Source organism: Lactuca sativa, chromosome 7, assembly GCF_002870075.4.
Source record: "Lactuca sativa cultivar Salinas chromosome 7, Lsat_Salinas_v11, whole genome shotgun sequence".
NCBI classification, from domain to species: Eukaryota; Viridiplantae; Streptophyta; class Magnoliopsida; order Asterales; family Asteraceae; genus Lactuca; species Lactuca sativa.
Genome location: NC_056629.2, coordinates 32,822,173 through 32,894,261, shown reverse-complemented (window position 1 = coordinate 32,894,261; position 72,089 = coordinate 32,822,173). Strand labels below are relative to the sequence as shown.

Sequence of the window (72,089 nt, the reverse complement as noted above, 5' to 3'; positions counted from 1 at the left end):
TAGTGAACTTCGATTGGGGAGTGGTTGTTTGAGTAGTAGCGAGATCACCGTTTCTAGAAATCTATAAAAAGAGACATAGTTTTATTTAGTGATATAAATTCTTAATATTGTAACCCAAAATAGATATTCAAGGCTAGGATCCAAAATACAATTCACAACAAAATAAAAGGGATGAATAATCTAATTATGAATTTATTAAGGTAGGTAATACAGATTTACCAATTTCAATCTAATATGAAATTCCTAGATCAATTGAGATACATTGAATCTTATTAATGGCGTGTTTAATCTTAGATTATGCTCTTCGATTTGTGATTGGGATACCGAGGATCATGACTAAGATGTGAATAACCATGCAAACTCGCTAGACAACCTCAATGTCATTTACCATCTCAAATTAATGTGCTGGTGAACCACATACGCTCCATTAACAATGACAATTTTCAATTTGTCCATCACTCAACTTTATAGTCCCAAATTAGTGTGTCAATTAACTACGCACACTCCACTAACGACATATAAAGAGTGATGTGGGTTTTCATGGATTAACATACACTTCACATTTTTCCTAAAGTAACTAAAGTGAGATTTTTAAGTGGGTTCTAGTACTTTATGGTATCATACTTTTAATGAGATTATGTCCTATCAAATTCGTTCGGCTAACGACCCTCCACAAAACAAGGGAGTGGTGGGTGAGAGTGGACACCATTCAAATTCAACGCTAATTTTATAGGTTGTTTCCTTATACCCCCTTATAGTATACTTTCGTGAATGAGACGTACTAGCGATTCGACTGACTTTTTTTATTCATATAGCATTAGACAACTAATATTACATTGTATAAGGTGTATTAGACAACTAATACACCTTATACAATATTACAAAGCTTAGTGAGTTCCCCAAGATAACACATATAACTTAGCGTAAATAAACATCTATGGGTTATCTGCAACCATGGGACTATCAGCAGTCGCAGTGACCTAACACATACTCTGGAGGTTATCAACAACCCTCGTTTGGCTAATAGCAGCCCCAGCTAAACAAATATCATATCAGCACATAACACAACATAACATAACATAACATAATATAACAGCTAGACCCAGTTGGTCATAATGTTACAACTATCCTACCACACATGTAAGAGTAAGTGAGGAAACTCACCTGATACTGATGACATGAAAACATAACACCCGAAATGTTGGATCTAGACTCCGCCTATTCAACCAAATAAATTACCCTTAATTAATAATTAAGGCCTATAACCATATCACAGGTCCAAGTCCACAGCTAATCCCACTAAGGGCAAAAAGGACCATATTGCCCCTCCCTAGGTCCATACCCTAAATTTTGACCTAAAAGTCAAAAATAGCAAAGGTAAAAAAAAGTCAACCGAAGTCAACACCCAATGAGTACATTAGGCATATAACACCCTACACTGGGTGTAATGTTGGCCATGCATGCGGCGGGGGTCTTCAACTCTACACTGCGCATAGATGGGAGTACGCACGACGTACTCCTCGGACTCCCATTCCTCACTTCTTTTGGTCTTAATCCATTAAGACAAGTACTCCAACTATAGATCTGAGATAAACAAGGTCTCTTATTTAATAAATTCATGGGCTTTAAGCCTTTTCATGGCTATGGGAAGCTAGAACATCATTTCACCCTTTTCAAACTACTTTACTCATGCATGGGACACAAAGGAAGATCAACCAAGCATTTTTATCCATCTAGATGCCCTAAAATGCATGAAAGGACAACCTAAACTCTCTAGAGAGTCACAAACTCAAAAAGGTCTAAACTTAAGGACTTAAACTCATAAATCTTGAACCAAAAGAGATCTAAGAGAATACTAGCCAAGGTACAAGCTTTATACCTGGAAATGATGCACAAAGATGGATGGTTTCTGGATCTCTAAGCTGGATGGCACCTTCTTCTTCTCCTTCTAACTTCACTCTTTCAATACAAGGGTCAAGAATCTCTATAAGCTTGCAAAATCACACCCACAAGCACACACTCGGGATTTAGGGTTTAGGAAAGGTTGGAGGCTGATAAAGGTGGATAGAAATGAGGCCATCATATTCCTTAAATAGGGACAAAAGAAATGTTAGGGTTTGCATAATAAGCCTATTACGCCCATCGTACCCTTTGGTACGCCCAGCTTACTAGGTAGCCTACGCGATCCTTTTTTGTGCATGAGTACGCTACGCGTACTCATACGTATGCCCAGTGTAATCATTTGCCACCTTTTATAAAATAAGGACTAATTTTGACATAATAAAGAAAGGTTAAGGAAATATAATTATACCTCGATTCGGTATGTTACATATATCCCTTTTCATTATTATAGAAAATAATCAAATAAATCCTCTTGTAGTTCCTTGGAAAGAAAGCACCAAAAGTTTGAATGCCTCTAATGGATTGTACCCAAAACCCTAATAATTAGAAGGCTTGAGGAGAGGGGAGAATAGAGCAAATTTGCGGCTCTTGAGAGTTAGAAGGAGTGCACGAAATTATGAGACCCTAAGGGTCCTATTTATAGCTGATAAAGAAGCCTTGGATAAATCTAATTTGAAGATAATAATAATATCTTAAATTAGGTAATTATCCAACTCCATAATTATCTAATAGGATTAATCTAGAAAACTTAAAAGCCCTAGCCAAAACCGACCATGCTTAGAAGGTTCTAATTAACCCAAAATTAATTCCAACTAATTTCTAGTTAATTCTTAATTAATTATTACCATTTCAAATTAATGTATTAGTAATATAATATATTAATAAATCATTTATTTCAATTTATTAATCATATAATAAATTAACAAATCAACTGCTCTCTCCAAAAGCCATTCTATTCAATTACCAGTTATAAGGGAACCCCCGAAAGGACTTTGCTTCTAATTCAAGAATATATCAGTTTAGTTATCGGATTAGACACTTTATTCCAACACTTCTTATCACCCTAAGAAGGCCAATGTTGTGGCTGATGCCTTGAGTCGCAAGGCAACGAATGCACCCATCGAAGACTATGTTTGAGGATGGTTATTGTTTCCCCACTATTGGTTATGATCAAGGAAGCTCAAGTGGAAGGGTTGAGAAAGGAAAATTGGAAGGAAGGGAGGATCAGGGGTCAGATTTCATTGTTTTCTAAGGATAATCGTGGGTTATTAACTCAGTGTGGCAGGTTTTGGGTCCTGGTTGTTGGTGAGGTTTGGAAGACATTACTGGAGGAAGCTCATAAATCGAAGTTTTTGATCCATCTGGTGGCCACAAAGATATATAGGGGGTTTTGATTGAACTACTGGTGGCCCTGTATGAAGAGGGAGATAGTGTGGTTTGTAGAGCAATGCATGACTTGCCGAAATTTTAAGGCCGGACATTAGAGACCCACGACAAGATACAATCATCACCCATTACCATGTAGAAATAGGAAGAGATTAATATGGATTTTATCATGAAGTTGCCATGGATTGCCCATGGGGTTGATTCTATATGGTTCATTGTTGATAGGTTGACCAAGAGTGCTTATTTTATTTCTATCGCGAAGAGTATATCTGTCGAGAAGTTGGTCGACATCTGCTTCAGGGAGGTAGTGGTTCGGCACGGGGTGCCAATTTCGGTGGTTTCTGATCTAGATGTTCTTTTTACCTCCTAGTTCTGGATGAATTTCATGAGTTTGGTACTCAGCTACATTTTAGCACCGCTTACCACCCTCATACTGACGGGAAAAGTAAACATGCTATTGAGACTCTTGAGGATATGCTGCAGGCATACGTATTAGATTTTGGCCAGATTTAGGATACTTACCTTCCATTGGCTGAGTTCTCCTACAACAGCAGTTATCATTCCAATATTGATCAACCTCCCTTCGAGATGATTTATAGGAGGACATGTTGGACCTCACTATTGGGGAAAGATCAGGCATCGAGTTATGGGGAGTACTGAGATAGTATTCAAGACCACTAAGTAGATTCAGCAAGTACGAGGTCGACTACAGACCGCGTAGAGTCGCCAGAAGAGTTATGTTGACCAGAAACAATCAGACCTCGAGTTCCATGTTAGAGAATATGTGCTTCTGAAGGTGTCACCTTCGAAAGGTGTTATCCAGTTTCAGAAGTAGGGCAAGTTGGGTCCCCGATTTATTGGTCCCTTCAGGATTATTGCTCAAATGGGTAAGTTTGCATGTTTATTGGATACGCCAGATGAGCTTATCCAGATCCATAACACGTTCCATGTCTCTCAATTGCGAAAGTGTATATCGGATGATCCAGCAGTGGTTCCTTTGGATGATATCCAGGTTGATGAGCGCCTGAACTACGTGGAGAGATCGATTGTTAGCCTTGATATGAAGACAAAGACCTTGCGCAACAAGGTGGTGGGCTTGGTTAAGGTCTAATGGCAGCACCAGAAGGTTTAGAGTGAATGTGGGAGCCTGAGGAGAAGATAAGGGAGCATTACTCATAGTTATTTGTAGTAGCGGACTTCGAGGGCGAAGTCTGATTCAAGTAGGGGAGGTTTGTAACATCTATTTCCTCAGGTACGATTTTTATATCAAATTTATGCCTTTTATGAGTTTTTTGTGCCCTACGCAGGGCATAGGATAGCCTACTAAGCAGGGTGTATGTTAATAAGTCCATGAGAGGGTTTTATGTTCTACGCGGGTCATAGAGATACCTATACATAGCATAGGAGCATAGGACTAAAACCATAATTGAGGGGTTATGAGCCTTATTTAAAAGCTCTAGTCCCTTGAGAGCCTTCCCATACTCAGCCTCCAACCTCATTTTAAGTAACCTTGAAACTCTAGCCATCTTGTTAGGATTTTGAAGCATTTGTATGTTCTTTTGTTTGATTTGTGAAGAAGAAGTCCATAGAGGAAGTTCTTAGGAGTCCATAGCTTGTAGATTCAGATTTTGCACTTCATCAACCTTCTCCAGGATGTATTAAGCTTGCATCTTGATCATTCGTTTTGATAGATCTAATTAGTTTATGGGTTTTATGTGCATTTTCCCTTAACCTTGGTCTTAATGAGTATGAGTACTCAAGACCTCATAAGTTTCATTTCTGCCATTTCTGATCTTGTTGAGTTATAAAAATGGGAACTTGGTCACTTGCATTCATCCATGCATGAACTTTTGAGCTTTAGAGTGTGTTTTAGACTTAGGTTTTGGTCTTATGCTCCATTAGGCCATGCAAAGGTGTAAACTCATAAACTTTATCACTTAGGATGTTTATTAGGTTCAGATTTGAGAATTTTATGGTTGGTGTTTATGCATTAAGAGTTTAATGAAAAGTTGGCAAATATTGTTATTACGTAGAGCGTATTCTGGGCTACATATGGTGTAGCCTGAATTGTCCCCGAGTACCATCAAAGGCTCTACGTTGGGCATAGAGCATAGCATTACACGGGGCATAACACTAAAAAGGGGAATTTTGGGGCAAATTAGATTAATGGTCAAGTGGAGTGGGCTTTAGTCTTGGAAGGGTAAAATAGTCTTTTACCCTAGAGAGAGAGGGAGAGAGAGAGAGAAAGAAAGAGAGAGAAAGAGATAGTGATTATGGGTTAAGATCCTTGAGTGTGAATTACTATATCAAGGTGAGTCTTCTCACTGTACTCATAGGTCGAAGGCACCAATGCCCGTCCACTTGATTGTGTTATGTAGAATGCTAGTTGTCTTTGTGACTCTTGCATGTGTATGTTGGGTTGTGTCCATTTATTCATATGTTAGGTTGGACAAATTTATTTGTATGTTGGGTTGGGCCCATTTGTATGTATGTTGGGTTGGGCCCATTTATATATGTTGGGTTGGGCCTATTTGAATGTTAGGTTAGGCCCGTTTGCATGTTGGATTAGGCCAATTTATATATATGTTGGGTTGGACCCATTTGCATGTTGGGTTGGGCCCATGTATATGGTATGTGGTATTTTAGGGAACTCACTAAGTTTGTGCTTACGGTTTTTGTGGTTTAATATTTTAGGTACTTCCAGCTTCAAAGGGAAGGGCTCGGCATGATTTTATTCCACATTAACATTTGATTTCACTTTGATGTTGAGAATATTATACTATGGTTGTTTTGGAACAGTTTGGTTGTAATTTTTGGATGTTTGAAAAATGAAAACTTTACTATCATTTTTGGGACATTAAATAAACAAATAAATAAATGATATATAAAATGCAAAAAATGAATCGGGTTGGGTCTTGAAAAGAGCCACACTAGAACCATTGATAAAGGTTGTCACAGGAAGTGGGTCGCGACTGAAAGGAGCACTGTTGTACACCACTATAGTTCATCGGTTTCGACATGCTAAGGGTGTTGGGCCTCATTGAAACGCTCTACCTTCTTACATGAGTTGGGCCACCAATAACGTGGTGGGTCGAGGGTGCTCCCAAACTCAAGTGAGCATCATTAGGTCGAAGGGTTATGCCTTTCTTGTCCGTTATGCCTTTCTTGTCCGTTATGCTTAGTTGAAAGCCTTTAGGGTTTCTGTTGCCGTTTATTTTTCCAGTTTATAATTTAAACATAAAACTTATGACAAAAAGTATTGATAGGTGCATTTTATGCAGCTATTTTGCATGTTATTTCCGTCATTTCATAGCATTTTACTTCATAATTCTTGCATTTAGTTAATTATTTGGGCAATTGCATATTTCATTAAGAATGTCTGGTACTTCACCATTTTTGATTTATTTTGCAGGCATTATGGAGAACAGAAAGTGGAGCTTGGATGCTTGGAGCTTTAGAGCATGAGGAGAAGATGAACCGGTCATTCCATGGCAGAAAACATTAAGATGGACCCCGAGTCATTGTGCATTATTATCATAACAAAGGACTATGTTTGAAACAAAATTCTTGTCACACCAACACGGGTCATTTTGTTCTTTGTCATCTTATATTTGAGCAACATGACTCGTGGTGAAGCTAGATTGAAGATGGAGCCAACAGTGAAGGCTTTTTGGAATTTTAGCAAAAAGCATGGGCCATGCCAAAAACACATGGTCAAGACAAATGGTCATGCCAAAAACACATGGGCAAAAGGCATGGCCATGCTAAAAACGCATGGCCTTATGGCAAGCACGTGAACTTTAATAAAAGAAGGGAAGACATCATTTTGAGGGAAAAAGACGATTTCTTGAGCAACTAGGGGCGATCTTAGGCGATTCTAGGAGAATTTTTGGAGCTTTTGAGAAGACCTAATCATTGCAAACACTTTTGATTTCATTTTTGTAAGCATTAAACATTCCAATTCCATCTTTATTCTTGTTTGATTTGTTCTTAGCCATGTGTGGCTAAGAAACCCTAGTTTCTAGTTCTTGTTCAAAACATGTTGATTGCTTGACTTGAAGCATATGATTTGATGTTTGATTTGTGATTCTATTCTAGTGATTATGTTTTTGTTTAAACTATAACCCTTAAATTTGATTTGTGTTTGATTAACCACTTTCATGAATTGAATTTTTATGTAGTTAATTAATTTTTAGGGCACCTAATCGTTCTATAAAGTTAATGATTGGTAACAAACAATAGGTTTTCTTATTGTAGAACATTTATCACATGTTTTCACACTTTCGAACGTATGAGAAGAAATGAACATTGTTGGGAAGCTTGTACAAAACTTAATGCAGCCTTTTCAATACAATCTAAGAGTGTGTTTAGGTTGAATTAGTATAGCTAGGTCTAGTCAAAGAGCGTGTTTTGGTTAGATAATTTGGTAAGCGAGAGGTATTAGAGTGTGTTAATACCTTTCAGTACTAACTTAGAATAGTAATCACAAATTACATCAAGTCACAATCAGGTTAAATGACAACATTGAGAACTAGAACTGGAAGCACTTTTACAACTTGTTTACAAATCTATTTCATTTTCTGCATGTTCCAAAGTTGATTGTTATTTTCATTATTTGACTTTTGCAAACAAAACCCCCCTTTGTGACCAAAGTACCTTGCGCAAAGAGGTATAGACTTTTGTCCCGTGTCTCTATGGTTCGACCCTGCTTGCCTTGTACTACTTTTTAGTGCATTAAAGCAATGTATTTGGAGTCTATTGTAACCCTTTATTTGTTGGGTTTGACACCCCTAACAAGTATAATCTAAAACTTAATTTACAAACGATTTAGTCCAAAAAAAATTGCAAACCATTTAGCAAAATAACAAAACAACCCACCATAATTTATTACAGCACCAACAACCAAAAAAAACTATTTGGACAAAAATAATGCATTCACTCCTAATGAACACTTCAATGATTTGTTTTATTAAATTATGTATGTAATTTAATAGCTCAACAATATCTTCTAAAATAAAGAAGTTTACAACCCATAAAATTATCAAAATAAAATTTCAACAATTGTAATACTTTGACTGTTTTCAAGAGTGCAAAGAACAAAAACCAATGTATTATATGTTAGAATTTAGGAGGAGAAGAAGATTTCTGAAATCGATAAGTAACTTGGATCTTTCTAAAGGATCGTGTGGACACTTTCTGAATATGATAAGTAACTTGGATATTTCAACCCTATGTTTGGGTTACATGAAATCCAAATTATGGGCATAATCCTTCAAGGAAAAAAATATTAAATCATGACACGGATATGAGACCATGAACTAGGGTTTTTATAAAATTCAAATTACAATGATTAGCAAAGATAAGAACTAGTTAATATTAAATATTATTTTGTTAAGGAAGTATATGGAAAGTATTATTTTCTAATAATTTCCTTCAAACCCTCATCCCTTATTTATGGCATAAAATCAACATTTAATGTTGATCGATGATTATCTTTAGTAATTAAAGGAATTTGAATTCTATGAAAACCCTAATTCGTAGTCTCATATTAGTGTGTTGATTTGAGATTGTTATTTGAAGGATTATCCTAGTAATATGGCTTTCGTGTAACCCATACATATATGGCATACTCGGAAAATGTTCATTATGGTCGAAATATCATATTCGAAAAATATTCACACAATCCTTCAAGAAGATCCAAGCTACTTATCGGTTTTAGAAACATTCTCTTCCTCCCAAATTCTAAAAACCAAATCTTATATTTGTTTCGATTTTCTAAAATAATGAGTGAACCGGTGAAAGAGATGACTTCTAGGTTTGATAAGTTGGAGAAGTTCCAAGGAAATGATTTTCGTCACTGGCAGAAGAAGATTCTTTTTCTACTGACTACTTTGAAGGTGGTTTATGTTCTAAGCACTCCTACATCAAAACCAGAATAAGATGAAACCGTGGAGCAAACTTAATGTCTGTGTAAGTGAGAGAATGATAACAACATCTGTAGAGGTTACATTCTTAATGGTATGCCTGATCCTCTATTTGATATCTACCAAAACACATAGAATACGAAGAAATTATGGAATACCCTGTTGGAAAATAATGTCCAATGTCATTAACTGATTAGTAATATTTATAATAGTAGTAGGGTCCTTTTGGGTTGCCCTCATGACTTAATTAAACAATAATGAATAAGGATAAAATAAGTTATTAATGTATTATAAAATAACAAATTAATTGGAAATTATTTTGGAATTAATCAAATAGTTTTAATTAATTAGATGAACTGAATATTAGTTAATTAACTAGTAGTTAATTAGAATATTCCAAAAACCTGCAGGATATAGTAAGGGATGAATTCTAAAAGGATAATGATAACCTTATTAATTTTTAAGTTGTTTACTGATTAAGCAACATAAGCCTATAAATAGGGAGCTAGGGATCAAACCCTAGGTGCTCCTAACTCATAAATTTCATTCTCCCCCTTCCTTTACCTCTCATGGGACGAAAATTATAACCCTTCGAAATTTTCATTCCAAGTCTCCCCTTTCCTAAACTTCATATTTGCTAGTTGGTGTCTTGGGTGTGATGATTCCACTAGAGAGATTCCTGGTTTGGGTCTTTATCATCCTTGCAAAGTGGTTGTGACAAGATTTCGATCAAGGAATCAAGAAGGTCAAGAGATTGGTATTTTCAAGTTTTAAAGTAGATTGTTATAATAGTAAAACCTGGATCCATATGATGCATGTGCACATATGGTTTAAATGTTTTTCTGCTACGTAAAATATTGTGTATAGAATGCAACAATCCCTAACATACCATTGAGTCTAATTAGTATATCGTTTGGGATGCTTCTAGCAAGAACTTTTGTTAAGCAATTTTAAATACTATAAAATGGCATACTCAAGGCCTGTTATGGAATAGTACAGTGAAATTCTTCGCATTTTGGGTCAATGCACTCCACACAACATGAAAATAGACGAATGCATTATTGTATCGATATGATTGACATGTTACCACCATCTTCAAAGGACTTTAAGCATACTTTAAAACATCAAAATGAAGAGTTATCAATGATACAACTCAGGTGTCACATACAAATTGAGGAATCACTCTTTGTTCATGAATGTGACAAAAATCTGATGTTGTGAAAATGAATAAGAACCATCAAAACCACAATGGAAAATGCATTAAACGTGAGTATGATTGTCGTAACAAACCAAACAAGAAACCTTCTTTTCCTTCCAAATTCTAACATTATAATAAAGTGATAAAATTATCTAAAATGATTATGATACTACTTTGTGATTCTTAATTTGGACTCTTAGACCATAAAGATTATAGGGTTGTTGTGATCGACTTTGTGAGCGACACCCTCCCTAATAATACTCCCAAATAATATATTTAAGATTTTAAGGTATAGTTTTTGTTTTTGATTTGTAAGATTAACTAAAATATATTTAAATAATTGAAATCGGTCTTTTAACTCCGGCCCTATTTGTTTGATTAAACTAGTTCATAGGTTCGATCCGTTAATTAAACATGTTCATAATCTTATCTCAACCAATTGTATAAAATCGATTTGCGTTTTAATCTTTTATTCTATTATTGAATTATTTCGATATCATATATATATATATATATATATATATATATATATATATATATATATATATATATATATATATATATATATATATATATATATATATATATATATATATATATATATATATATATTATTATTATTATTATTTTTATAATGAGAGGTCTAATATTAAAATTTCCATATAGGAGTTAGGATTCAAGGATCCGTTAAGGCAAGGCAACCACTTGAGTATTGCATTGGAACAGTGGAACTTAGCACGAGTCTAAAGCAAATTACTTTAAGCAAAGCACCTAGGCTTTTTAATAAAAAATCTAATTTTAATTTGCATTACGAATTAATTAATACCATTATAAGATAGTATTGGTATGAATTTTTTTTTTTTTTTTGAACCGTAGAAAAGTAAATATATAAAATACACCGACTAGCAAGATTCTAGCAAAAGATCAATACAAAGTACAAGTATCAAAAAGAGAACAACATCAAGTATTCCAACTCTAAAGCCTTAAACTAGCCCTAAGTACATAATAAGTTGGATTTCATCCCACTCTTCATCGTGTTGCATATTAACTTCTTAAATATAACCTAAATATAACCAAGAGACCCGTATATTATACGGGTTGATTTAAAAAATGATTAAACTTAAAGTATAAAAATGAAATATTTTTTAATGTACAACTTTAAAATAAGAAATAAAGAAATGTATTTATTACAATTTAATATATATATATATATATATATATATATATTTAATACTTTACATTTATAAGTATATGACTTTAATTAAAAATTAAAACAAACCAAAAATTGACAAGTGGATAATATTTATTTCAAAATTATCACAAAATAACAAGTGTCAAAACTCATAAGAGATTGACAATTAACCAAAAAGCCTTCATTTATTAAGGAGGATTTTGAACTTTCTAGATCACCTGTATAACCGAAAAAATTAAACTCAACACAAATTTGTGCCTTTTGTTTCCCAAACCTTCAAAACCCATCTTGAAATAAGCTCGTCAATATTCAAAGGAGGGGCCACGAGGAGCCCATTACATAAGTGAAACCAACGCAACACATGTATTCTGTTTACCAAAATAATACTTAAACATATGGTTAATAATGAAAAATAAAACGAATATCAATAGTTTTTAATAGTTGTTGATTGAGTAGGACTCAACATCATATGATACCTAATAAGGTGCATATCAAAGACTACTAGACCGAATGAAAGATTTTCAATTGTGGTATCAAACAATCTGAATCTTACCGAGTTAGAACTAACCTCCTATTAGACTTAGTAAAGAGGCATATCGAATAACCTTAAAGAGGTGTTCGACAAAACTAATTAGTAGCGGTAACAGGTAACGGATAACGAATATCGGATAACTGATAGCTGGTAGTCAGTAGCTGACAGACCTTTGTTAAATGTTAAATGATAGTATAACTTTTATATTTGGAGCGTTTTGTTTAACTAAATACTAGAAACTTGTAGTGTCAAATGAAATTTTTTGTTCAGAAAATAACGTTTGTCAAACAATTGAAGCCAAAAGTTCTCTAATGCTCTATGTAAGCATTATGTTTTGAACATAAAAATAAACCGCCACAAAAAACAAAAAAATACAATTTTTTTTTAAGTTCACGAAACTTATAGGTTGTGAAATCATATTTATTTTTTAACCTATATGTAATCACTAATTGAGTTTTTGTGGATGTAGTTTCATTATACGTGCTTGTTTGTTGTTTCTTCTTTTATGCTATGTTTATCAAGATTATCCTGAATATTTAACTAAGACCTAAAGAATGAATATCAACGAGTATAAGCCATAAAAAAACTTAAATTTTTTTATAACAAAAGTGCAATAAAATTCCCTTAGGGTATATAGTTTTAGAATTAATGTTAAAAAATATAATAGTAATTTTAAAATTAATGTTAACAAATTTGTATGATAACCTTATAATTAAAGATATTCGGTTATATAAAATAACAATTGACTTCTAGTATGCCGAGTTTCTTATTTTATATTGAGTTTAAAATCACGTCCTATATAAAAAAAATAACTAGAAATACGTAATTTTGCATGGATTTAACATATATAACCAATACCAAAATAAGATCGGTAACATATTTTGTTCATTTGTCTAAATTTCGAAAATTACTAACATATTAAACACCATATAAAAGTTATTAATACAATAACGACACAAATAAACATTACAATATAAAGTAACTTATTGAGTAAAATAAAACTAACATAAATATGATTTATAAAAATTATTAAAACGATAAGCATGGAGGCTTTCAAGAAATTTTCCCTATAAAACCCCATCCATGCATGCCATATAACCCCCACCAACAACCCAACAATCCAACATCAAACATGGCCAACTCACACCAAAAGGGCTCGACCCTAGTGATGACCTTGGCCTTGCTCATGCTTCTAGTAGCCATGGCCTCCCGAGCCACTTCACGCACCCTCAACGACCCAACCATGATAGCCAGACACGAGCAGTGGATGGCTCATCACGGACGTATTTATACAGATGAAAATGAAAAACAGCTACGTTTTCAAATATTTAAAAACAACGTCGCCTATATTGATGCACATAATGCGCGTTCAGACCAAAGTTACACACTTGAAGTCAATAAATTCGCTGATTTAACCAATGACGAGTTTCGCGCTTCACGCAACGGTTATAAAAAACAACCAGATTCAGATTCACATGTGGTGTCTGGTTTATTTCGTTACGCGAACGTAAGTGCGGTACCAGATGAAGTTGATTGGCGAAAAGAAGGCGCGGTAACACCCGTTAAGGACCAAGGCGATTGCGGTAAATTTGTTTTTTTGTCATATCTGCAAAATAAATAGTACACAACACACACTAAACAATATACAAGATATACATACTAAGATATCACCATATTATATATATATAGTAATATAGATTGTCCTTTTTAGTTTCCTCAACAAAAAGAGCCATTAAGATTTAAGTATATTTATTGATGCATTTTTTTTATTGGAAACAGGATGTTGTTGGGCCTTTTCGGCGGTGGCAGCCATGGAAGGAATTAACAAGCTTGAAAATGGGAAACTGGTGTCGTTGTCGGAGCAAGAACTAGTTGACTGTGATATCGATGGCATTGATCAAGGCTGCGAAGGAGGCCTAATGGAGAACGCTTTCCAGTTTATTGAAAAACGAAAGGGTCTAGCGGCGGAATCTGTCTATCCATATACCGGAGAAGATGGGATCTGCAACACCAAGAAAGCAGCCATTCCGGCGGCCAAAATCTCCGGCCACGAGAAAGTTCCGGCCAACAACGAAAAAGCTCTGTTGCAAGTAAGTAATATATTTACTACCAAAAGAATTACAAACTTGATTTAATATATAATATCTTAAATATTTACTAATAAGACAAAGGAGAAACTTATGGAATAAAAACACGTACCTACGCATAGGTTCATTTATGCTGTGGATGTTTCTAATACGTAAATATGTGAAATTGAAAAATTGATCTTTTTGGCAAAATATGTATTTTTCATAGAATCTTGCATTAGAGGATGTTTGAGACGTGGATTTGAAGATTGATTTACAAAGTTTCAAGAATCAATAGAATAGTAATAATAAAATATTTGATTAATGTTGACGGAATAATTTCATGTTTACCCTAAAATCTTTCCTAATAAACGAATATTTTTTTTTGCAATATATCACACTCTAATTCAAGTGTCAAATGTTATTTTATAGTTATTTTGAATTAATTTTTTTTAAGTATCATTTTATTGATTTTTCTATTTTAATAAATTCCACATAATATTTTTATATAATAATTACAATAAATATAGTAATAAATGAATATCAATTTTATTAATTGAGTTACTTTCTTATTACAAAATAATCAAATTAAAGCTTATTAGTTCCAATATATATAACAACTCGCTCTTTATTCACATATTATTTGGGCACTAAAAATAAGAAAGGGAGAATTATAGGGGGGGGGGGGGGGGGGGGGGGTTAATGAATTTAAATCATAATAATAGTTTTTTGTATCACGTAATATCCAAAGATTTTTTTTTCTCTAAATGTCTTATTTTTAATGTAACAATTTTACCGATGCAGGCTGTAGCAAATCAACCTGTTTCGATTGCCATTGATGCAAGTGGATATGAGTTCCAGTTTTATTCGGGTGGCGTTTTTACTGGAAGTTGTGGAACTGAACTTGATCATGCTATAACTGCAGTTGGATATGGGGCTACTATGGATGGGACCAAATATTGGCTAATGAAGAATTCATGGGGTGCATCATGGGGAGAGAAGGGGTATATACGAATTAAAAGAGATAGCTTGGCGAAAGAAGGATTGTGTGGTATCGCCATGGATCCTTCTTATCCCGTTGTTTCAAAAGCATGAAGTATTTAGACGAAGATATTGATATTTAAGTGTGTATATGTCATTATATTGAACTTATGTTAAAGTTACATTGATTAAATGTGGTTTTATATCAACCGATCAAAATGTATTTAAATCTTGTAAAGATCAAAATATATAAACCTTGTAAAGTTAAAAGAATTTAATGTGATTATATGTAAGGTTGCTTTTGTTTTGGTTTTTGTCATTTGACAATCTCGTTCTATAAGATTTATATAAGATTTTCCTGTCGCCGAGACAACACCAACATGGTAGAAGTTATTAGAAAGGTAGTTAGTGTGAAGCAGTCAGCTTTCATTAAATGTTGTAAAATTCTAAACAATAGACGCGTCACGCGGTCAAGTATTGGCTCATGAAGAACTCATGGGGTGCATCGTGGGGAGAGAAAGGGTATCTACAAATAAGGCTATATGGAGTGGTCACTACAAACTCACCGGAAAAGTGACGCCACCTCTGCGCCACGTCATCTTCACTACCAACCCACTCCACTATGGAAATGGTCACCACTAACAAGATTCACTTTTATATTATTTTTTTATTTTTTTTACCATTTTGTTAAATAAATAAAATATTAAATAAATAACATATTTTATAAATAACATTTTATAAATAACATATTTTATATTAATTAAAACCACATTACATAATTTAAAACATAGAAAATTAAAACTAAAATACTAAAAAAAACATAATCCATACTTAGAAAATTAAACCTAAATTATTAAAAAACATCAAATCTAGTTGCGATATTGGTCGAGAACTTCTTGTTGAATTTTCATAAAGACCCTTAAATTTTCCGGGTCGAGATTGGGTTGCGGCACTGTGTTTACGATTTGAAGATTGGTGAGTGCCAATTGTCGCCGGCGTTGCTCCTCCGTTGCATCAAATTTTTTTTCTAAAAAATTTAGAGTTTTTTCGATTTTCTCCGCTAACATGTCCTCGTTGGTTGATTTTCCGCTAGACGAAGCCCCCTTTCTCGCTTTGTCCCTACCCGGTGGTCGACGAAGATGGACGTCCGATGGACCCTCACCCTCGGTGGCGTCGAACTCATCATTGAGGTCGAGGTTAGCACCGATCTCCGACTCGGATGTTCTCGGCCTTTTATTGGAACCGGTGGTAGATCCCGAATGCGCCGTTTCCGGATAAAGGACCCATTTTGGGCCATTGCGACAAACTTCCCACGCTTTTTGGTTGCCAAAAGGTTTACCATTGTTGGTAATTTTGTATTGGTGCAACGCCGTTGACAAAATGTTGAAATCGTTGCTACCACTTCGATGCATATTTTTAAATTGTCAAACACGCCGTTAAATTTGGTACACGTTGCTCTAAGATCGCGCCATTTAGCATTGACTGAATCATATGTCCGGCTCGTTTGCCTTCCCAATAACGCGTGAAAGTGGTCTAAAATACGATTCCAAAAGCTATGTCCCGATTGCGCGTTGGCGACATCCCCGTCTTGTGATATGGCAATCCAAGCTTTAGCTAAAGTCGCCTCCTCCTCCTCGGTCCATTGGGTGTTTTTCTTCTTTGTTGAATCTTTGGATTTTTTTTGCCTTCTACGACTTGGTTGTGTTTCTTGAACCCGTTCGTCGTCGTCTTCATCGTCGAGGTTTACGGGTTGAGATTGCGATAATGGAACTTGAGAGGGTTGTGAACTTGGTTGTGGCTGTTGGAAAATTTGGGGCTGAAAAAACGGAGGAGGTTGTTGTTGAAAGGGTTGAAATTGGGTTTGAACAAATTGTGGTTGTGGTTGGTTTTGGTAGTAGTGTGGGTGGTATGAAAGATTGGTAAATAAAGGTTGTTGTTGAACGGGGGATGATAACAATTGCATATAGCCAACGTTTGCTAAAGGATCATTTGGAGTATTTGGGGTGTTTGGGGTGGGTGGATTATTTTGGTTTGGATCCATGAAGGAAAGTGTGTATTTTGAATGAGAGTAAGTTTCTTTGTGTTCAAAATGTTGTGTGTGTTTGAATGGTAATATGTAGTGATATATATAGAGAGTTTGTAGTAAATTAAATAATTAAGTAATTTTTTTTTTTTTTTACAAACGGTAATAAAAGAAACGGTCGAAATTGAATAGCCAATCAAATCAAGCGTCTCCAGTCGTCTTCGCGTCCACGGAACTAGACCCCCACCGGAAGGTGGGGCGGTGTTCACGCGTGAAGGGAGCTGACACGTCAGCTCCCACGCGTCTTCCAAGCTCCACTCCTGATAGCCTAAAAAGAAATGTCTTGATGAAAGAAAGATCGTGTGTTTTCATCAAGCATCATATGTATCCAATTGTTTGAAAAGAATTAATAAAGTTTCAAACAAAGACGTTAACATTTAAGCATGCACATGTCATCTAAATTCATCAAATCACATTAACTTACATTATTTTTATATCATTTGAATAAAAATGCTTTGTATACTTTAAAAGAAATTAATATTTCCTAATAAATGAAAATCTTTTTGACACATGTTCATTCTCTTTCATTTTGACACGTCATTTTCTAGAATTTTAAAATTTTCTATTTTCAACTTGTTATTTTTTTTTTTTGTATTTTTTTTTATTAAATTAAAATTTCACATTTAATATGTAAGGTAATATATATATGTAATACTAGGTGTGAGACCAATGTATTACATGAGTTTATTTAAAAAAAAAAATTAACAATTTAAGAAGTTTGAATTTATAAGAAAAATGAGAAAAAAATTAAATTATTAAAATTAATGAGACTTTAATACATTGAATACATTACATATATAAACCCTTTTTAATAAATACCTTACATATTAAATGTGAAATTTAAATTTAATAAAATGAAAAATACAATAAAATGACAAGTGGAAAATAAAAAATTCAAAAATTCTAGAAAATGTCATGTGTCCAAATGAAGGAGAAGAAGACATGTGACAAAAAGATTTTGATTTATTAAGGAGGATATTTATTAGAAAAAGTTTATATATGTAATGTATTCAATGTATTAAAGTCTGGTTAATTTTAAAAATTAAAAATTTTTCTCATTTTTCTTATAAATTCAAACTTCTCAAATTGTTAAAATTTCACATTTAACTTTTTTTTAAATAAATTCATGTAATACATGGATGTCACATCTAGTATGATTATATATATAGGGAAAATGACCTTTGAGGGTAATAAAGTATTCGTTTTGTATTCATTAGGTCCCTTATCTTTTTTTTTTTTTGTCTTTATTATACCATTGAACTTATAATCCCTACTCACCAAAGCCACCGCGACCGGTTATCACCTGTTTTACCGGTTACCACATTTAATTAGAGATGACATGTCTTATTACGTGGAATTAGAACACATTTAATTATCGTTTCTCTTTCACCCCTTTGTCCTTACAGTTAGGGTTCGTTTTAATTGAGGGAAGAAAAAGTTCAATCGAAGCATACGGTTAGGAAATTGAAGAGAACTGGTGAATGCGAGTGTTATAGTGAAGAAGATGGCCTCCGATTCCAAACAAAGTAAGTATTTAACAGTTTATATACATTATAATGGTTTATTCGCACCGAAACCATTAGTGTACTTGAACGTTGTTGTTGTTTCAATCTGTGATGTCGATTTTGGTGCAATGGATTTCAAAGACTTTAACTTGTTCATTGCAAAGTTGATTGAAGGCAGTTGTGATAATGTATATTATTGCACTAGAAATGAACCATTGGCAGAGGGTATTAAGAGAATTAGGAATGATGCTGACTACTTTGAGTTTATTGAAACGGGTTATAGTGATGAAGCTGGTCTAAGAATGAATGTGTATATAGACCACGAAAATGAAGTTGTACTTGATTGGGCTGATATGGAAGTAATGGAAGATGATGAAGGGCATTATTTTGAGGAAGACCTGGATGATGATAAAGATTCACAACTTTCTGATGATATTCTATATGAGCATGAAGCAGATGATTACATTCCTTTTCTTGACAAGACTATTGGTGATGAATTCTTACATCGGGTGTCAGGTATGTGTAAGGATATAAATGATGAGGCTGAAACTGATGAGGTTGAAACCAAGAATGGAGATGACAAACCAGTGTACCCTGTCCATAATGAGAACCAGAAATGGGACAAAATGGTGCCAATTCTAGGTATGAGATTCTCTAACCCCATGGAATTGAAAAATTGTTTGACTAACTATGCAGTGAAGAATGGGTACAACCTTTATTTTGAGAAAAATGATAGTCAGAGGTTATTAGTGAGATGTTGTAAAGATAACAAGAACCCCTCCTGTCCTTTTAGACTGTGGGCTTCCTGGATGAGCAGTGAAAGGTCTTTCCAGATTAATTCATTAGTTGATGAACATAACTGTTCAAGAGTCTTTAAAATTGGTTCCATTGTAACATATAAATGGATTGGAAAGCATTTTAAGAATCAACTTGTGAAGAACCCTAAAATGAGCATAAGGAAAATGAAGGCCAAAGTGAGTACAAAGTTTAACTTGATTGTTAGTGTCACTCAATGTAGAAATGCTAGGAGATATGCTTTTGGATGAGATAGAGGGTAGTTTGATAGAACTTTATGGTAAAGTATGGAGTTATGGAGAAGAAATAATAAGGACAAATCCTGGTTCAACAGTAAAGATAGATGTGAATGTCATGCCTGATTCCACAACCTACTTTTCTAAAATGTATGTTTGTTTTAAGGGTGTGAAGGATGGTTGGATTGCAGCATGTAGGAGGGTAATAGGGGTAGATGGTTGTTTTTTAAAGGGTATATGTAGAGGCCAACTGTTAGCAGCTATGGGTAGGGATGCAAACAACCACATCTTCCCTATTGCATGGGTTATGGTGGAAGTTGAAAATAAGGAAACATGGAAGTGGTTTCTTGACCTCCTTCTGGATGACATTGAAATGGGAATTGGTCATGGATTGACCCTCATATCAGACCAACACAAGGTACATTTCTGTTTTGTTTTGTTTAAGTTGAATGTTTTTGTTATGTCATCTATTTCATGCTTTCTTTCAGGGATTAATAGAGGTTGTCAAAGAAAGGGTTCCAGCAGCAGAGCATAGACAATGTGCTAGGCACATCTATGCTAACTTCAAGAAAAGATATAAAGGTGAACAATATAGGAAGTTGTTTTGGGCAGCAGCTGTTAGTACTACTCAACCTAAATTTGAGGCAGAAATGAATTCCATAAAAAAAATTGACCCTTTGGCTTATGAACACCTCATGGAAGGGACCCTAAAAGTTGGTGCAGGGCATTCTTTGAAGTGGACAGGGCTTGTGATGCTTATGAGAATGGCATATCAGAAAGTTTCAACTCTGTTATTGATCTTGCTAGGAAAAGGCCACTCATCGCCATGTTGGAAGAGATAAGGATTTATGCAATGGAGAGGATGTATAAAATGTAGCTAGAGGGACAAAGTTGGGGGAATTTAAAAATATGTCCATCTATAAGGTTGAAGATATCAAAGCTAAAGAAACAGCAAAGGTATGATATAACTTCTATTTTATAAATATTATATGTCTCATCTATAAGATTAATAGAACTTCTTATTTTTTTGGGCAGATTTTGGGGGGTTATACCATCTGGGATACAACAATATGAAGTTAGGATTGGAAATGATGGATATGTTGTGGACCTTAACAACAACACATGTGGATGTAGATCTTGGCAAGTATCAGGTATCCCATGTGTGCATGCAGTGGCAGCCATTTCATACCTCAACAGGAATGCAGAGGACTATGTTGCACCATGGTTCCATACAACCATGTTCTTGACTTGTTACAACCATACCATTAATCCACTTAATGGTAGTTCCATGTGGCCTGAAGTTACCTACATGAAGCCAATGCCTCCCCAAAAAAGAAGGTTACCAGGAAGGCCAACCATTAAAAGGAAAAGGGATCAATCTGAGAGGGAAAGCCAGGGGAAAACAAGGCATACTATCTCAAAAGCAGGTGCAGTTATCAGATGCACCATTTGTAGAGAACACAGGCCACAATAGATCAACATGTCCTACAAGACCAAAAGATGCAGCATCCACTTCACTGTAAAAAAAGAAGAAAGCTAATAAATGTAAAACAGAGAAAGGTATGCTATTAAAACTATGTAATTATACTACAACATCCAACTCATTAACTACACCTTTGTATAGCAGGTACTGTGGAACCAGTTCAAGTAGATCCAATTCAAGTGGAAGCTCCTGCACAACCAGATAATGATGTTCAAGTAGATGATCCTGCTCCACATGTTGATGTTCATGTAGATGATCCTGTTAATGATGTCCCTGCTCAACATGTTGATGTTCATGTAGATGATCATGTTAATGATGCCCCTGCTCAACATGTTGATGTTCATGTAGATGATCCTGTTTATGATGTCCCTGCTCAACCTGTTGCAACTGGGAAGAGGACACGAAAATACTCAGAAAGAATTACCAAGATTGGGTTGAGGAGGAACGTTTTGAAGAAAGAAGGAAACATTGATAACCACCCACTGGTGTTGGAATGAATTTATGTTTTAATATTTTTGTAAAGACAAACTTTTAGTCTTTTTATTATGTAATTGGGAATACTTTTAGTCATGACACATCTTTTGATTATGTAAAGACAAATGTGGGCACAACTTTTGTAATGATGCACATGCTAATGGAATCTTACAAGTTTGTCTTCTATCTATATTATATGCTTGGGTGTTATACTTAATCTGGACCATTTTACCCCTGTATCATGTCCAATACACTAACCAGTTAAACACATTTTGAAACCACTCAAAACATCAAACTAACTATCATTAATAAAGAACATTTAGTCTTAATACATTAAGAAATGTTTGATGTTGTTGTTGTGGTTAAAATGGACCATTTTACCCGTGCATAATGTCCAATTCACTAACCTATTAAACACACTAATATGTCTTTGTAACCACTCAAAATATCAAACTATTGATTGTTGTTATACTTAATATGGACCATTTTACCCCTTGGTCACATTAAGACATTAACAATTGATTGATGTTATACTTAATCCGGACCATTTTACCCCTGCATCATGTATAATTCACTAACTTGGATCACATTAACACATTAATATTTCTTTGAAACCACTCAAAACATCAAACTGTTATTACTCAGAAAGATTTAGTCTTAATACATCAAACAAAATACAACAGTGTCTTTGAATACAACTTAATTAGTAAAAAAACATTTAGTCTTAATACATCAATAACTACTTCTTAAACACAAACAACAGAAATAACGCAATCATCAGAACTTTATGAGTAAATAGCTTCCATTTGATTTTTTCAAGCTCTTGTCTAACAACCAAATTTTCTTGTTCCATCTTCATCTTATATATACTGATCTGGTTTTCCAATGTACAAATTTTGAGGGTTAAATTCCACTGTTCTTTTTTGTCCTTCCCAGAACTGACTTCATTATCAGGGGTTTCAGGCTCCAACCATTCCCAGAACTTGCATTTTGGTCCTTCATTCTTGAAAAAAGTAACAAATTGGTCAAAGAAAGAACATTAAACCAAAAACATAAAAACATTTGATTTACCATGGATTTAGGGCACAATCTGAATTTTTTTCCTGGATTGTCTTTAGTTCGTGAAGTTCGTACGCGAGATGGTAACCCAAAATAACAAGGATTTTCAGGTTGAAATTCAACATTTCGTTTGGAAGAGATAGAAGAAGAAGAAGAAGCATCCATGTCGGTCGATCTAGGGCACGATGAGAATGACGCAGCTTAATAGGGATGACCTGCATTTAATAAGCCAAATGTATGCCACATAATGCCACGTAATATCCACATAAGCAGTAACCTACAACAACCGGTCGCAGTGGCTTTGGTGAGCAGGGATTATAAGTTCAATGGTATAATAAAGACAAAAAAAAGATAAGGGACCTAATGAATACAAAGTGAATACTTTATTACCCTCAAAGGTCATTTTCCCTTATATATACATAACATTGTTTTTGTTTTTGTTACTTGAAAATCACTTCCTATAATACTTTTATACTCGTACTTCCTTTTGTAAAGTATTTCTCGTTTTAAAAACAAGACAAAATTGCAAAAATGGTCCCTGTGGTATGCATTTTTTTGGGGTTTTAGTCCAAACCACGATCTTTTTGGATTGATGGTCCTTTTGAGGTGGTTTGCTTGTGATTTTAGTCCCTCGGTAAATTGAAATGACTGTAATGCCCTTTTGATTTATTTTTTATGTTTTTTCTATTTAATTTAAATGAAAAAGAAAATAAATATTAAAGTTGGGCCCCCTCTCTCTCTCTCTCTCTCTCTCTCTTCGTCATCACATATTCTTCATCTGTACACATTTCATATATATAAACACTAAAAATTTAGAAAATGCACACATAATGGACTTGCAACTTAAAGGCATACATATATCACCCAGATACTTCTGTGATTCCGATTCCAAAACCTTACATACTTTACCCTGTTTTGATTTCCCCCAAATCCATATAGACCCATCGATTCCGACAGTTGCAGAAACAACACAATATGCAAATGGAGCAACTTCTAGGGTTCTAATGGATTCAGATCTTCATAATCAACGAAAACAACAACATCAACATCAATTGCAACAGCAGGGGTAGGGGCAACAAACTATGAACTCTGGTTTGATGCGATACAGATCAACACCAAGTTCGTATTTCTCAAATTTGATAAACAGTGACATGTATGAAGACGAAGATGCTGACCCATTCTTCAACCCTCGGGCATAATACCCCGAAACGGAACGCATTTTATCGAGATTCATCTCCGGGGATGGTGATAATTCAAGCTCTCATTAGAATATAGGTCAAATTCGGGGAAACGACCCCCCCCCCCCCCCCCCAATTTATGGATCCTATAAAGCAAGAACGAGCGAGATCCATGGATCAATTTGGAACTGATGATGGCAGTGTACCTGATTTATCAAAGGGGTTTGAAGATCGAATGGCTTTCTCATCAGTTTCACATTCATCTTTGATACCATTGTCTCTTATCCCTAAAAATGAAGGCAAAACCATGGGAATGAGTGGTGCTGGTGTACACAACAATGGAGGTTTTGATAAAGCTCATCCAAGAGCTACTGGCTATGGCTTCCCTGGTAGTTCTTATAGAGCTTGGAGAAGCGATCAAAGACACACCCTTCTAGGAGAGAGAGAGAGAGAGGTGGGACCTTTTTTATTTTTTTAATTGTTAAAATAAATAAATAAATATTAAATTTTAAGAATAATGAAAGAAAAATGAAAAATAAATACCCCAAGGGTATTATAGTCATTTCAATTTTCGGAGGGACCATTTTCACATACAAACCACTCCAAAAGGACTACGAAACCAAAAAAGTCACTGTTTGGACTAAAACTCCAAAAATTTACATACCACAAGAACCATTTTTGCAATTTTGTCTAAAAACAATGTATTTCTCGTTTTTTTTATTGATGATAAAAGCATGATTAATTTCACTTGCCTTTATGCTACTTTCACATTAAAAAGGAAGATAAGTCCCAACTCATAAATAACCTTGTCACATTCCTTAAATAAAAACAAAAAGGTCAAAAAACTTTCACATTATTTAAAAACTAATTAAAAGAATATATACTTATTTAACACATAATTCCCCTTGGGTCATTCATCTATATTAATGAGTGTATAATTTTTTTAAACCGACTAGTTTAATCTAATGTTTTAAAAACCGGTTTGAATCGGCCGGTTGGACCGGAAACCGTTTAATTATCATTGGTTTTACATTGATTTATGAACTGTATTAAACAAATGGTTTTTAGAAAAATTGGGTTGAACCAGTCAAAATAAAGCGATTGAACCGGTTAAACCGAATAAAAACACATGAAAAAGAACCATTTACATAATAAACTTTGATGATTTTTTTTCCAAATTTATTTAGTTTTTTTTAAATAAAAACATTTAGTAATGTTATAAAGTTTTTTTTTGATGTGGTTGTATTTATCTAAAATTATATTGGTTTCGATATTATATTTTATTTTTGACATATATGGATTAATGTAAAACATTAAAACTTATGGTTATGTATTATTTTGAAGAAAAAAGATAAATACAAAAGAAAAACTAGCCAAAAATAAAAGATTTAAAATCAAAATCATAGATTTAAAGAAAATAGAAAATACTATAAAAATATACATTGCTTTGTTTCTCCCTCAATCCTAAATTGGACTCTAAAAAGGTCAAAACTTCATAGACTAGCTGAAGTCTTCTCGATTTACGTTTCTCATACTTCATTTCCCCTCCATATTTTCTAGAATCTGATTAATTATCGAAGTTTCATCGGTACAGTTCGTCTCCAATCCAGTTCACGCGAATCTGGTAAAATTTTCATCATCTTTGATGTTTAAAATGCAATTCTAGAACCCTAACATTAGCTCCACGGTCGAGGGTAGTGTGTTATTAGGGATTTGTAATTATTTAGATAAGTCGATATGTAATTGACGTTACATATCTTCATCTTGTTATTTGTCTTGCGATTTCGATTGGCAATTTTCGGAATATGTGTTTGAAAATATAGTTCTCGCTGTGTTGATCGACTCTCTGCTATTTTTCGTCGAAACAAATTGTATAGTATAATCCAATCAGACTCCGTAGTATTCAACATTAAATTCATCCAACTACATCATGATTTCTACGAATCACTATGAAACAAAGCTGCTGGTGTTAATTATAAAATTTTACATTGTTGAATCATCACCAAAGATTGTTGGCTAACTTGGAATTACAGAATTGGCAGCTGGAGTAAGACGCTATAGATCATATCAGCAAACATGGCGGGAACTGAGAATGGGCCTATTCTGCAATTTGCACCCTTTCAGAGTTCTGTGGATGCCGGTTTTTGGCATGAATTATCTTCGTTGAAACTCAACAAATTAAAAACTGATGAATCTCCAATCCCAATAACGGGTATGTTGCTTCATGTATTGTAATATTAATGTTGATGAAGTTTTTACCATATTTCAATACTTGAAACAAGTCAAGATAGTTATATTGTTTGTATTAACTATTAATGATATCCTTGTAGGTTTTTACACACCTTGCTCCAATTCTCAAGTATCAAGCCATCTAACTCTGCTTACTGAATCCTTGCCAACTGATCCAACTGATGAACAACAAGCCAAAACAAATCATGGGAACAGAAACAAATGCTCTGTGCCTGGCATTCTTTACAACACAAACACATTAGAAGGGTATCACGCTCTGGATAAACAAGCTTTGTTAAAGGCTGAAGCAAAAAAGGTATTTTGTTACTCTATTTAGTAATCCATTTTTCAGTTATACATGAATGTAATGTCAAAATCTTGAATGCCAGATTTGGGATGATATTCGATCTGGAAAAGCAGAGGAGGACAGTTCTGTCCTTTCAAGGTTCCTTCTTATATCATTTGCAGACCTCAAGAAATTTAACTTCTATTACTGGTTTGCTTTTCCTGGTGTCGTTCTTGACCCTCCAGCAACTTTGGTTGATTTGAAGCCAGCATCAAAATGGTTCTCCCCAAAAGAGGTTTGACCATATATACCCATTTCCCTTTGTAAATCAATCTTTTTTGTTTTTATTACTTAAAGATGTAGCATTGTTCTTTCATAACATACAGGCTGAATCTGTGTCTGCATCCTGTAATGAGTGGCGTATGTCAAGTTTAACAGCAGGTAGAGTCATTCAGACTTTTTTTTTTGCCACCCTGACTTGTTCTTAATATCAAAATACTGAAAGACATGATTTTGTAGGTGTTCCATTCTTTTTAGTCTCCATTTCTTCAAATTCGCAAGCTACTATTAGACCTCTAAAGGACTTTGAAGCTTGTCAACATGAAGGCCACAAGGTGAACACAGTCACACATCTATCTTTTTAAAAGACGTAAATGCCCTTTTAGTCCTCTTCTAAAAGGCTATTTGTTAATGGTGACAGATGCTCTTTGGTTTCTATGACCCTAGTCATCTTCCAAACAACCCTGGATGGCCTCTTCGCAACTTTCTTGTCTTCATTTCTGCAAAATGGAACCTGAAAAAGATTCAGTTTTTATGCTATCGTGAGAACCATGGGTTTGCTGATTTGGGTTTATCCCTTGTTGGTGAAGCTCTGATCCAACCTTCACAAGGTAGATCAGCCACAATTGGGTAACAAGTCAACTCTTTTAAAAGTCAAAATCTTGACTCTTATAATCTCCAAATGTTTCTTGTAACATGAAATGTCTTTTTTTACTTTTATTTAAATCAGCATGGCAAGATCAAGATCACGTGCCTAATGCAGTTGGATGGGAACTGAATAAAGGGAAAAGATCCTCTAGATGCATTAACCTATCTACTTCCATGGACCCCACTAGGTATATAGTGTGGTGTAGTCAGTAGTGTGTTTCTTATGTATTGTTTTTTAATTTTAATATATAAACGTGATTAAATTTTTACAGGATGGCTATATCAGCTGCAGATCTGAATCTAAAACTGATGATGTGGCGAGCACTGCCATCTTTGAACTTGACCATGCTGTCTACCACCAAGTGCCTTCTGTTGGGAGCCGGGACCCTTGGATGCCAGGTGGCACGCATGCTTATGGTGAGTCTTTCCATTTCTAAAAATTACAACAAGGGTATAATGGTAATTTACAATTTGTGTGTTTCTGAAGGCATGGGGTGTGCGAAAAATAACATTGGTGGATAGTGGTAAAGTGGCCATGTCAAATCCATTAAGACAATCCCTATACACCTTGGAAGATTGTCTCAATGGTGGTGATTTCAAAGCCTTGGCAGCTGTTAAAAGTCTGAAGCGAATTTTTCCAGCTGTGGTAATTAATTAATTTAATCTTTTCCTTTTATTCCAAAATGTTTGAAATTATAAAATTATTATTTACTTTTGATATTTGTTTGTAGGAAGCAGAAGGGGTAGTGATGGCAATACCTATGCCTGGGCATCCAGTTGCTAGACAAGAAGAGGAAAAAGTGGTTGATGACTGCAAACGTCTTTCTGATTTAATCGAGTCTCATGATGCTGTTTTTTTATTGACTGATACACGCGAAAGTAGATGGCTTCCAACTCTTTTATGTGCCAATGCTAATAAGGTTAGTCTTGTACTTTTCTGCTTCGCTGTTGTACTTACTTTATTAGTAATATAGAGAAATTACCGATATGCCCTTGATAGTTTTAGTTTAATGTTTCAGGTTACAATTACGGGTGCATTGGGGTTTGATAGTTTCTTGGTAATGCGTCATGGTGCGGGCCCACTACTCAGCAGAAATACATCATCAAAAGCTGAGACTGAGAGTGTTGTTGGCTCTTCTTTATCTGCTGGTGTTGAAGAAATGTCACTGGGACAGAAAGATAGCAAGCCGAGACTCGGTTGTTACTTCTGTAATGACGTTGTTGCCCCTGTGGATGTATAACATTTACTTTACTTCTTTCCTTTTTAACTCTTATTTTAATAGATCATAAAACTGAGATTTCGTTTTTTGTAATTTTTAAAATATGCAGTCAACAGCTAACCGCACTTTGGACCAACAATGCACGGTTACACGCCCTGGACTTGCCCCTATCGCATCCGCCCTTGCGGTTGAACTTTTGGTTGGGATTTTGCATCATCCTCATGGGTAAGGGTATTTTCGGAACAAAACCAAATATATTCTTTTTATTTTTTAATTTTTTAAATTTTGGTGCATGTATTTTTGTACAGGATATCAGCGAAAGCTGAATTTGGAAACTCTTTGGATAGTGTAAATAGCGAACAAGCTCTTGGGATATTACCACATCAGATCCGTGGGGCCCTCTCGCAGTTTTCTCAAATGATACTTGTGGGCCATTCCTCAAATAGCTGCACTGCTTGTTGCCCGATTGTAAGTATTCTTTTTCACAATTTTACAATATATAAAAATACAATAAAGAATAATGTTATATAATTTTAATTTTTTTTTTCAGGTGGTTTCAGAGTATAGGAAAAGGGGACTGGAATTTGTTCTAGAAGCTATTAATCATCCTACTTATTTGGAGGATTTAACGGGACTAACGGAGCTCATGATATCAGCAAACTCTTTTGACCTTGACTGGGATAACGAGACTGATAATGATGATGATGATGATTGTGTTGAAATCTGACACTGTTTTTATGGCACGTGATGAAATACGTTGACAATTGTACAAAAACAGGAAATTTAACCAACTTCTGTATGGATGGATTACTTTGTGGAAATTTCAGTTAGACCCTTCTGTTATTGGATAAATACGATTGTGTCTGGGTTCATTTATCCGTGAAAACAACAAAAATGGTCCTTTGACGATATTTGATTTTCATTTATCTTCTTTTGTGAAAATACTTTGCGCCTTGGTTAACGTTAAACTATTTTTTTGTGTTGATATTTGTTATCTATAATAATGTCTGGTTTATTGAGAAATTCAAGTTGTGATAATGTGTGAGGAACACTTTTAGGCATAAAAACTGGTGGTTTACTTTTTGAAAATTATATGAATGTTAATTTTTATATTAAAGTACCAAATAGAGAGTAGACATAGTCATCTATCTAGAAAATGGATCAAATTCCCAAAGTATGAATTGTGCATCATCTAACTTATATTAGATTACAATTTAAATCTCTATTTGACATTCATCTTTATTTCCAACTACATTAAATAGCTATAACACTGAAATCAACAACAATTTCTAATTGTTGAACAGGTTATATGTAAAATTTTATTTAGAAAAAGGCAAAACATCACATAAACAAATACTTAAACATCTTTTCTCTGATCTTAACTATCAATTATTTATGAGTTCTTACCAACATCGTTAAATATGTAAATTAAATTCTCACTATTAAAAAAACAAATTATATAAAAAATAATAATTATTGAAAGTGTTGGTAACACAAATAACCTGAATGAATGTTATGGCCATATTTTCAACCTTTATGTTAAACAACTACATATTTTATAAATGTAATTTGTTTTGAAAAAAAAATGTTTTATAAACGAGTTCCCACAATAAAAGTTTTGAAACAAAGGTGTAAAGGACCGTATGTTTTATATCTTAACCATTTAGTTAAGAAACAATGTCGGAACCATTAAGCATTTAGTGAAACACATACCTCTTAACCTTTAAGAGGCCATATTTTACCTCTGAATGGATCAGAGGTTATACATATGCTGGACCATTCATTTATGTTATTTAGAATTGACAAAATTGTAAAAATGTTCCTTGTGGTATGTATTTTTTTAGGATTTTAGTCTAAACCATGATTTTTTTGGACTGTTATTCCTTTTGGCCTAGTTTGACTATGGTTTTGGTCCCTCGAAAAACTAAAAAGACTAAAATGCCCTTCTTGTATATATTTTTATATTTTTTCTATTTAATATAACGTTTTATTATTAATAAACATTGGGCCCCACCCCTCCCCCCCTCTCTCTCTCTCTCTCCCCGTCTTCTTCCTCAAGAACAAATCTGAAAATCTGGAGTGTGATTTGTTTAAGAAAAAACCAAGAAAATAAGGAACAACTCTTCCTCTTCGTCTTCAAAACAATCAAAACGAGAGGGGGTCGACATTGCAGGGCCACTCCGACGACCTACTTCATCATCTGGTCCAATCATCTGCAACATAGGAAAGAAAAGAGGATTGATCGGGAATCAAACCAATAGCGACTGTCGGTGGCCCTGAGGAGTTCAATCGAGCAATAAGGGTGAAAATCAAGACTTATTGTGGTTGTGTTTGGTCTGTCAGTCAAACGAAAGGAATGGGTCTTCGATTCCCATCTGATCAGAGACGAAAAGGGATCGCAAGCAACATCTTCTTTCTTTCTTCTTTTCCTGATTTGCTATGAAGCACGAAGAAGGAGTCGATTTTTCCGGCGGTTCAAGACTTCAATCGGGGCTGTGGGGGTTGAGAAGGGTAGCAACAGCCGGAGAGGGTGCTTGTGGTGGTGTTTCTCGGCAGAAGGCGGAAGGGAAGGGGATATGGAGGTGGCGGCAGGGGGGAACCAGGAAAACATCACCGATGATTCTAGTTCTTTAACAGGGGAAGGAGATGAACGGGATGACAGTCGTTGAGAAGGTTGTAAAGGGGTATCAGAACAATACAACAACAATTTCGGGCGTGTTTAACAGCGGATGCTGGGGCTGCTACTACCGGCGAAGAATCACCGGTCCTTTCCTTCTTTTTCACTGGTTCTACAATGAGAGTGGGTGTTTTGGGTGATGGATCATCATCAGAGAGAGAGAGATAGAGAGAGAGGTGGACCTAGTTTTATATTTAATAATAATAATAATTTTAAAAAGTGAAAGATAATGAAAATTAAATTCATTAAGGGTATAATAGTTTTTTTAATTTAGACAGGGACCAAAACTACATGTAAACTAGTTCAAAAGGACCACCAATTCAAAAAAATCGTGGTTTGGACTAAAAAAAAACCATTTTTGCAATTTTGTCAATAGAATTTAGGGGTGTTTAACTTAGCTTTTCACAGCCAAAAGTCATTTTTGTAAAAGAAAAAAAACAAAAAGATTTCGACAAACTAATAACTTTTAGAGTTTTAATACAAGAAAAAACAACTTTTTGAAAAATTCAAGAAATTCTGACTTTTTTAACTTTTTGGAAAAGTTTTTTTTTAGGCTAGCCAAACACCCATTAGTATCCGTTGGGGCTTTTATTTCACCTTGATCAGGGTTTCTCTGTTGCGTTAGGGTTTACAGTTCACCGGCGGTAAGAAATGGATCTTTCGAAGAAGAGAAAAATGGAGGAGAACGGCCAATACACCACCGATGTCACAAATGACGTCGCGACTCCGCCGTCATTCTCCTCTATAACTCTCACTCCACAGGATGCGCGCAAGATCCTGGAATCCTTCACTAAGGAACAGCTCCTCGACGTTTTACAAACCGCTGTCGTACGTGACGTTACCGTTCTGGAGGCCGTTCGTTCAGTAGCGGATTCCGATCCTACCAAACGTAAACTTTTCATCCGCGGTATCGGTTGGGAAACAACCACGGATAAGCTTCGATCGACCTTTTCGGATTTTGGGGAACTTGAAGAGGCTATCGTAATAACTGATAAAAATACTGGAAAATCGAAAGGTTATGGATTTGTTACTTTTAAACATATAGACGGCGCGGTTTTGGCTCTGAAAACACCAAGTAAGAAGATCGATGGTAGAATTACGGTTGCGCAGTTAGCGGCGTCTAAGGATTCAGCTAATGTTGATGTGTCTACGAGGAAGGTGTACGTTGGCAATGTCCCGTTTGTGATATCATCGGAAAGATTACTGAGTCATTTTTCATCATATGGGGAGATAGAAGAAGGACCATTAGGGTTCGATAAACAGTCAGGGAAGCAAAAGGGGTTTGCTTTTTTTGTTTATAAAACTGAGGAAGGGGCGAGGAATTCACTTATGGATTCAATCAAGAACATTGATGGGCACCAGGTTATGTGTAAAATGGCTACTGATGGGAAGAAGGGTAAAGTAGGTGGTCCACAAGGGTCTAATGGGAGACCCGTTGATTCCGTTCGATCAATGCCAGGTTCCATGAACTCCGGCTATGGTATGCCAGGTTAGATTTTTTGTGAACTCCTTTAATATCTCTTTTTTATGTTCAAATTAAGCCTTATAAAAGAGCTCATACAATGGCGGATTCCAGGTGGGATAACATCGTATGGTGGGTACTCCAGTGGACCTCCATTGCTTCATCAAAATCCGCAACTGAATTCTTCAATGCCTTCGTCAGTGAGCAGTGGTCCAGGTTATGGGAGTCAAGGGCCACCCTCATATGGCGGTGGTGGTGGGTATGCTGGTGGTGGCTCACATTATGGTGGTGATACAGCCCTGGATCATCCTGGGCTTAACAATTATCCATCTTCTATGAACAGATTTCCCCCATCTCAGGGTGGATACAGTGATGGTGGAAGCTATGGTTCTTCAGCTTACTCAACACAACCTTACCTTCCACCTAGTGGTCCAAGAGTCCCTCATGGTGGGACGTACCAGAGTGGCCCACCATATTATTGAGGTAGTGTTATGCTCTCAAATATTTCATACCTTCTATGTGAGGCTAAGAATGATAGTTTATATAAGTTGAAGTATTACACTATTACTTGTTGAGATCTTAATCTGCTGTTGGTGTTAGAATAATAGAATTTGGTGTTAAATGTGTATACATGAACATGATTCAGGTTTGTGAGAGGTTGCTTGGTTGTTGGAGGCAAATGCTTGATTTCATGAATGATTGCTGACAATGGTTGCTGCTTCATTCACTCTATATAATATGCCTATATATGACTTCCTGCTTTTATGATATCATAATATGTCTCTTAATCTTCTTATGTTTACAATGGTTTTGTAACTTATTCTGATGAGACATGTTTTGTTGTAGCATATTACATTGATTGTAATAAGTTTTGACCATGTGGTTGCTACCTTTTAGATGTTTTTTTATGTGCAATATCTCTTCTTTCTTGGTTTTATCTGAGAAAATGACACACTAGGGGAAATGGAAGGAATTTTAACTGATTTTGTGTACTAAGTTGTTATTTTTTCATTTTGTATAATAATAGCTTGCAGTTATATTTATAAAACTTCTGGAATTGTACTAATATAAAATTTTACTGTGTATGATGATTTTAATTTTCGTGAATTGTGATTCCATCTACCAATTGTGTTTATTTTTGGTGTTTTTTGAACGAAGTAATATGTTTTATTATTCATCATATATGCTTTTTGAGAAGAAAAGTTTAGCATACTTTTATGTGCTTGAAATCCATATACATGAAGGATCTTGTGTTGTGTTCTTACATGATGATAAAACAGGTTTAGGTTATACTCCATTTGACAAAAATTGCAATCTTTTGTATCACCCAAAAAAGTTGGGGCATGGATTTGCTCTTGATCTCTAGTGAGTGCAAAAGACGGAAATGCCCTTTGCTTCTTCATCATTGAAAATAGCCCTAAAAAGCTTGTCTGGTTTGGTCCCTTCCTGTAACAAACGCTGCACAAAAGATTAGATAGAGAACTTTGAGGTATCATGGATCAAGAATATCTGGTATTATTTATTTATTTATTTATGTTTTTACTTTCTGGTGATTTGTTATCTTATTTTGATTATCTAAAGGTGCATTTACTTTGATATGAACAGATTTCTGCTCTATGTCGGAATCGGAATCGGAATTGAAAGTGGAAATGGGGAATTGAAGTTTTGGAATTTTGTTTTGGTATTCACCAAACCAAAGTTACCATTGGTTGCTCAAAGTAGTAATTGGAAAAAAAAAAGGAACAAAAAGTTTAAAGCTTATGGTCGAATATCATTTGTAGATTTTTGTTTAATGTAAGTTGTACATATAGTTTTGATATCATTGCATACGGGTTAGAATCGAATAATGAAATAATATGAGAGAGGAAAAACATGTGCAATTGTCGATACAAATATTTTATCTTGACACAAACACGTGAAACATGTATCTCCGTGGTGTTTGAAAGTTTTTGACTAAGATGTAAATAAATTAATCAAAAAAGTGCTTAGACTATATTCTTATTTCACATTGAAATTGTGCCAAATGGTAGATGTATAAACCTATTTGTGTACGTCCTACATATCAGTATTTCAACTATAGAATGAATGTATTCGATATATCAACACTAGTTGAAGAAATTGACGTTTGTTAAAATAAAATTAAACATTCGACATGAGCATTTTATAAATTTCCAAATATTATTGCCTTATGATATGCAACATTCGACATGACTAATTTACACATGTATGGTTCAATCATATGTTGCATCAACAATTAACTCGATAATTGTAATTTGAGATTTCATTCGGTAACAGCGGTTGTTTCAAATTGCATATAGCAACTAAGTACTAACAATAATAAATGCAAATCAATTGTTATTGTGGATAAAAAATATTTAATATTAAACTGAATGGAATGGTGTCATGGTTGTGGATAAAAAATCAAGTATTGTAATTTTTACTACAAAATATTCTTTTCACAAATATAGTTAATTCAACAAAATGGACTTTTTATGAGGTGATACAATATTGTTTCAATGTATTACCAATTTATGTAGTAAAGTCATCTCTAACCAACTTATGCGTACATAAATTCTTGACATTCTAATAACAACTTGAAATACACACCAAATAATAAAATAAAAAATCTATTAGTTGGAAATAATATTCTCATGGAAATAATATTCTCATGGAAGAAGGGTAAGGGTAAGGCAATGGGAGGTGAACAAAAGTCCATTCAATTCACAATTCCAATTCCAAATTAATGGAACACTTGGAGTAGACAGTTATTGAAGTGGGTAAACATGGTGGAAAGTTTGTTGAAATTGGGCAACCCTCCTCTTTCTAAGCCCCTACTGCCACTTCCATTTCAATTTTCTCTGTCATCTTCAAGATCTCTCCCCATGTCGTCCCTTAATTCCGTCAACGTTCACCGTTCCCCCACTGCTTCCTCTTTCCATCCTTCCATTCTTGTTTTCTCAGGTACAAATCTCTCCTGTCCTTCCGATTTTATTTCTTCTTCAACAATTTCGTAATGTACCTTGCGAATTTGATCGAAAAGTGTATTTTAACAACCTGTAAGCAATTTGTTTTTGTGATTCTAATGTTTAGGGCTTTTAGAACTAAAAAAATACGAAATTAGGGAAATTTTGATATCTAGCGGGTGTTTTGATGCGATTCTAGAGTGATTGTAAATTTTAAAGCGGCTTGTCGATTTTAAATATTCTGGTTCTTCTTACAGGGGGGACGGCTTTTAATGGCGTCGTTGAAGAGCTTAAGAAGCTGACAACTCGTGTTGCTCATGTTCTTCCCGTTTCTGATGATGGTGGAAGTACAGCTGAGATTGTTCGTGTTCTAGGTAGGTTTTACAATCATCCTTTTCTCAATTGATCACCCATCAACACATTTCTTCTTCCATGAAATCAACACACATATTTACTTTGTTCTAGATATTCAATTCCTAACATTTAGGTGATTTGATTGCAAATTCATGGTGCCATTTTTCAGGTGGTCCAGCAGTTGGAGACATACGATCAAGATGCTTGAGATTATCCGATCAAAGTACTTCAGAGGCTCTTGCAGTGAGGAACTTACTTGGTTACAGGTTGCCTCTTGATGCACAAGAAGCCAAATTAGAATGGTAACTTCCTTAAATTTCACTTAAGCAGCTCCTTCCTCAATTTCAGCTCTTGATGAAAAGGGCATTTTTGTCTTTTTTGAACAGGTACAGTATTGTAGAAGGAGAACATTCTTTATGGAAAGATGTTTCAAAGGCCTACAGAGAAACCATTCGTGCCTTTCTGGCTTATTTTCAGAACCAGGTTCCTGTCTTCATTAATGTGTTGTATTTATCATTGTTCATTCACACATCTTTGAAATGAGTTTTTAGTAATATTCTTCTTTTCTTACAGATCCTTCGAAGAACAAATGAGTCATTCTGTTTTAGCAATGGAAGGTATGTGAAAATCTTTTATCTTTTTCATTCCAATGGATTGAATGAATGGAATGAACGATTCCATTCCATCATACAAGAAACTAACTGGAATCAGTTTTTCCAGCATTGGTAACTTTTTCTTTGCAGGAGCACGTATATTCTTTCAGTCTTTGGATGCTGCAATTTTTTTGTTTTCACGTGTTTCCCAGATTCCCACAGAAAGTCTTGTTCTTCCAGTTATATCCACTAATGATCGCCTTACTTTAGGCTGTGAATTATGGGTAGGATAAAAAACATTTTCTTTTTTCTTTTTAAAAAAAAGTTAACTTGTTTTATTAGTTTAAGAGAATGTCAAATTACTAATCTTTTTACATGCTGTTTTTGTTATGAAGTTTAGGATGGAATGATAATACGTGGTCAGAATGAGATATCTCATCCCACTAATGGATCATTGCAACTTATAGATAAGGTAAAATCTGCATTTTTTCTAAAAAATCATAACTTTCTACTTTCAATTATCTCATATGGCTTTTCTTTCTGGGATTTCTCATTAAGTTTACCTTTTTTTTTTAACTGTTTGAATCTTTCATACAGGAAAATTCTTCCACACTACCTTCAAGAATAAAGAGGGTTTTCTACATGTCAAGTGAAGGAAGCAATTTATTGCATGAGGTGATTTATCTTGTTTATTTTAAAGGGTTAAATACATAAATTGGTAAAAAAATTATTGCAAAATTGTTGAGGAGTTTATTTGTGGTGGTGATTATGCAGGTGTTTCCCACTGTAAATCCATCTGTTCTTGAACAGTTGAGAAATGTGGATTGCATTATTTATGGTATGGGATCCCTCTTTACTTCCATCTGCCCTTCTTTGGTAAGTCCAAAACCCTAATTAAACTCTAATTATTTAACAAAAATTTCATGGTTGTAATCTTTATATAAAATGTTAGGGTTCTTGATTTTCATAGTTGTAATCTTTGGGTAAAAAAAAATGTTTGTTTAATAACATGGATTGTAACTGAATCTCTTCTTGAATAATTACTACCCATTTAACAATTAACACATTTTATTTTTTATTTCTTGACTAATGACTTATTAAGTGCTTATAATAATTTATCATCATTCTTGTTTTTATGATTTAGGTTTTACTAGGAGTTGGAGAGGTTATAGCTTCAAGATCATGTGCAAAAGTAAGGCCTTGTTTTATTTATTTATTATTAAATAAAAGTTGTCCAAATAACCGATGTTTGAAAATCATACTGAGAAAATAATGGCAAACTTGGGAAAATGGAAGGGCAAATCTGTAAAAAGTTAGTACATAATGGGACTTTCTTTGATAAGTCGTTCTTTCTGAATTAAGTAAAAAATGTTTGATGTTGTCCTTCAAATTGCTAAATTAAAATATATTTCTGAAATGAAAATTGAAATTAAAATATGTTTTTGAATTATATAAATAAATTATCAGGTACTTGTGATGAATGGTAGTTGTGATCGAGAAACTAGTGGATTTGGAGCCTCTTGCTTTGTTACTGCTATTACAGATGCTCTTAATAGAACTTATGGACATCTTAATAATCGTCTTAAAAACAATGTAAGTCATCAATAAAAATCAAAACATTTTCATTTATTTATTTACTAATTGTGTGTTTTTTTAGCAGCCTAGTGAATATATCAACACCATTTTTGTGCCAAAAGATGGTGAAATTCCTGTAGATATGAAATCCTTGGCTACACTAGGAATTGTACACGTGGTATGTATTTTTATATTTGTTTATATCTGTGTGAGTTGCATAAATTGGTAAAACTTTTTATATAAATTATGAACATTGTTTGTTGTTGCAGGTGAGTGTTGAATCAATGAAAGATCCAAAGGTGGGCGTAGTTTATGAACCAACATCTTTGATACAAGCACTTTCCAATTTATTAAAACAAAAATGATCACAATCAACAATGCAATAACAATTTTATTTGAAAAAAATCGTGATCCATTTATTCTGTAGATTATAAAGTAGAAAACTAGCACAAGTGTACACACTCATCTTATATCATTTTTGTTTACAAGGGATTAGCTTTGTATATTGTTGTATTTCAAGCATATAGAGAGCTAGTGTTGTATATTGTTGTGATTCACTTGTTGAGCTTAATAGGTTAAGCACTTAATCTGGATATCTATGGATGGTTGTTGCTTTTTTGACTTGATCTAGACACAATGACTTTGGGGTTGTTTCATATGCCTCTTATTGAGTCTAAATAGAGGTCATGTCTAACTATGATAAGATGCTTGATTTTGACTCAATCAGATATTGACTTAATCAACAATTACTCGAGTCATTTTATCAACACAAAACTTTAAAAAAATTAAAATAAAGATACAACCCTAGAGTAGATGGGATTGATGACCTATATCTCTTGGGATAGGATTAAAAATCGCAAATTCTGTCACATTGAGTCATTGACATCAATTTCACTCAAGTACTAATCTTAAGAATCTGCTCTGACAATCAAGTTAAACAGTATGAAGAAAACAAAAGTTACAACTTTTCAAGATATATTGCTTGATAATCGAAGAGAAGAGACGTTTCAACATCTAGAAATTAAACCAAGATTACACGAATTAAACAAATACACATTAAACAAAAATATCATCATCATGATAATCATGGACCCAAAAGTAGTAAAAATTCGGTCATTCGATTCAAGCACGTTTTCCACTACTAGGATTAGATTTGGTGCAAAGTATCCAACGACCCTTGGCTCTTCTACGCTTCAACACAGCTCTTCCATTAGTAGTTCTCATCCTCAAACGAAATCCATGAGTCCTTGCTAATGATTTCCGAGATCTGTTCCTCTTTGTTTGAGCAAGTTGAAACTTCTTCCCCGCCCTAACCACCAACCCCCGCCGCTTCACCGCCTCCATCCCACTCCTTGAACTCAAGTCCAACCCCAATGATGAACCTATTACACCATTTTACTTTCAATTTTCTTTTTATGTTTCTTATTAAGGCATTGTACTTTGAAATATCTACCTAAGTGTAACATTGTACTTTCGATCCTTTTCTTATTGAAACATTATACTTTAAAAAGTCTACCCAATTATAGCAATGAAATTTGCTACGTATATGGATGAGATTGTTATAATTGGATGGATTTTTCAAAGTACAATGCAATTATGTTGCTCTTTCTTGCATTTAACCCTTTATAAAAAGTTAAGTGGATTGAGTTTTCTTAAGAATTGATTAGGTTTGGGTCAAAAGTAGGTGTTTAGCAAAGCCCTTTTGGTCAAGACTCAAATTAGAAAACTGCATTGTCCACTATGATTGATTTTGTTTTGTGCGCACATAATCCTTTAAACAAAATACAAATTAGCATAGAATTCAACTAAAAATGAGATGTATTTTGCATATCTATCAACCAAAATAGTAATTTCGGAATCTTGATTGGTCAATCTCCTAAAACAGGATAAACCCTAAATTTCAGTGAAATGAATCAAAACCCCACATACTCGTTTAACCAAATTGCCCACATGAAAGAATGGGTTTTTTCTTTAATTTCATAACTGGGGAGATGAAAATTTACCTGCGAATGTGGATGAAGATGAAGATGAAAGAGAGAGTGGGGAAGAAGAAGAAGAAACGAAGGAACAGTGGAGAAGCCCAGACGTGTTTGCGGAATTAGGCGCAGCAGCAGCTGGTTTTAGGGAGAGAGAGCTTCTTGTTACTCGTGAAACATTGAGGAAAGGGAGCGAAGCTGTTGTACTGTGTGCTCCAAATCTTGTACACACAGATGATACACACGCCATGTCTTCAAGATTTCTTGGTTGCTGTTATCCTCTTCCTCAATGGCAACAGCCTTATCAGCTCTTCAGAGAACTGGTAGGGGTATTTTAGTAATAACGTTGATGATGAAAATGGGCTAGCCAAGCCGAACTTGGTATTGGGCCATAGTTCGGGCCTTAACATTCTCCTATTTTAAATTTAAGGGTGCAACTTTTTAGACAAATTATACTAACTGGTATGGGGTAGTATGTAAGTATGATGCTTATTATTTTTATTTTTATTTTTTAATTAGAACCGTCCCTATTAAATGTTAGGTATGGCATTTGGTCCTTATTAGATCCAAAAAGACTATATTATTCTTTTCTTTTTGTATGGTTTATTTCTTTAATCTTTTGTTAAAAAAAATGTTTAATAATAAGGTGGGTCCCACCCCCACCACACACCACCCCACCCCACCCCACCCCACCCCACCCCACCTATATTCTCGTCCTTATCACTCACCCTCGGGTTGCCATTTCCAGTGAAGCCTCTGACAACCCACTACATTGTTCTTTAATAAATCTCAAATATGAAAACCTAACCTATCCATTTAAATCAAAATCCACATCCAAAGAATCTAAAGATCTTGCAAAAGGTCAACCTGTAACAACCAAACAAAAAAATGGTGGAACCTGCAAAACATCCAATCCTATGTCCAAGCAAAAATGGAATTGAGCTAAAAATACCAGATTGAAGGGATTCAGGTCAAGAAACAAATTCATTCAACCCCTAAAAAAACAAATAAAGTCAGGATATGAAATCTGGAACATTGATTTCTTCTGCATCTCATCTTCTCCTCAAACATCTTCCACAACTTGTTTTTCCACAGATGAATTTTTCCATGGATTCTTCACTTTATCCAAAGCAAACCACACCAATACTCGATTCATGGATCCTATACACTAGATTCAATCCATTACCGTAAATTAATCTTTTTCATCATACTGATATAACCCTAGCCTACGAGTTTTAGAAGAAGGATATGAATCAGATGAAGGAGATGAGTTTGTTCATATAAACAGACGGAGTTTTGATGGAACAGACTGAAAGCAACAAGGGAGGAGATGAGTACGAGTATAGGAACGACATGATATTTACGTAATTTCTTTCCCAGATTGAAATCTTGTTGAACATCTGTAACCATTTGTAATCAACATGTTCAATCGAAATCTACCGATTGTATCAGGGTCGACAATGGACCTTCAACATTTGACAAGCTACCTCTGTTGGATTATGTGTCTAAGCCCATAACTATAATTGGTATGAACTTGGTTTGATAGTAGCATAGTCCTTTTGGGTTGCCTTCATTTTAGCAACTTGACAATATGACTTATGGAGAGAGAGGTTAATAAATGATTTATTAATATATTGTGAGAATAATATATTAATTATAAATCATATTATTTAATTAGTATTTGATCAGAAATTAATTTAGAATTAATTTTAGGATTAAAAGAACCGATTAAAAGAACGGTGACTGTTTTGCAAATCATTGATAGTTGCAAAACTGGGCTACTGGACTCCTTGTTAGGAGTGGACAAAATTCTATAGGGAGGCCCTATAGAATTCGTCCAAGGCCTTCTAGTGGGAGGTCCATGGGTTTCTTAAGCCCTAAGGAGGAAATTAGGGTTTCCTCCAAAAACCCTAGCAACTCATCAGCTATTTAAAGACCCCTACACATAGGGTTTTCGGCCAATGCTTAAATCATAGAAACCCTAACCGAAATTCTAAGAGTTTCCTTCCCTCTCCTTCTCATCCTCTTGCTACAAGTGTTTGTGAGCCATTAGAGGTGTAACATTTGGGGCACTAAAGCTTTCAAGAGTCAAGATCAATCAAGGAATTCTTGTTATTGCTATATAATAAGCAAGGTAATATTCTTAACCCTTTTAATATATGAATTTTGAATTGTATATGCTAGATCTAGGGTTATTGCTTTGGAATTTCTTTTGCATGTTCAATTAGTGAAAAACTTAGATCTAAAGCAATTATGGTTGCATGAACAAATAGGATGCTGTTATGTTCAAAGCCCATCAGTGGTATCAAAGACTAGGATGTTTTCAATTGAATTTGATGCTTTTGTGAATTATCCAAATTTGAAGCAAACAGAATTCACATTCCGTCTGCTGAACTCGACGAGTTCAATGAGGAACTCGACGAGTTGGCTCAACTCGACGAGTTCGTAGCCTGATTCGACGAGTTGACTCGTCAGATGCTTGATTTTTCGATATTAAGATCTTGTTTGATTTATGATAATTACCATAATTCATTTTTAATGCATTAAACTGAATTTTCTGATTGGTAAACTGATTTCCTTATCAAATAAGATTGATTTTGTCAAATTTTAAGATAATGACAAAATTATTTTATAAATTTAATTATTTAAAACTTGATCTAGTAATTTTGAAAAGTTTCAAAGTACACCCTTTAGTTTTGGAATTTAAAAATTTAATTAAAAGGTTAATTTTGAAATATTAAATTCTAAAACCCTAGTATTTTAAAAGTTTAAAATACACCCTTATACTATTATAATATTATAAGTTTATATATATATATATATATATATATATATATATATATATATATATATATATATATATATATATATATATATATATATGAAAAAGTTAGTCTTACCGTTAGTAGGCCTCATTCACGAAGTTGATCTATAAGGAGAGTATAAGGAAACTGCCTATAAAATAGCGGTTGAATGGGTGTCTACTCTCACCCACCGCTTCCTTGATTGGTGGAGGGTCGTTAGCCGAACGGGTAGGATAAGACATTAATCTTCATTAATAAGTATAATGATAAATATAAAGTAACTAAATGTTTTTATAAATTCTGAATCTTAGTTACTTTAGGAAAATATGAATTTGATGCTAATCCATGAAATTGCACATTGCATTTTGTCAAGTCGTTAGTGGAGTGTGTGTGTTAACCGGTACACTAACTTGGACTAAAAAAGAGTGGCAATGGGTAACTTGTAAATTATCATTGATGAATAGAGTGTGTGTGGTTAACTGGCACATTGATTAGGTGGTAAATGACATTGTGAGTACTAAGCTAATTTGCATGGTTATTCACACCTTGTTTGTGATCCTTGGTATCCCAGTTGCAAAATTGAAGGGCATAATCGAGATTAAACATGCCATTAAAAAGTTCAATTAATCTCACTAGATCTAGGAGTTTCATTTGAAACTTAATTAGTTTAAAATTTTGTTTTTGGTGGTGGAATTGGTAAATCGTCATTTACCTACCTTCAAATAATTTGCAATTGGATTACGACATCCCTCTTCCGAATTGTAAATTATTGTGTTTAGTCCTAGCCTTAATATTTCATTTGGGTGTTATATTAAGGATTAAATCAACTAACTTGAATTTTTCCTTTGTAGATGTCTAGTTCTGACAACTATGGTCTTCCTTATCCTTTTGGAAAAAGCTTTCCTCATGAAGATGATATTCCGCGTGACGATCAAGGTGAAAGATCAATCCCTTCTTCGTGCTTTGGTGAAACTTATCTTCCTCCACCTCCTCCAATAATTCTCCCTGACCCACAATTTCGTCGACTTGAAAAGTTCAAGATCACTCAAGCCCTATTGGCAAGAAAACACCAAGATGGAAGGTATGTGTGTGCACACGTCTTGGAGATGAAGTCACACATTGATAGACTAGGGATGTTGGGTATCGTTTTCCGAAAGGAGCTAGCAGTTGACTTGGTTCTTCAGTCACTTCCCGAATCATATGGTCAGTTTGTTAAAGACTACTATATGACAGATTACGATGTGATCCTTATTGATCTGACTTGTCTAGCTAATTGTTTCTGAAGCAACAATGCTTTGGCGCACCTGTCAAGTGGATTTGTCTGGAAGATCTACCTCCCAAATTTCTATGAACATTGGTTATGGCAAAGGTGCTAGTCCGGAAATGGTTTCTCCTCCTAAAGGAGAGAAATCGACCATGGTCGAAAAGTTTGATCATAAGAGAAAGGCAAGTTCAGAGATAGTCCCATGTGTCATTCCCAAAGAGTCCATATGTTTCTATTGCCAAGAGAAGGGGCATTGGATGCAAAGCTGCCATATGTACCTGAAAGATCGCAAGGATAGTAAAGTCGAAATGTATGACTCTACTTCAGGTAAGACCATTATTTAACTCTATTAAATTCCTATTTATAGATTCTTAATACATGATGTGACAACATTGCATTTTGATGTTTTGTAGGATTGAAGAAAAGAAATGAAGCTTAAAGGAAGACTGATCCGAGTCTGGTCGCGAAGAGATGGATTTCGATCGCATGGTTCGATGATCAAAATTTTGAGTTGCTACTTAGGAGTTGTGATATATTGCTTAGGAATATTTAGAAACATAGTTTTCATATGTATTTGCGTTGTAAGGACAAGTTTTTCCACATTTTTTTATAAATAAAGTAAAATTTGATTTTATCTTATTTTACATTTCCTTGCAATAGAATTTATGAACATTGGTGTTTATATTTCTATTGTTAGCAATGTTGAAATGGATTTGATTCTATATATCTTTTGTGGCAGTGTCATAATTTACCAAGTAATGAAGGATTCTCATCACCCAAGTTTCAATTGGACAGAAACTTGGAATCATATGATTTGAATTATATGATGTATGAGAATCTTGATCCTTGGAAAATTAGGACTAACTCCTTGTTCACATCTATATGTGAGTCAAGTGAAGGATGTGCACTGGTCAGATCCACCACAAAGAATGATAAAGACTATTCGTCATGATTTACAATTGGTTCAGTAAATATGGTTATGCTTAAAAGTTTAAGTACAATTCTAATACCTTGAAAAGTTTCAAAGTATAAGCAGAACGAATAAGAAGAATCAATTAGGCAGAAAGATAAAAGTTTCTTCAATCTGAAAGGAAAAGAGAGTACTTTAGTATCGTGTTTTATGATCATCCTAATGACTATGGAACCATATCACGATTAATCCTCTAAGGACATCTTAGTGCATTAGAATGGCTAAGAAGAGGAATCGGGAATTATTGAAATGGTTAAATCAAGAAGATGAGTCATACTTCGTTCCAAAATCGAGTCTTAGAGTTACACTCCAAGATTGTGCCTTGAGTGACATATCCTAATTAGGTTTTCAACACCTCATAAAATGTGGAGTAGAAATGTTTTCTTACTCTTGCACATTTGAAATTGGTAGTTGTGGTGTTTTGGCTAAAACAAAGACCAACTTAGACCAATTACATGAAGTATTATCTTGATAAGAATCCGCACTAACTCTTAAATATTTGTTTGTTGAAGAAATGTTCTTTGACAGAGAATCTTATATGACAGGAGGTTAGTGGGAGTCTTAAATGGACTTGAATAGTTTCAAGAACTAATCAAGAATAAACCTTTTAGTAATCACTAGCACACGACTTAAGGTTGACAACCTATCGTGTTGACATATTCTTATTTCTGTGCCTATTCTAGTTAAATTGACTATGCATGTGAGTTCTATGAGTTCTCATTTGATTACATAAAGGCAAAACACCTTGATCAGTGAAAGTACATTGATCTGTATGGGTGAGCTGCTCAATAACTTGGAAGCACTGGTAGGCCCTTGTGTTGCCAGATGGCAAGAAATTAAGATTAAGCAAGTTCAGTCCATATGAGTATGAATTTGTCATAAACCTTGTCTTTATGATAGTGGTTGGAAATGACGAATTCACATGGATATGAACACATACACCATAAAATCTAAGTGGTAAGAGGTTTCTCTCTACTTTATAAAAATGATTGTGAGGAAACGCTTTCACTAGTGGGTTTTAAAAGGATTAGAGTTAGCAGTTGTGATAATTGCATTCTCAAATTCGAGTATGATTACGACATCCCTTTTCAAAGTTCGAATTGTGAGAAATGACATATAGTTTGAACATTCGGGACTTATTGCTATGAGTTCTAAAAAGGTTTAGACACACACATAAGCTATCTAATGAAAGGTGTATGAGCTTAAGAAGTCTAGATAAAGACTTATGAAAGCATCACGTATCAAAAATATGAACTTTGGTAAGAAAGTCAATAGGTATTGATTTCTAGAAGTCCGGTTCATTTCTGGATACATGTCAAAGCTAGTGGGAGCATAATTGTCATGTTGGTAAAAACATAATTGTTATGCTAGTGGGAGCGTGATTATTGTGTTAAGTGTTACAAGTAAGCAATGTTGTTTATAGGAAACAAAGTTCTAAATTTGCAAAGTTGTAGAATTTGGAAAGTGTTTCGCTATAGTAAGGCTTAAGGGAGAGGACAATTATACTTCATTTCAAATCTAAAAGTTTAGATTGATATTTAATCGAACTTATAAGTCATGAACGTATATGAATGTCATGTTGAAATGTTTCAACATATGAAATTCTATATATGGGAATATTTTAGCAAGAGATTGATTTAGTATCATGTATTTGTGTAAGACATTATGAATCATATCTCATATGCTTTAGGTATAAGATTGATTACATATGCTATAATATTCGCCTGTTCTGATTTTTCCAAATTCCTAGAGCATTAAGAGGAAAAAGGACTAGAACCATATATGAGTGGGGTTGTTAAACAACTGTCAAGGACAATCTAAGGTTTACCAAAGATTGGTTGCTTGTGGACAGTTGGAAATATAGTAATGGATGGACCATACTGATATAATTCTGAATAGATAGGATTCTATTTATAATGGATTGTTATATGGAAAGTATGGAAATGTTTACATAATGGGAGTTGGATATTAAGAATTTATGTGTAAGTTAGAAACTTTAATGGAAAAAGGATGTTTAAGGAATGATCTTTGGATGTGAGACTTCGTTTTTGGGGAATTGTCTTGTAACAATCTCTAATGGAACGTTTTGTAATATCGTAGGTCAAGTGTATGTGACTTTTGTGCCTAGACATTACAAAATGATCATTGCATGTAAGTTTAGACTCTAACAGATTCGAGTAGCGGCAAGAATTTGGTATTCTTAAGATTATAAGGATTAGGGAATTGTGAAATGAGCATCATTAGAAATGTGTGTTCAATTGATCTATTTCACAAGGAAAGGACCATAGATAAACATAGTGTGCATGCTTCGAGCATAGGATGACTATTGTTTTAATTAAGGTATTAAGTTCATTGTTCGAAACATTATACAATGAATAAGGTCTAATCAATGTGGTGATTAAATAATAAGTGTTTTATTTATATTCAAAAGTTTTGAGACCATATTGAATTTGGTTATTCTTGTGTTTTTACTTCCCAAATAATAAGATTACTCAAAAATCCACAGTGAATCATACTTTGGAAGTATGTAATGAGGTAAGACTGACATGAATCCGACTGTAGATTGTCTAAGTGCTTAGACATAGCAAATGTTTGCTGCAGTGTTTGTGAGTACTCCTGAAATAAGAATTTGAGTATTGGATTAAACCCACGCTCATTTAAATCACTTCATGGATTTTATGACGAGTGATTATGAGACGATAATATCTTATATTCTTGAAACGGAGACATATAGTTGTTGTTTACAAGTCGGTTGTGCATTGATAATACATAAACGCATCAGTAACTTGATGTTATAAAACATATTGTTATGTGTTATTTAATGAGTAAATAGTACAAGCATATGAGTCGAAGTTTATCCGTTCCTTTAGCCCTAACGGGAAAAGCGATATCTGTGGGCCCCTCGATGATTTAGTGATGACACCTTAAGCGCTTGGCCAAGCCAGGACTAAGTGGATGTGTTCAATTGTAGTCTGAGTTAGTTGTCGTAAATCTGAAATCGGGAAACAACACATGAATATAGAGAATAATTATAATCCATGTCTCATGTCCATACAATATCTTGTAGAGCGGAGGAGTATTTGATCCCTTATCTAAATGACGCATTACTGATAAGATCAGAGTTCGACAACGACTTTTGAAAGCTACGATTGTTGATCAGATTCTGAAGTCGTACTTGCAATTATAGTTATTAGACTTATCCAAGTAGAAGACAACTATTGGATTAGGTTTCTAAGCCCATAACTGTATTTGGTATGTACTTGATTTGATTATGAGCATGGTCCTTTTGGGTTGCCTTCACTCATGCAACTTGATAGGATGACAAGGAGAAAGAGAGAGAGAGAGAGAGAGAGAGAGAGAGAGAGAGTAAGATTTATTATATGAATAATAAATTGGTACTCAGAATGATTTTATTAATATATTACAAGATTAATATATTATTTGGAAATAATATTATTAATTAGTAATTAATCAGAAATTATTCTAGTAGTAATTTTATGATTAAAAGGAACTGATTAATAATTGAGGGACTATTACACAAATCGTTGATAGTTGGATAATTAGGCTGATGGACTCCATAGAGTGGAGTGTATGAAATCCTAAGGGGGAAACCCTATATATTTCGTCCAAAGGGCTCTAAGGAGGGAGTCCATGGGCTGCTTGGTGCCTAAGTAAGTTATTAGGGTTTACACCTAAAAACCTTAGCAACCACAACTATTTAAAGACCCTCTAGTTAGGATTTTCGGATCTATGCATTCTAAGAAGAACCCTTGCTGATTTTCCTTACCTCTCCAAGTATTCCTTTGCATTGAGTGTTTCTGACTCCATAAGAGGTGCAACACTTGGGGCATTAGGATTTCAGAAGTCTAGATCAAGCAAGGACTGTACTTGTTATTAAAATATAACAAGTGAGGTAATAACTAAACCCTAATTTATATGTCAATTTCGAAATTATGTATGTGATAGTTTCATTTTATTTGCTTCTTTTTATAGTTTATTTTAGCATATTTCATCCATAATCTAGTTAATTTTCATGCATATTTTCCTTTTTGTTATTTTATGACTATTTCGGGCACTTTCTAGTTTCGTGAGCTTTATTGCAGATTTCATGGAGACTAGTGGAGCGGGAATGTTCGGGACGTATGGGAAGCGATGAGATTTGGTAGACAAAAATGATGTTAGGCTTGGTGATTGTGGAGATGATGCATGGAGCAAGCTTGATGGTTATTTGAAGGCTTGGAGAGAAATAAACTTTAAATTTGCAAGATGTGGGAGTTTATTCAAGCGTGCGTAGATTGTTAATCGGGCGATTTTACGAGCTATGAATCATTTGGAGAAGCCAAATTGGGCTTAAATTGAAGAAAACTTGAAGAAAAATGGGCTAGGAGCTGATTGGGCTCGCACTGGGCCAAGTGGGCTAAGCTATGGAGGCCCAAAACCTCAAAGATGCTACATTCAGGGACCACCTGCGCAACCCACCCGCGCAACAGCACACGGGTCGCGCAACCTCCTGCAGGGGTAGTTTCAGAAATTCTTCTTTTGAGCTATTTGAGGAAGGTTGGTGCCCATCTTTTGGAGACTCTTGGACATCCGATTTTTGGAGATTCTCTCTGGAGTTTTGAAGACTTTGGAAGGCTAAGAACACTTGAAGAACATCATATTTTTACCTCTTGATTCTTGCTTAACGTTTGGTACAATTTTCTCTAACTTTGTTTCTTTGAGTTTAGCCATGCTTGGCTAAACTAATCTTGGTTGACTTTTGGTTAATCCTTTGAACTTTTGTTGAATGTTGAAGAATCCATGAATATGTTCTTGAATCTTTATGGGAATGTTTTGTATTTTAATATCTTATCATTACTTGTATGTTTTAGTTCATGAGTTTAAATGTGTTTGTGGTGATTAGTTGGCTAATTTCTTGATTAAGTAAAGGATCCTCAAATTAGTAAGCAACAAATGATTTTTGTGTTGTTTTTGCTTCACACAATCATAAAAAACATTTCCTCCAACATGGTGGTGAAAGCATTTGACCCCTCTTGGATTTGGTGACTTTTTGGTTCTTAATGCTAGTTGACTTTCACTAATTACATGCTATTTGGAATTAGTGACTTTGACTAAGGAAATTGTTATGAGCTTCTCTAGCCATTTCAACAATTAAGAAAAGTCTAGGTAATCTCAAGCTCCTTGGATTACTATAGCCAAATTAAGGATTTAAATCAAAGTATTGCACCATTGGATTCTAATGATATGTTCATCAAAAGTCAAAGTGAGGAAACTTTAAGTCAACCATCTCTCCCTTATTGATTTTACATCAAACTCTTATTTTTGTTGCATTTGTCTATTTAAATCATAGTTAATTCTAGTTTGTTTCAAGTATTTCAAAACACCAACCCCCCCCCCCCATTTTATTTTTATTATCATTTTACAAGTATTTTTACAAAGAGATTTTTCATAGAGTTATAAATTGAACCAATCTCCGTGGATTCGATCCCTTTACCACTATACACTATTTTAGTGTGTAATATTTAGGGTTATTATTTGTGTTGGCCTCGACACCACCAGTATACTAGTCATAGGGTTTATGTTTTGGATGATTATTTGCATGTATAAATTGAGAAAAACCTAGATCCAAAGCACTAGGGTTGCATGCACACCATAAGAATGATGTAGTAAAACCCATCAGTTCAATGATCCGGAGACGGTGTACAATATCATACCTCAAGAGGCGATTTGTAGGAACTTAGAAGATAAAGTGGTTTTGAGGAGTGATGTCATGGCTATTTGTGATCTCTATTGTCATTTTATGATTTGTGCCAAAGGCACAAAGTCTTTCCCGATGGAAATCATACTTCACTAGGGTGGCAATTAGCCCCATATCTTCGCTCTTATCATAGACGAGAGGCCTCATTAGATTTAGAGGGAAGTGTCATATTGTATGTTTTTTACCCATGACATTGTGATGTTGGCTAAGACTAGGGCCAAGTTGAATACTATGTGAGATACATGGATGCCAATTTTGGAAGAGAATAGGTTACATATCAGCACTGTTAAGAATGAGTATATTTGGTGCAATTTTAGGGGACATGAATGAATAAGAAGTAGATGTATGTATCAAGGAGCAAGGTTTACATCTATAGAAGAGTTTCAAGTACTCGTGGGTCTATGATCCATAAGGGATGACATGGAAGTTAAAGTTACCCGACACATAAAGAGTGGTTCTCGCGTTTAAGTTCTTTACAAGTATCGACAATTACAGCTCTGACCACTTCTGATCTTTCTAGAGGCATGTTTGGAACTGCGTCTTTGATCACAGCAACAATAACGTCACCAATATGAGCATATCGGCGATTGTTAGCTCCTATGATTCGAATACACATCAATTCTCGAGCCCCACTGTTATCTGCTACATTCAAATGGGTCTGAGGTTGAATCATATCATTTTTTATCTATTTTTTACAATACAAAGGTCAAAGAAAAAAAGAAATATTGTTTGTCCAAAAAAAGAAACCCGCACCCGCTATTTTTTTTTACCCAAGGCAAGTCTTTTGTGATAAAAAAGGTTATGATTAAACTAAATATTTTTCTACTAGGTGACAATCAGGCATAGCTGTCTTTGGGGTGAAGCCGCTAGTTGTATGAGTGAGACAAGTGGTCATAATCAATTTTAGGTCTGAGGTGCTACTCGCAAGAGTGGGATAAAATACGAGTGGTAGTGTAAGAATCAACCTCCAAAGATTTTCCAAGTTTGCTAGCAATGAGACTTACATCGTTCCTATTAAAAAGTTAAAGTAGAATGCCAAAAATATTAACCAAATCGATACCCAAGCATGATTTTATTTTTCAATGAAAACGTCTGAATCCCATTTGCGGAGAAAGAGTCGGATACCTTTGATTTTCCATATGCCCTTTGGAAGTACATAGTTCATAGCCGCATCGTTGTAAAATTTAAAATTGGACTTGGGGTAAAACTGTTAATATTTGACAAACTTAAGGGATTTGTGACAATATTCCTATATTTGTTAAACTTTTCATTTTGTTTGTCATCTGACGAATACATTAGTAAAATATGATTACTAACTACGATACAAATAAAACTCAAATGGCTTCTAGCCCAATGGTATTAGGTGCTGTTCTCCCTTTTTAAGATCAAATGTTCAAGTCTTGTCTGGGAAGTAGGTGAATTCAAAAATAGTTTAGACATAGATTATATTTGTTGTTAAAAAAAGGAAAAACTAAGATACAAACAAATATATTGACATGCGTTAGGGTATGGTTGGCTTATGTGGGTGTAATAGAATATTTGTACTTTGAGTTTTATTAATAGGAGCTTGTTTGAGTTGGCAAAAATTGTTAGGTCTTTATGCCAAAAACACGAATTATACTTAGACCATCCTTCTTCACCTTCCTATTGAACTTTAGTGCAAGATCATCACCTTCCTCCATCTTTCACCAAGTCTTTAAAACTATGTTATACCATCTTTCATTTAGAGTATGTGTGACATCCTAAAATTCCAACAATTTTAAACTTTTCAAAACGACCCCGTTTACTATTAAAATGTTTATAAAGATTAATGTTCTCAAAACATTACTTAAAAATCAATGCCTCCCAATATCAATGACATAAAATCAGGATGTGTACGGTCACACCTTCGCCTTGCCACAAATTTCTGAACCACCTGAAACCAAAAACCAAAAACTATAAGACCAAAGCTTAGTGAGTTCCCCCAAAGTACCAACACACAAACATATAACATATACCAACAAAAATCATACATACATGGCCTTCAACATGACTGGAATGTCCCCACCAGCCTACAATCCATTTGGTACGCCCAGAAAGCCTTTAGTCTGACCGGAACGCCCCACCAGCCTGCAGTCTATCTAGTATACTCACAGAACCTTCAACATGACTGGTACGCCTCACCTGGCCTTCAGCCTATATGGAACGTTCTCCGGGACTTCGACCTGACTGGTACGCCCTACCGGGCTTCAGTCTATCCGGGACGCCCTAGGTCTATTGGCCTTCAACACAAAGCAGGACTGCCTCAACCCAACCGCAAACGATATTTCAACATATACATATCAAAAACACAATAAGCCCAACAAATCATAACAACATATCAACATAACATTTTTGGGTTTGTTGACTGACATCACAAAGAAGTGCAATCTCAACCCACCCACACTATGGTAAAATATACACAACTAATCATATAACCAGTCAACAGACAATCAGACAGATCTATAGAGCACTGAGCATAACATCATCCTATCTACGAGGATACAGATTTAACAGATCACTACAATACTCAATCATACGATAACATGTATAACAATTCAAAGGGACGACCTTGGTGCCTTCAACCCGAAAGCATAGTGAGGAAAACTCACATCGTATTGTCGAAACATACAAATGATCCCTGGCTGCTAGCACCCCATCAATAGTTGATCCCACGAATAATTTCTGACTGCAGATCCGCTAAAATCCATGCGCTATCAAATACCACAATAACAACCCATCAAAATCTAGCCCCTAACTCACACTATGAGTCCAAATTAGGGTAAAAGACCTTTTTACCCTTCCTCAAGCTTGGCCCAAAGCCAAGGCTCAAACTACATGACCAAAGGCCCAAAAGATATCCCAAAACCGAAATGACACCATAAGGCCCAATAAGGCCTAAATATCCAAATTGGGCCCAAATCCATCATGGACCTATCCCGAGAAAGCCTAATATCCAAAAAGGCCTAAAATATCCAATGGTCAACCTTACTCCACTTCTGGTCAATGTCAAAATGTCCAAAAAGTCAACAACTCAAGAAAACCCAACTTGACCGAGTACGTCCCGCGTATTCAGCTGGTACACCTAACGTAAACCCTTTGGCGCCAGTACGCACAACGTACCAGATAGGTACGCCCAATGTACTCCTCTGAATCCCAACTTCACCAAAAAGCACTTAATCACTTAATCCCTTGCTCCAAACTCTCAGATCTGATTCCTATAGATGACTTATCACGTAAAGTCGACAACTTTACTTGCATGCATGGCTTAATAGGGCTCTAGAGCTCAAAAGAGCTTAATAAAAGATCTTGACACATGCATGAGTCTAAATAAGCAATAAAGATCACATTTTTGTGCCTTGGGGACTCCTAAAACGTCCAGATCTACAAGATCAAGGCTCTGAAACAAGCTTAGCTCACAAGGACCAACCAAAAGAGGCTACAATGACCATAATCAAACCCAAAAGAAGATCTAACCAAAGAGATGACAATATCAAAGCTTTTTACCTTAAATAGATTGCAAAAGATGGAAAACTTCTAGGTCTACAAGCGCCCCCCCCCCCCCCCCCCCCCCCCCCCGATATGGTGATTCTTCAACAAGCTCCAAGCTCTTCAAAGTGCACAAAAATACTCTAAGATCCTTCACAATGTTTTCAAAGCTCCAAAATAAAGGCTAGGGTCGACTTCTAGGGTTTAGGAGGCTGAGAAGTTGATAAAAGACGAGGTTCATGAAAGAAATGAGGTTTAAATAGGGTCAATGACCAAAAATTAGGGTTTCATGCCTGAAGGGAGTACACCACGCGTACCCCTTGGTACGCTCGACGTATTCAAGGACCACCCGCGACCACTTTCCCCAGTACACCCCGCGTACTAGATTGCCCTCCAAAACTCTCAAACTTCATTCAACTTTAACTCCTTCGTCCTAAGTCCGTTTCCAACGAACTTTATATCCACGGAAAGGTGATGAGAAGCCCTACACTTCTAACAACTCACCCTTGCCTTAAAACTTCCCAAACAAGAACCCAAAATTCATAAAGACTCGAACTGCCCAAATTATGAAAATACCCTCGGGCTTTGAAACACAATTAAACTTTTGGATAATCTAATCTATAATACCCACATCTATAAAGGGCTAAATCCTTTCTTACCCAAGGCCCTAAGCCTTATGATAACTGATGATCGGGCCACAGCCCCGAATAACGAAGCAATTCGAAACCGGGTGTTATAGTATGTTTGGAAAAAATAGCTAGTAACCGGAAGTTGTAGCTTTTATTTGTTGCTGTTACAGTATGTTTGGCATGTCATGGCATGAGGCACAAATTCGCCATTACAAAAAGCCTCATAACTTTGCTATTAGGCGTGGAGCATGGCAAGGCGTGATATGGCATGCAATGGCGTTTTATGGCGTGTGTTTTTTTATTTGAGACATTTTTTTGCTCTTTTTTATGCCTTTTCTAATTGGATATAGAAGTGTTCTGTTTTTGTTAACTTTTTGTTATTAGTTGTTGATATCATACTTCTAAAACTTTTTATATTTGATATAAATCTGTATTTATGTGGTAATATAATTATAAATTAATACAAAATCGCTGTCTTACATCACGCCTTGAAAAATGTCATGGCTCGTTAAGCTTGAGGCTTGGCCTTGCCACCATGCCACGCCTCACGCCTTTTAGAACCTTGCCCATACCAATATTGAAGAAACCAAAAAATAGCTTCCAACAACACCAAACTATCAAACTTAAGCCATAACTTTAATGACTAACCTACAATGATAATCCAAAAACAACACACCCAAGGAAAAGAATATAACACAAAAGACCCAGCTTCAAAACCCCCACATGAAAAGATAATACACTAGGACAAAGAATAAAACTTTCGCACCCTAAATATGATAATTAACTACCTTTAAAGAAAAAAGGGCAAAATTGATGGCGTAGCAGTAAGAGTAACTTGGTCTATGCAATAAGAAATCCATAAAAAGAGGGTATTATAGGGAATGGGTAGCAAGAACTTCGTTTGTGATATCTCACAATGGTTTCATTGTGGCTGTTGTCATAGTCGCATGTGACATCCCCAAATTTACGGTCATTTTGAAACTTTTTGTTTATTCTTTAAAACAAAGTTTATTTATGAAATGCGGAATTTGGTCCCATAAAGTATTTTCGAAAAAATGTTTTTCATTCATATTATAAAATCTTGGGATGTCATGACTGATACAAAACTAGACGCAGGCCTTACATCATCTTTTATTATATAGTCTATATTTCCTCGAATATCTCATCAGGTCCGAAATATATTTGTTCTGCTTCCTGTGATACAAAGAAGTTGAGTGGGTCTGGTTGGGAAACCTGGAGAGTACATAGGGTTTTCAACCCACAATAATATAGTTAATATGTTTTATTATCAAAAAAATAACCCGATTTATCTATCCCTGTAACAACGTAAAATTTCAATTAAATTTTTTATTTTTAAAACCACCAAATGTATATCATATCATAATTTCAAATCCGAAACAACTGAGTTTTCAAAACAAATTCCTAAGATCTCTCAAATGTGAACTCCATCGGTGTGAGTGTGTACGAGTCAAGCCGCTGCCTTCCCACGGTCCTCGCTGGTACCTAAGACATCAAACACAACAACTGTAAGCATAATGCTTAGTGGGTCCACATACCACAAATACGCCACTCGGGGCTAAAACCGACCCTCTGGTCAAGATGTCTCAGCGGGACCCTCCAGTCCCGCAGCTCGTCGGACCCTCCGGTCCAGTCACAACTTATTGGGCCTTCCGGCCCGGTCAGAATCTTTGGACCCTCTGGTCCGGTCTACACAATCATACATCATACATATAACACATAGCACGTAATCTCATACATAGCACATAATCTCATACATAGCACATAAGACCCTCTGGTCAACTCATAATACCACTCAAGGTAACGTATAGTGAGAAGACTCACCTCGCGTGTCTCGGTAACTCGTAAATCTCTTAACCACTAGTGCTCGATCTCCCGAGCTATCGTCCTCCTACAACACAAGCGTATTTCTACTTAATACTACTTGACTCTGGCTGACTAATACCACGAAGTCAAACCAATCAACACCGGTCAACGGTCAACGATCAACCCGACTCGCCGAGCTCCTATGGGAACCTGATCCCTCTGAATCTCTTCCGACTCACCGAGTCACTCACCCGACTCGGTTACTCAACCCTTGGTTCGTAATCGTTGAACAACCCGCACCAACTCGCCGAGTCTGGGGAATGGACTCGGCGAGTGCATTCCATGCACAACCCCAAACGACCTTCTGAGGTCAGATCCGCTTCACTAACTCATAGATCCAGTCTCCTTAAGCTTATTGACCACGTAAAGTCCAAGTCTTGATGCTCATCAAGCATTGAATAGCTCATGAATGGTGTTTTAGCCTCAAATACATTGATCCCAAGCCAAAACCTCCATGGATGCATATAAAGCTTTGGTAATGAGGTGCTCTGGACCTCTATGGGTCCAGATCCAGGACCTTAACTCGCTAAGGGACCATGAGGACACTAGATCTAGCCACAAATGGGTTCAAAAGCCCTAAATCTACATGAAAATCACAATAATAGAGAATGATTCGGGATTGTACCTCAGATGTGATGTTATGGACCTCAAATCTTCAAGAATCCACCCCTCTCTTGCTTCCTCTTGGCTAGATCTCCTCTTTCCTTGCTAGATAACAACTCCAAGATCAATAATGGCTCCTTCCCTCACTTGAATCACTCAATTGCTCTAGGGTTTCACTCTGGGGACTGATGAGTGCAAATGACGGCCATAAGGCCCTTTAAATATGCCTCAAACCTGAGAAATTAGGGTTTCATTAAACAGCGTGGACTCGCCGAGTCCACTCTTGGACTTGCCGAGTCCGAACGCGAACCCGCATCCAAATCCGCGATCATACTCGGCGAGTCTAGGCTCCAACTCGCCGAGTCTCCTCACAAATTACCAAAATAAATAAATGAATAATACCTGGGAATCCGGGCTGTTACAATCCCCATTTTCTTACTTATTCTTCCTTAAGGGTTATCGTAGTCATCGTTGCTGAAAGTGCTGTAACACGAATTTCTCCGCAATACATGTCAGTAGGTTTCTTTCTATTTTTATTCCTAAGGAATTGTCCTAAGGATCATCTTAATCATCGTTACTAACATTACTATTATAGGGATTTCTCCGCAGTATGTGTCAGTAGGGTAGAGTACATCAAATGGGCATGAAGTCAATCACTTACATGTTATAAACTTGTCTATTTTCCACGGGATGGTCATGAAGAGTCTGGTGGTTTTTACCTATATTCTGCTAAGTGACTACATCGTTGGTACACTAGTACCATTCCTACATCATTGGCACAATAGTACAATATCTACATCGTTGGCACACTAGTACCATTCCTACATCGTTAGCACACTAGTACCATTTCTAAAGTCGTGGAATACTATCTTTGCCTACATATTTCATTATACTATGACATCTATTACTAACCTTCGTTAACCAGTGTATTATATTTATAAAATACATATACGGTATATATATATATATATATATCATATAAGATCTATCTTTATAATATTTCATCTAACACATAACATCTTTGCACATAATAAAATATATCATTTAATTATCTAAATACTTCATATCTATGTGTAAGATGAAAGTAACTATGCCCTCACCTGAAAAAATGTATGGTGATTGGTGAATCGGACATAGCTTCGCCTTACACCTTTTTTAGAATAACTAGATGTACATAATTCTAAGTCTTAGTCTAATTTTATATTTCATGGAGCTTATTATTCTAAGGACTTAGATTTCTCAACAATTCTAAAGTCTCCATCATGATCTATCAAATAAGGATCAACCAGGTGGGACAGTCAGGAGGCATGATCATTTCAGCGTATAGCCTTTCTAAAATCCAATAACTAAGCCGACATTACCGTTCTAGTCATCTATCTCATAAGTAGATCAATAAGTATAAAGACTTGGAATCATTGATAAATCTTAATTATAAGTTCCTAGTAACGACTTATAACTATAATCATAGATTATATGGAAGTAGAGTAAGTGTATCTCACTTACAGAGTACTATTGATGAGAAATGGGATCTAAGCGGGCATAATACTGACTCGAGAACTCCTACTCGAAGGCTACTACTCAGATGAGTGCTCAGGGGTGTCGTAGGGATTCGTCGTAGGTCAGAAATGAATTAAAATGGCTAAAACCGAAGAAATATCGATATATATATATATATATATATATATATATATATATATATATAGAGAGAGAGAGAGAGAGAGAGAGAGAGAGAGAGAGAGGCTCTAAGGGTAATGTGTGAGGAGATTATATGACAAGGACTATTTATATGTGATTTTTCCAAGTACGCATCATGAATCTGGGGTGTGCGTCATGCGCTTCTGCGACGACGCTCCTCCCAGCTCGTTCCACGTGTCGCGATATCGGTGGTCCACATACATCTCTTCTCGAAGGTGGCACATGCCACATTCCTATGGTGCCACACGTTGCAACCTCATGGAGACATGTCGACATGTCTCTCGGAGGAAGGCGATTCCTGACCATGCCACGTGGTGCCCTCTCGTAGTGCCATGTCATCACGTGCGGGACGCACTTTGCACACACGATTTTTTAGATTTTCAAAATGACATAACTTCTTCATGTAGGCTCCATTTTTGACGTTCTTTATATCATCGGAAAGCTCTCGACGGGATATACAACTTCCTTTAGACCTCAACAACTAGTTCTCATTCTCTCAAAAATTTATATATTTGATAGGCTTAGACTATTAGGAATCGCTGCAGAAAGTATACCTCCTACATATGGACTCTGTGCTCAACTGTCTTTATCTTGACGGGTTCATATTTACAAGATCTTCAATTCTCGTTTAGATTGTTTCGACTAATAATCAACCGATTTGAATTTCGATTTCTGGGCCCACACTGCGGCACTAAAACTTCGAAAAATCATATCTTTCTCTTGCGAAATTAGATTTGGACGTCTCTATATGAACACTCTCTGTTTAACGACTACTATGACTTTTGTTTAGATCTCTTAGGCTAAAAAGTAACCTATCGAAAATTCATTTTTTACGATACGTAGAGTCATGCGAGTTTAATCGCGAAACTTCGAAGAAACATAAATTCTTCATACGAAGTCGGATTTTAGCGTTCTTTACATGTACAAAATCTTTGTCACAACACTATAACTTTTGTTAAGATTATTTGTCATAATAATTTTCTATCAAAAAATTATTTTTAACATTTATTATCTCTAAATTGGGTAGTTCGAATCTATGTGTGTTACATCGTAGACATAAAGAAATCTAGAAGAAGATGGTATTGTAGGTGCCAGCAACAAAAACCTACTATGCAACGTGCCTTTGTGATTGTGACATAGAAGATGATCCCAACAAGTATAGGGTTAGGGATAATATTGACATTTTTTTTTATAATTATAACGATTTTAAAATATTTAAAATTATCATAAAATGTTTAAAAATTTCTAAAAAATTGATTTAGGGAAATTTGATATTTTGAAATTTAAGGTTTAAGAAAAGTATATATATATATATATATATATATATATATATATATATATATATATATATATATATATATATATATATATATATATATATATATATATATATATATATATATGACATTCTCCCATTATTCAAAATAGAAAATGAAAATTTATAAAAGTTAAGGGACAAAAATAAAACTTTTAGAAACTGATTTGTAAAGAAAATCTAAAGGATGGGTAGATTTTGAAGCATGGAGTATTATAAATAAGGGTTCAAAATATAATTTAAGAAAATTTGATCAGATATTGATATTTAGGAATCGAACCTGCTTGTTTGGCAACAAAGAACCACTTAATTTTTATTTAGGAATCGAACCTGGTTGTTTGGCAACAAAGAACCACGTAATTTTTATGTATTTTCTTAATACGATTACATATATTTACTAGGTTATAATCTGTTTATTTATTACACGGTTGATAATAAAAAATTATATAAAAAAATAATTATGTAATAATACAATTACAATTTTTTTTTATATAATAATTGATGTATATTGTTAAAGCTTATGAAAGTTATGTATAAATAATATGTGGCATATCCGGTATTCTTTTAGAGCCGGACATGATTGTAGTTAAGCTATTAGCTAGGACATATATGTATTTATTTATTTTTATTTTTTTTTTTATTTTTAACTTTTTTTCGTATTCATGGTTAACAATTGGGATGTAGTATTTGCTATATTTTGAAAAATCGATGTAGCTAAGGAGATATTTTAGTTAAAACTTCTGATTTTAGGTTTATGATTAATGATTCTGTTAACGGCATATGTACTTAAGAAACGTTAGAAGACACAATATTAAATTTTTGGTATGTGACATTTTGTACTCATTCAATTACCTTTGGGGAAATTGAGTAATCTTACTATTTTTTTAGGTTTTTTATTTTTATTTTTATTTTTACTTTTTTTTTTTAAATATAATTTTTTTTGCAAAATAACCACATATTCCGGAATGGGTCTTACCGGAACGAATTTTGGATTATTTTTCAGGTGGTCCGACCCATTGCATTGGATCCAGAATGCTTATTCTGGATCAACCGTATATGTTCCGGATCGGAATCTTGAATTTCAAAATCCGGAATATAATTTGAGGCGACAATTTTATTCCGGAAATGTGCATTCCGATTCCAACATTTTGACTCGATTCCAACATTCCAACTCGATTCTAACGTTCCGACTCGATTCCAACTTTCTGACTAGATTCTGACGTTCCGACTCCATTCCAACACGCAACGCAACTCCCATCTCCCACACGCATCGACACCTATCTTCTACATGAAATACGAGCACTACGACCCCGTTATTTTACAGGTACGTTCTTTGTTTGTTTAAGATTCCTATTTTTCTACTGTTACTATTCTGGAATTCGTAGACCACCTCCGAAATGAATTGAAAACGTTCTGAAGTTTAAATTAAAGATGTCATTGTTATAGGACCAACTGAAAAGTAGTTTAGACGTTTAGGTATTGTTGATTTACATCGAAATATCGTCTTCCGGATCTTAAAGTTTTATTCCGGAAGCCTCCGGAACGCGAAGAACTGTTTCGGAACACGATGAACTTGTCCGGAATATGAAGAACATGTGCGGATTTGGTCCAGAATATTGGTCATTTTCATTTTAGAATGAAGTGATAACACCTTTTTTTATTTGTGCTACATGACATGGTTTTTGATGCATAAATTACACTCTCGAGTAAACCCAAAATCGGCGGGGAAATTCTTGCGGCATTCAGAAACAGACCCGAATGCAAGACTATGTTTCAGAATACATGTTTCGAGAGGTGGTTAGACATTCTTAATGTAGATGGGGATCCTTTGCTTCTACATTACGTCTTTTGCCACAAAGTTGTCATCGACCCCCGAAGCCAAGTACAAGAAATGATTTTTAAGATTGGGGGTTACGAGCTGTCTTTCAGGAAGAAAGAATTATGTCTCATCACCAGCTTCCGGTTTGGTGACTATTTTCCTGCTACTGCATCCGACGCCGCCTTCCGTTCCTGTACCTTTCCCATGCTCCCGACAAATGTCTTGGTCAAATTAAACCATGTTACGAAGGTGTTTCAAAATTCACTTAATGAGTTATCGGATGAGGACGCAGTTCATGTATGTATTCTATACCTGTTAGAGAAGGGTTTCAATGGGCAATTGGCTAAACAGCCTGTTACAAAAGAGTATTTCGCTTTGCTATCCAACATTGATGAATTCAACATGTATAATGTCGTGTATTTTATAATTATTGATTATAATTACTTATCATTACTAATACTTTTTAGAAACTTAATTGTTAACTAATTTTTTATGTGGCAGATATACATGGGGGAGGATAATTTGGGATCAATTGTACAAACAACTTTGTACCATTCAATAAAGTTGACAAACTTATACATACAATAGAACCGAAAGAGAACGAACCTTAAAAATTGACCTACACACTACACTTGTTTTTATATGCTTTTAAGGTAAGTATATGATGAAAAAATTATTATTTATTTTTATTTGCTAACATTCTAACTATTTTTTATTTATTTGTTTGCTAACATTCAGATATAGATTCTTGAGACTTTTCCGGTGAACAGTTTGTTTGGTACCCAACAACAGAATGTGATCCCTCAGGCTGTTTCATGGTAAAAACTAAGGTAGTTACAAAAGATCACTCACTACAACCAGTTTTTACAAATCGACGACGTATGATTTCTTTATTATTTAAATATTTATTTATTTTATAATTTATGTTTATTTATAATTTTTATAATTTTGTTAGCAGGGTAATAGACTCGTACAGAAGTTGGAGCCGACAGAAGATGAGATGCGTGTTGAATGATGGATTGTTAGCTCAACGTGGATTGATCGCCCTGATTTCCCCGACACTAAAGTTCACAGGGCACCTTCCCTAACACCATCACCCAAAAACTCCCATACCCATGAGCCTTGAGAAAAGAAGGCACATATAGATGATCTATCTCACCCGCCACCACTACCACCGCCAGCCACTAACCCATCAACTGAAAATGATCGAATTATTAGTGAATTGTAGAACGAGGTCGGTCAATTGAAAAACAAGGTTCGTGAATGTCGCGAACAATTGCGGTCTCAAGAGGAGCATTTAGTAGAGCATGAGGCTACTTTAGCCATGGTTCTAAAACTTATCAATAAGACTCCCGAAGGCGATGTTGGTACCTCAAAAGGGATGGAGGTATATTTTTAATTATTTCTTCGTTTATGGTCGTTATGTTTTTGCATCGTTTACAAATATACATTATTGAAATGTTCAGGGATACTACAATGACCATGAGTTATGGTAGCATGATTATGTCTTAAGCACCCCCGAAAACCCGCTGAATGACAGACCTGAACAGCTGCTGAATGTCGGCCCTAAGCAGTCGTCTCGTCTCTAATTATTCTGTCGTCGGATGTAAAAGAGATTACGCGGGATGAATACAAAACACCGTCGTCATCACCTCTTAGGCGTTCTAAGTGCCAAAAAGTTGTGTCCATATGGTATAAGTCGCCATGGATACAAATGAAGAGGAAATGTGTTATATGTCAACAACTAGCACTATTGGACAATCTTTTAGATCCTACTGTACACACTGTTTATAAAGAACGTGATGGCTGGTTGTTGTTTGGTAACAATTATTTGACTGGTTTTGCTACGCTTCAGTTTTGGACACGGTTATATGCGGATAGTCATGGAGGATGGTTGTCATGTGATGTAAGTAATATAATTATTTTCTTATTACATAATATGCTTCTAATAACAATACTTACTTTACTGCAAAAAAATTAATTAGTAGCACATCATGACATGGATCTTATTGCTGGTAGAGCGTAGAACGGATAATGCTTATTGGACGGTTGTGCCGTCAGCTTTCAACACCGATACATTTGACTGGAGTGATATGGCTGAAAAATTCGTTTACCCATTTTAGGCAGAGTGTGATACGATATAATTTTGTTTGGATTACATTACATAGGTATTTATATACTAATTAATTATTTCTATTTTTTGTAGCTTTACATTTGAATCAATATACCACATGCTCATTGGTTTTTGGGTTCTTTGGATTTGAAGACATTCCAAATGACTAGATAGTCATCGGAAGGGCGGCTACTATTCGGAAAATGAGGATTGGTTTATAGGTATGAGAGCCTGCATCCACAAACTGCTAGTGTGAGTCAACTATTGGGGTACCAAACCAACTGATTCAATCCCACTCGAGAGCTTCAAGATGACCCCCAAAAGGCCCCATACGTACCAAAACAGATTGACAGCAAAGGGGATTACAAGGTATTTTTGTGTTGGTTCCTAGAGGCGTTGATCACCGGGAAATCAATTTCTATAGAGGGTAAAACCACCAGTCCATGGGCTATGGGTTATAGAAAACGATTAGCAGAAATATTTTAGGGTACAAGGACAAAGATTATTTGAACATCGTATTTATAATATGACCTACACACATCATTTATTTAGTTTATGTATTTATTAGTTGTTTGTTCATTTTAATTGCATTTTATATTTTATAAAACCAAAAGTTATACATTTTATGAAAGCAAAACTTATACATTATACTCCAGAACCATGTATTACAAATGTATTCCGGAACCATGTATTACATATTATATAAAAAAAGAAGTCAAATGCATTATGGAACAATGGTCCGGAATCGTATTTCGGAATTCCGAAGACCTTTTCGGAACAATGTGATCCGGAGAATGTGGTTACTTTACCAAAAAAATGGTCATTTTTGTCAAAAAGATCGTTTATAAGAGTTAGATTACTCAATTTCCCTTACTTTTGCCTTCACTCTCTTTGAAAATATAATATTACATTTTTATTCCATGATCTTTTCTATCTGTTTCATATTCTACTCCATCTTTTAATTGAAAATTTCATATCACACTTTTTCAAAAATTTCATTTTTAATTGGTTTTAAAATGAAATGTTACATTGTTAGTTCCTAACATTCATTCGGGGGGTAACTAGCATAGAGTCAGGGTAGCACATGCTACCCCTCATAATTTTTTCAAGAAGCGCAAAATTTTTGTATGATGCTGAGGATAATACAAGACGCTACAAGATGCTACTCCTTGATGATATATTAGGTACTACTCCTAATTTCAAATGGATTCCTTAGTCCTTACTAATAACCATGGTTTATGTGTTGAAGTGATGTCTCTTGCACATATTTTGAAGATGGAATAAGGCAATGATGCAAAAAAGTTACTATCTACAAAACTGCTATTCATGTATATCTGTAGAGTGCCAAAGATCATATACACTATGAAGATAACTTGTGTTGATTAGAGTACAATATCTAAAGAAGTTTACAAGGTACGTAAGTTTGTTTGTGTTTCACTCACATTCTTAATTGTAGTACATAAAACTATTAAAATATGATTACAGATTTGCACTCTAGCGTTTCTTGGATTTGATACCAAGTGAACTTGTGACTTTGGGGTTTGGGATAATAGTGAGGATGATCATGATTGTTTTGGGTTCTTCCAACTCTATATATATTTTCTCCTATTATTACATATTATTATAGGTAAAAGCTTGATAAATTTGTTTTTCGCTTATCTTTGATGATCATCATTTATTTTTTATCTAATTTAGTTTTATAGTGAAAGAAATTGTGCTATCCCTAATGAAAATTTCTGGTTCCGTCCTGTTGACATTCTATTTTGTTTCATAAACTATCCTAAAATTTATTTCTTTTGTTGATCGGAATTTTCATATTATCCTCTCGATTTTCCGTAATCTATCATTTGTTTTATTGAAATAAATTACGAATATTTTCCATGCAATTTGGTGGTTAATAATGATTACACCGATGTAATTATTTTCGAAATCGAAAAATATTTTTGATATCAAAGTTTAATGGAAAATGTCAAATAATTTATTAAATTCATGTGTAGAACCTTATATTTCAACATTATAAAATACATAAATATATTTTTTTTCACAATTCTAGCCCAACTTTTATTTTTTACAAACTTAGTTTTTCTTTATAATGATTGCCCAACTTTTAATTCTTTTTACTAATTTTGTCCAATTTTTTTCTCCACTTTGTTTTTATATGTTTGTAAGAATTTAGGTTTTTTTTTAAATTACTTTATTTTTAACTTTTATACATCTTATTTTACGACTTAATTAGTTTTTACGAATCCAATTTTTATATTTTTCTTTACATATTTGTACTAGTTGTGAGACCCATGTATTATATGAGTTAATTTTAAAAAAAGTTAAATATAAAGGTCAAAATATTAGAAACTTTGAGTTTATAAGAAAATAAGAAAAATAATAAATTATTATAATCGGAATGTTTTTATCTTTTAAATTTAAACAAATAATTTAAATAAATAAACAAAAGAAACTAATTAGCTTTAGTTTGGATATTTTGAAATTAAAAGATAAGTTAATTAATGAAATTGATATCTATTTATTACAATATTTCTTGCAATTATTACATTAAAATATTATGTGAAATTTAATAAAATAAAAACTCATAAAATGACATGTAAAAAAATAATTCAAAATAACCATAAAATGACTTTTGGCAAAAATGAATGATAGTGTGACATGTAACAAAAAAACCTTCATTTATTAGAGTAGAAGATGTACACAAGTTTTTCCATTTTACAATTTCTTTTAATTTATTTTCTCATAGCTTTCTATATATTCTCTAGATTGTATATTTCAAATAACCATATGGTCTCTACAAACCCTAGTTGGTTACTAAAAAAAATACTTCAAGAAAAACTAACAACCCAAGATAATCTCATTTTTACAACGGGTTTGATCTTTGAATGTAATTTACTAATTTTAGTGATTTAGCAATTAGCATGACTCGGGCTTATTACCCATGTAGTTTAGGCAAAACTTATAATTCCATGTGCATGAATGGAAGCTTTCATTTCAATTGCACATCAAAGTTTGTTGTTATTGAAGAAAATTGCACCATTAATGACTATAACACGAAAGTGGCTATGTCATTCAATTAAAGCAAAGTCCCCACACAAGCATTTTAGGTGTATGGCTAATAGTAATCCAAGCATTGTGTCTTTACATCCAAGATAGGTAGGTTTAGGACAAAATTTTTATCTTCTTCTCTTCAAATAATAGAACTCAATTAGAATACATTCTCTAGTAAAGTCAACTCAAAACTAGTTCATTTACTTATTTTTTGCTTGGATATTTTTTATGAAGTTATATATTATGTAAAAAGACAGTTTTTTAATATAATATAACTTTTAGATGGTACACAAAAATTATAAAAATAAAGATGCTTACGAACAAGTTGATTAAATATATTGTAACATATGGTATATTGATGAATAATATGGATAAAATCAATGAAGCTTCTTTTGCTTAAATGTAAAGCATAAGCTATATTCATATTTCGTTCATTGGATATTTTGTAGTTTTATAATTGTTACATCTATTAACACATAAAAACTTTTATAATAGTATGAAGTAAAGAATATCAAAAATACACCTAAATATAGATGCTTCTACAAACAATCGAAAACAACACTATAATGCTCATGGGTATGAGTCACATCCTTCATATCGTTTTGTTTGACACATCATATGTCATGTCATCTCCACACCCTTTCATATTTGCTAGGAAATACCCACTACACCACCATACCATAGTAGAAACCACTTGTACCCTCGTGTATATTCGAGCTGGCGTTGCCTTGCGTTGTATTCTTAATGGAAGAGATGAGGAATTAAGGCGGGGCGGTGTTCCATGAGCCCCAACGTCGTTGAGGCTGTCCACCTGAGTCTCTCAACTGCGTTGACGAGCCTATACCGAACAACCTAATAGACAAAATATTACCCAAACAACCATATTAGTTTCAACTCTAGTATGAAATATTATTGGTGAATGACCATTGAATTTTCTATATTCTTTCATCTTTCTCCATCATTAGTGAGCATTAGTAACAAATATTATTAAGAGTTTTATGAGTGTAGCTGTGTACCACTATAAATTGCATTCGTAACATAGCTTACATTTCATCTTCTTTTGCTAGTATAAATAGTGAGTAACATGTATCAGAAAAGATTGTTGGTTTTTTCATTACAAGTAACAGAGTAAACTTCTTTACAATCTCATTTCCTACTTTATTATTTAACTTAGTTTCATATATTATAATAAGTTATCAGCACGATTGTACCATAGAGCTCTAACTCCGTATCGCTTTAATCATTTTCAATATTTTCACTAAAAATCTTAGAAAACTTGAGTATATGGCTCTTGACATCAATAGAAAGAATTATTTATTATAGATCCTTGATGCTGAAATCCACCTTGATGCTATGGGTATTGGAAACACTATAAAAGCTGCAAATGCATTAAATGAAACATCAAACCAAGATAAGGCTAAGGCGATGATTTTACTTCGTAGCCATCTCGATAAAGGATTGAAAGTTAAATACCTCACTATCAAAGATCCAACTCATATTTGGAATAATATCAATGAAATGTAAGATTATCAAAAAACAGTGGTACTTCCTAGAGCTTGTTTTGATTGGTTAAACCTTTAATTACAAGATTTTAAATTTGTGAGTAAGTACAATTCAGTCATGTTCAAAATTCCGTCTTAACTAAAATTATATGGCGCAACAAAAACAGATGACGACATGCTAGAGAAAACTATCTCTACTTTTCATGCCACTAACATGCTCTTACATCAACAATATCGTGAGAAAGGTTTTAAGAAATATGCTGAATTAATCTCATGTCTTCTTGTGGTTGAAAAAACAATAAGCAGTTGATGAAAAATCACTAATCATGCTCGATTGGTTCTAGTCCATTACTTAAAGTTAATGCAACATCATCTAATCATAATGGTTGTAGGTCTAACCATGGTGAATGTAACACTGTAAATTTTCAAATAAAATTTTCATTTTTAAAATCACATAAACTCAATATCATATTCCCTAGAAACCACAAAATGTATAAGTTGTCAAAACATAAGTCAACAATGTTTGATAAAATCCCAAAATCCTCAAAACATGATCTCTAACTGGTGTGTACAATCAAGCCGGCGCCTTCCCGCAATCTTGAAAAATACATGAAACACATATCACACAACATGGTAAGCACGAAGCTTAGTGAGTTCCCCAAAATACCACACACATATCATTAGCCTCTCATGGCTAAATCTCAGTAAAGACCCTCCGGTCAAGTGTCTCAGTGGAGACCCTCTGATCCCACAACTCGGGTTGGACCCTCTGGTCCTAACTCAAAGAAGCTCAGAATAATTCACAACATAAATCACAAAGACATAATGCATAATATCTCAATACTCATTAATAGCATACAAGACCCTCCGATCACACAAAGTTACCACTCATGGTAAGTATATTGAGAAGACTCACCTTGCGGAGCAAAGCAATATACTCCACACTCGAACTGTTGGTCTAGCCTCTGCCTATGCATATCACAAACATCTCTACTCAATAATTATATAAAGTGTTAAGCTAACTCCTCTACTAAATCTCCGAAAAGGGTGAAATACCTCTTTACCCCTCCATGATCTCTGAAGTCCATAACTTGACCCAACCCTAAAAGTCAACAAAAGTCAAGACTCAAGTCAACAGTCCTTGTTGACTAAACTCGTCGAGTGTAGCTCATGAACTCGTCGAGTCCTCAGTACTCAGAAATCAAAAAAACCCAAGTCAACTCGCTGAGTTTCTAGTCAACTCGTCGAGTCCAAGCATAGTCCAAAAGACTGTGGAAAAACCCTAACCACTCGTCGAGTTATCTCATCAACTCATTGAGTTCACCCTGAATCCAGAAACGGGAAAACCCAACTCAACTCGTCGAGTTGGATGCCCAACTCGCCGAGTTCCTCAACCCTTTCTCATTAAACGCATTCCAGTCGATTCCAATGCTCCAAACTCCAAATCCAACCTCCTAGGATGAAGTTACCACGTAAAGTTGCTAACTTTACGATCATGCAAGGCCTCACAAGGCTAAATCACCCAAAACTAAGCTCAAGAAGGGGTTTAGGACATGAAGACAGTTCAAAGCTTGAAGCTTTATGTACATGGGAACTAGAGAAGTCAAGATCTGAAACTCATACCCCTTGGGCAAGCTTAACTCGAGAATGGCCCTCATTTTGCACCAAAAACCCATGAACTCACATAAGAAGAGATATAAGGAATGGAAAGCCAAGGTAAGGACTTTTTACCTCTAGATGGATGCTACAACTACATGAACGCTGGATCTAAAGACTCCTTCTTGTTCCATGTTTTTCACTCTTCATATTCCTTCAAAGGAATGCACCAAAATACTCACTATTAGCTCCAAACACTCTCAAAATGGAAGGTAACCAATTAGGGTTTGTCTCAGGGTGGTAAAATGATGAGGGAGGTGGGGTAAAGGATTTAAAGTCCTTTAAATGGGGTGCAAGACCGAACAATTAGGGTTTCATCAAACAGACTCAACTCGCTGAGTCCAGTCCTCCGACTCGACGAGTAGAGTTCATATTCCACGCTTGCTTATCAACTCCTACACGACGAGTTGGGGCCAAGCAACTCGTCGAGTAGGCCCTTCCACTTGCACTAAATCCTCAAGTTCCACATCTAGGAATCGGGGTGTTACAGTGAAGGTTGTCATAATTATTGTCACGATAATAACAAGAATGCAAATAACCACCAAAAGTGGGAGAATAACTAAAACCCACATCCCAATGGAGAAAGTGGTCAAGGCAAAAAATAATGTTGAAAATATGTGTCACCAATGTGGAATGACTAGTCATTTGGTCTTGTACATGCCTCACTCTAAAGCATTTTTTGATCTTTATGAAGCTTCTATAAAATCTAAAGAGAAAAATGTTGAAACAAATTTTATTCAAAGTGATTTTTCCCTGATGATCAACCAGAAATGTACATTTGAATGTTTCCTATAAGTCCCCAAAATGCTTGTGTATCAATCAGATCCATTTGATGGAGCGGAATCCCAATCAAACGGATGATGTCAGATTAAATAGAAGAGAAGGAGAAGAAGAATAATATGAATCTTGTATGTATTGATGATATGATTGAAGTTCCTTTACATGAGATTCATACACACTAACACACACTTGTTCTTCTCTCGACCGTACACTCTTTTCTGTTCATCACTCTACTCCTCACCCCTTACACCTATATTTATACATGAGAAACATGGGCTTGGTGAACACGGGCCGTGAATGGGTTTACGGCCGTAAACCTGTTTACGGTCGTAAACACAACCGTAAACACGTATACGGCCGTAAACACCAAGTTGTTTACTGTCCAAGACACAAAAATACATTTTTCTAGAAAAGTAAAGTATAAACCATATTTTTGACCCAACAATCTCCCCCTTGGTTTATAGCTTTCTTTTCTTAATT

At 34.8% G+C, this 72,089-nt stretch overlaps 5 protein-coding genes across 8 annotated transcripts; 4 read left to right on the top strand and 1 right to left on the bottom strand.

The window, feature by feature from the left end:
* Positions 1 to 13,232: 13,232 nt before the first annotated feature.
* LOC111892047 (senescence-specific cysteine protease SAG39) lies at positions 13,233 to 15,483 on the top strand. Its single transcript, XM_023888109.2, has 3 exons — positions 13,233 to 13,717; positions 13,914 to 14,224; positions 15,005 to 15,483. Exons 1-3 carry the CDS (start codon positions 13,267 to 13,269, stop codon positions 15,293 to 15,295), a joined length of 1,053 nt encoding a protein of 350 aa, XP_023743877.1. The 5' UTR covers positions 13,233 to 13,266; the 3' UTR covers positions 15,296 to 15,483.
* A 9,975-nt stretch (positions 15,484 to 25,458) lies between these two features.
* On the top strand, positions 25,459 to 29,508 carry LOC111892040 (ubiquitin-like modifier-activating enzyme atg7). Its single transcript, XM_023888101.3, has 15 exons — positions 25,459 to 25,618; positions 26,028 to 26,206; positions 26,325 to 26,539; positions 26,613 to 26,804; positions 26,896 to 26,950; positions 27,029 to 27,123; positions 27,210 to 27,399; positions 27,519 to 27,624; positions 27,709 to 27,853; positions 27,924 to 28,082; positions 28,168 to 28,356; positions 28,456 to 28,671; positions 28,766 to 28,881; positions 28,965 to 29,124; positions 29,207 to 29,508. Exons 2-15 carry the CDS (start codon positions 26,071 to 26,073, stop codon positions 29,381 to 29,383), a joined length of 2,151 nt encoding a protein of 716 aa, XP_023743869.1. The 5' UTR covers positions 25,459 to 25,618; positions 26,028 to 26,070; the 3' UTR covers positions 29,384 to 29,508.
* A 2,414-nt stretch (positions 29,509 to 31,922) lies between these two features.
* On the top strand, positions 31,923 to 34,855 carry LOC111892053 (UBP1-associated protein 2C). Of its 3 annotated transcripts, none has more exons than XR_002850420.3 (4): positions 31,923 to 32,822; positions 32,910 to 33,278; positions 34,076 to 34,284; positions 34,401 to 34,855. XR_002850420.3 is itself a non-coding variant. In XM_023888115.3 (3 exons), the coding sequence occupies exons 1-2, from the start codon at positions 31,985 to 31,987 to the stop codon at positions 33,275 to 33,277; spliced, it is 1,206 nt and encodes a 401-aa protein (XP_023743883.1). In that variant the 5' UTR covers positions 31,923 to 31,984; the 3' UTR covers position 33,278; positions 33,442 to 33,697. The 3 variants fall into 3 exon arrangements, 1 of the variants encoding a protein (XP_023743883.1); XR_002850419.3 differs by having other exon boundaries at positions 34,076 to 34,307; XM_023888115.3 differs by lacking the exons at positions 34,076 to 34,284; positions 34,401 to 34,855 and adding an exon at positions 33,442 to 33,697.
* A 605-nt stretch (positions 34,856 to 35,460) lies between these two features.
* Positions 35,461 to 38,901, top strand: LOC111892064 (uncharacterized protein YNL011C). 2 transcript variants are annotated; one of them, XM_042896239.2, is made up of 13 exons: positions 35,461 to 35,756; positions 36,016 to 36,132; positions 36,282 to 36,414; positions 36,499 to 36,595; positions 36,686 to 36,729; positions 36,833 to 36,989; positions 37,106 to 37,177; positions 37,303 to 37,380; positions 37,480 to 37,581; positions 37,850 to 37,897; positions 38,173 to 38,298; positions 38,363 to 38,458; positions 38,550 to 38,901. In XM_042896239.2, the coding sequence occupies exons 1-13, from the start codon at positions 35,579 to 35,581 to the stop codon at positions 38,643 to 38,645; spliced, it is 1,344 nt and encodes a 447-aa protein (XP_042752173.1). In that variant the 5' UTR covers positions 35,461 to 35,578; the 3' UTR covers positions 38,646 to 38,901. The 2 variants fall into 2 exon arrangements, with proteins under 2 accessions (XP_042752173.1, XP_023743896.1); XM_023888128.3 differs by having other exon boundaries at positions 35,462 to 35,756; positions 38,366 to 38,458.
* A 335-nt stretch (positions 38,902 to 39,236) lies between these two features.
* Positions 39,237 to 40,557, bottom strand: LOC111892065 (50S ribosomal protein L34, chloroplastic). Its single transcript, XM_023888129.3, has 2 exons — positions 40,284 to 40,557; positions 39,237 to 39,662 (listed from the first exon to the last, which is right to left on the bottom strand). The coding sequence occupies exons 1-2, from the start codon at positions 40,504 to 40,506 to the stop codon at positions 39,403 to 39,405; spliced, it is 483 nt and encodes a 160-aa protein (XP_023743897.1). The 5' UTR covers positions 40,507 to 40,557; the 3' UTR covers positions 39,237 to 39,402.
* Positions 40,558 to 72,089: the final 31,532 nt, after the last annotated feature.

Coding starts and splice junctions, on each gene's coding strand:
- LOC111892047 (XM_023888109.2), top strand. CDS start 13,267: ATGGCCAACTCACACCAAAAGGGCTCGACCCTAGTGATGACCTTGGCC. Junction 13,718..13,913: donor TAAGGACCAAGGCGATTGCG/GTAAATTTGTTT, acceptor TATTGGAAACAG/GATGTTGTTGGGCCTTTTCG. Junction 14,225..15,004: donor ACGAAAAAGCTCTGTTGCAA/GTAAGTAATATA, acceptor TTACCGATGCAG/GCTGTAGCAAATCAACCTGT.
- LOC111892040 (XM_023888101.3), top strand. CDS start 26,071: ATGGCGGGAACTGAGAATGGGCCTATTCTGCAATTTGCACCCTTTCAG. Junction 27,124..27,209: donor GTCAACATGAAGGCCACAAG/GTGAACACAGTC, acceptor TAATGGTGACAG/ATGCTCTTTGGTTTCTATGA. Junction 29,125..29,206: donor GCACTGCTTGTTGCCCGATT/GTAAGTATTCTT, acceptor TTTTTTTTTCAG/GTGGTTTCAGAGTATAGGAA.
- LOC111892053 (XM_023888115.3), top strand. CDS start 31,985: ATGGATCTTTCGAAGAAGAGAAAAATGGAGGAGAACGGCCAATACACC. Junction 32,823..32,909: donor CTCCGGCTATGGTATGCCAG/GTTAGATTTTTT, acceptor GGCGGATTCCAG/GTGGGATAACATCGTATGGT.
- LOC111892064 (XM_042896239.2), top strand. CDS start 35,579: ATGGTGGAAAGTTTGTTGAAATTGGGCAACCCTCCTCTTTCTAAGCCC. Junction 36,133..36,281: donor TGAGATTGTTCGTGTTCTAG/GTAGGTTTTACA, acceptor GCCATTTTTCAG/GTGGTCCAGCAGTTGGAGAC. Junction 36,990..37,105: donor CTTTAGGCTGTGAATTATGG/GTAGGATAAAAA, acceptor TATGAAGTTTAG/GATGGAATGATAATACGTGG.
- LOC111892065 (XM_023888129.3), bottom strand. CDS start 40,506: ATGGCGTGTGTATCATCTGTGTGTACAAGATTTGGAGCACACAGTACA. Junction 39,663..40,283: donor ATCTTCATCCACATTCGCAG/GTAAATTTTCAT, acceptor ATGGTGTAATAG/GTTCATCATTGGGGTTGGAC.